Source organism: Callionymus lyra, chromosome 15 (assembly GCF_982586985.1).
Source record: "Callionymus lyra chromosome 15, fCalLyr1.hap1.1, whole genome shotgun sequence".
NCBI classification, from domain to species: domain Eukaryota; kingdom Metazoa; phylum Chordata; class Actinopteri; order Syngnathiformes; family Callionymidae; genus Callionymus; species Callionymus lyra.
Genome location: NC_141832.1, coordinates 7275377 through 7344051, shown reverse-complemented (window position 1 = coordinate 7344051; position 68675 = coordinate 7275377). Strand labels below are relative to the sequence as shown.

Genomic DNA, 68675 nt, shown 5'->3' with positions numbered 1-68675 from the left:
TCAACGTGACCGCTAAAGCTAACACCTGGTCCTGGTCTGGTTTGAGGGAACATCTCACACAGAGACCTGGTACCAGTTAGTTAGTAATTAGTATTTGTACAGTTTTCCCGACCAGGGTCACAAATAACTTAAACAATCAAAACAATATTCAATAAAATATAAACTTAAAAGATCAACACAGAGACAAACTCAAGAGTCTCAGAGAATCAAGGAAAAGCTCAAATAAAAGTGTGTTGAGATTTTTCTTGAAGGAGTCAACAGTCTGGAAGGATTTCTCTCCTCTGGTCCGGAAGTTTAGGAACCATCAGTAGATTCTGATCCACAGACCTCAGAGCCCGAGCTGGGGTGTAAGTCTGGATCAGATCATGAAGGTCTGACCATGAATAGATCTGAAAGTAAGAACTAGAATTTTAAAATGATCCTGAAAGAAACTAGTGAAGAGTTTGAAGGAGAAATGTGAGTTCTTCTACTAGAGCGGGTCAGAATTCTCGCTGCAGAGTTTTGTATGAACTGCAGGCGAGACACATCCTTCTTGTTAAGACACAAAATAAACTGTTAGAATAGTCCAGACGAGAAGAAACAAACACATGGATTACAAGATCATCTGGTGACAACATTTTCCTAAATTTAGAGATTTTTCCCACTTGAAACTGTTTGTGTCAGTTTTGTTCAGTGTTGAACTAGAGACATTTGTCAAACACCAGGTTTCTCAGTTTGACAGACTGATCTAAGTCACTCAAGTAGTGACTCAACCCTGAACTTTATCATCAACAATCACCAGAGTTTGACTTTTGTCCACATTTAGTTTCAAAGTGTTTTCGCACATTGTTTGATTTCTAGCAACAATTGACTAAGTTCAGCCTCTGGAATCAAGTACAGCAAAAACAATAAAGGACCCAGAACAGAACCTTGAGGGACTCCACACAACAGATCTGCCGATTCAGACCTCATTTGATTGAACGATACAATGAAACTGTGCCCAGAAAGGTATGATGAGAACCCTTGTAACACAGACCCAGACAGTCCCACTTCATCCCTTAGTCTTCTCAGCAGGATCTGGTTCAACTGTGTCAAAGGCTGACGACAGATCCAACAGAACCAGAACATCATGATGTCACTGGACACGTTCAGTAAGAACTGTCTCCGTAGATGTTTACGGAAGCCAGACTGAAACTTCTCATGGATGTCGCTCTGATCCAGGAACAGCTGCTCAGACACCACCTTCTCCAAGGTCTTGGACAAGAAGGGGAGCTTAGAAATAGGCCTGAAGTTACTGAGGTCAGTTGGGTCTAAGCCTGGCTTTTTGACTAAAGGCTCCACAATGGTTTAAATGCATTTGGAAAAGGGAGAGCTTCACCATATTGGTAACCCAGGGGCCAATTACATAAAACACTTTGATAAAGAGTCTACAAGGAAGGACGTCAGACGAGCAAGAGGAGGGTTTCATCTTGTTCACCAGTGATGAAATATCACCCAGAGTTACAATGTTAAAGAAGGACCACAAGGTGGAGACAGGCTCAGTGACAGCAGAGGTTCCACACAAAAGAGAGATTTTCTCTTTGATCAACTTAATGTTGTCAGTAAAAACCTCAACAATGCATTAATGTCAGTTTCACAGAAGACACGAGAGAATTGATCGTGTCAAACAACACTTGGGTTTTTTTCTTATTTGCTGCTACCAGTTTCCTGATGTAATCAGATCTGGCAGTTTCCACCATCTCATTGTATGAATACATCAGCTCCCTGAGGTGAAGTCTGTGCACCTCAAGTTTAGTGGACTTCCAGAGACACTCAGTCTTTCGACAAAGTCTCTTCAGACTCAGGAGATCTTCATTTGCCCAAGGGCACCATTTTTCTGAATTGTCAGGTTCGATTGAACAGGTTTGATCCAGTATTTCAACACAATGATCAGTGAAACAGTGAATTAAACTGTCCACGTTTGGGCAGTCATTGAAGGAAAGAGGGTCAAACATAGCAGAAAAACTGTCTGCAGTATCAGCTGAGATGACACGCCTCTGAGACGTAACTTGACCTAAGTCACTCAAGTACTGACTCAACCCTGAACTTTATCATCAACAATCACCAATTAGCTTCAAAATGTTTTTTTTCTCATTGTTTTATTTCTAGCAACAATTGACTAAGTTCAGCCCCTTGGGCTCAGTTGGATCAACAGAGCAGTAGAGCTGGATGTCGTCAGCAAACATGTGGAAGAAACATCAGGAATGATTTGACCCAGAGGGATCAAGTACAAACAATAAAGGACCTAGAACAGAACCTTGAGGGACTCCACACAACTGATGATTCAGACCTCATTTGATTGACAGATACACTGAAACAGAAAGGTATGAGGAGAGCCACTGGAACACAGACCCAGACAGTCTTCATCCCTCAGTCTTCAGGACAGGGCCGGGTCTAGACAGGCATGTATGAGGGGGCAGCCACAAATCTTGAGGGGGCATTGTGCCAGGCCCCCTCTTGCCCCTGCCTAGACCCGGCCCTGCTTCAGGATCTGGTTCAACTGTGTCAAAGGCTCACGACAGATCCAACAGAACCAGAACAGTTTATAGACCTGTTGACACTGTTGACACCACATTCTTCTTAAGGTTAAACCATATAGACATACTTGGAACTAAACTGGCTTAAATCCCGTCAGATAGAAAGAACCTCTGTATGGTGTCCCACAAGGTTCTGTTCTTGGTCCTTTTCACAATCTATATGCTCCCACTAGACTTGATCAGAAGACACTTTATGAACTTTACTGTTATGATGATGACGCTCAACTCTACTTGTCAATGAAGCACATAAAAGAAATCAACTACACAACTACAGTCCTGTATCACACATATCAACAACTACACTGCTGTATTACACATAACAACTACACAACTACAGTCCTGTATCACACATATCAACAACTACACAACTACAGTCCTGTATTAAACATATCAACAACTACACTGCTGTATTACACATATCAACAACTACACAACTACAGTCCTGTATTACACATATCAACAACTACACTCCTGTATCACACATATCAACAGCTACACAACTACAGTCCTGTATCACACATATCAACAACTACACTGCTGTATTACACATAACAACTACACAACTACAGTCCTGTATCACACATATCAACAACTACACAACTACAGTCCTGTATTAAACATATCAACAACAACACTGCTGTATTACACATATCAACAACTACACAACTACAGTCCTGTATTACACATATCAACAACTACACTCCTGTATCACACATATCAACAACTACACAACTACAGTCCTGTATTACACATATCAACAACTACACTCCTGTATCACACATATCAACAGCTACACAACTACAGTCCTGTATCACACATATCAACAACTACACAACTACAGTCCTGTATCACACATATCAACAACTACAGTCCTGTATTACACATATCAACAACTATACTCCTGTATCACACATATCAACAGCTACACAACTACAGTCCTGTATCACACATATCAACAACTACACTGCTGTATTACACATAACAACTACACAACTACAGTCCTGTATCACACACATCAACAACTACACAACTACAGTCCTGTATTAAACATATCAACAACTACACTGCTGTATTACACATATCAACAACTACACAACTACAGTCCTGTGTTACACATATCAACAACAACACTCCTGTATCACACATATCAACAGCTACACAACTACAGTCCTGTATCACACATATCAACAACTACACAACTACAGTCCTGTATTACACATATCAACAACTACACTCCTGTATCACACATATCAACAGCTACACAACTACAGTCCTGTATCACACATATCAACAACTACACAACTACAGTCCTGTATCACACATATCAACAACTACAGTCCTGTATTACACATATCAACAACTATACTCCTGTATCACACATATCAACAGCTACACAACTACAGTCCTGTATCACACATTAATAATAATATTAATATTAATAATATTATTAATAATATTACATTAATAATAATATCAATAATAATAATATCAATAATAATATTATTAATAATAATATTCTTGTTAATAATAATCTTAATAATATTATTAATAATATTATTATTATATTATTACTAATATTATTAATATTAGTAATAATAGTATTAATATTAGTAATAATATTATTATATTATTAATAATAATATTACATTAATAATATTACATTAATAATTTTATTAATAATATTATTATTATTAATAATAATAATATTAATAATAATATTAATGTAATATTGTATTGAATCATATTTTGACACACATCATGTAAAAGATTGTGTTCCTGATTCATTTCTAACATTATTTAAGCTTTTGAATCAACATAAACACACAATATTGATGAATAAAGTCTCTTTGTTTGATCTTCACGACTGAGACGTTTTGTTGTGACTTTGTGTTTTTTTTCTATCGTGAGACTTGAATCAAGTTGTCGAACGTTGATGACAGATCCAGACGTGTTTGATGAGATAATGATCCTTAAATGATCTCAGGAAGTATTTGCTGCTTGACGAGTCTGAGATCCTGCACAACACACTCTTCACAGTAACACACTCTTCACAGTAATACACTCTTCACAGTAACACACTCTTCACAGTAACACACTCTTCACAGTAACACACTCTTCACACACAACACACTCTTCACAGTAACACACTCTTCACAGTAACACACTCTTCACAGTAACACACTCTTCACAGTAAAACACCCTTCACACACAACACACTCTTCACAGTAACACACTCTTCACAGTAACACACTCTTCACAGTAACACACTCTTCACACACAACACACTCTTCACAGTAACACACTCTTCACAGTAACACACTCTTCACAGTAACACACTCTTCACAGTAACACACTCTTCACAGTAACACACTCTTCACACACAACACACTCTTCACAGTAACACACTCTTCACAGTAACACACTCTTCACAGTAACACACTCTTCACACACAACACACTCTTCACAGTAACACACTCTTCACAGTAACACACTCTTCACAGTAACACACTCTTCACAGTAAAACACCCTTCACACACAACACACTCTTCACAGTAACACACTCTTCACAGTAACACACTCTTCACAGTAACACCCTCTTCACACACAACACACTCTTCACAGTAACACACTCTTCACACACAACACACTCTTCACAGTAACACACTCTTCAAACACAACACACTCTTCACAGTAACACACTCTTCACACAACACACTCTTCACACACAACACACTCTTCACAGTAACACACTCTTCACAGTAACAAACTCTTCACACACAACACACTCTTCACAGTAACACACTCTTCACACACAACACACTCTTCACACACAACACACTCTTCACGCACAACACACTCTGCACAGTAACACACTCTTCACACAACACACTCTTCACACACAACACACTCTTCACAGTAACACACTCTTCACATTAACACACTCTTCACACACAACAAACTCTTCACAGTAACACACTCTTCACACACAACACACTCTTCACAGTAACACACTCTTCACAGAACACGCTCTTCACAGTAACACAATCTTCACAGTAACACACTCTTCACACACAACACACTCTTCACAGTAACACACTCTTCACACACAACACACTCTTCACGCACAACACACTCTTCACGCACAACACACTCTTCACAATAACACACTCTTCACACACAACACACTCTTCACAGTAACACACTCTTCACACACAACACACTCTGCACAGTAACACACTCTTCACACACAACACACTCTTCACAGTAACACACTCTTCACATTAACACACTCTTCACACACAACAAACTCTTCACACACAACAAACTCTTCACACACAACACACTCTTCACACACAACACACTCTTCACAGTAACACACTCTTCACAGTAACACATTCTTCACACACAACACACTCTTCACAGTAACACACTCTTCACACACAACACACTCTTCACGCACAACACACTCTTCACGCACAACACACTCTTCACGCACAACACAACCTTCACAATAACACACTCTTCACACACAACACACTCTTCCCAGTAACAAACTCTTCACACACAACACACTCTTCACAGTACCACACTCTTCACACACAACACACTCTGCACAGTAACACACTCTTCACACAACACACTCTTCACAGTAACACACTCTTCACTTTAACACACTCTTCACACACAACAAACTCTTCACAGTAACACACTCTTCACACACAACACACTCTTCACAGTAACACACTCTTCACACACAACACACACATCACGCACAACACACTCTTCACGCACAACACACTCTTCACGCACAACACACTCTTCACACAACACAACCTTCACAATAACACACTCTTCACACACAACACACTCTTCACACAACACACTCTTCACACACAACACACTCTTCACAGTAACACACTCTTCACATTAACACACTCTTCACACACAACAAACTCTTCACAGTAACACACTCTTCACACACAACACACTCTTCACAGTAACACACTCTTCACAGTAACACGATCTTCACAGTAACACACTCTTCACACACAACACACTCTTGACACACAACACACACTTCACAGTAACACACTCTTCACATTAACACACTTTTCACACACAACAAACTCTTCACACACAACACACTCTTCACAGTAACACACTCTTCACAGTAACACGATCTTCACAGTAACACACTCTTCACACACAACACACTCTTCACAGAAACACACTCTTCACATTAACACACTCTTCACACACAACAAACTCTTCACAGTAACACACTATTCACACACAACACACTCTTCACAGTAACACACTCTTCACAGTAACACACTCTTCACAGTAACACGATCTTCACAGTAACACACTCTTCACACACAACACACTCTTTACAGAAACACACTCTTCACATTAACACACTCTTCACACACAACAAACTCTTCACAGTAACACACTATTCACACACAACACACTCTTCACAGTAACACACTCTTCACAGTAACACACTCTTCACAGTAACACGATCTTCACAGTAACACACTCTTCACAGAAACACACTCTTCACATTAACACACTCTTCACACACAACAAACTCTTCACAGTAACACACTATTCACACACAACACACTTTTCACAGTAACACGATCTTCACAGTAACACACTCTTCACAGACAACACACTTCACAGTAACACACTCTTCACACACAACACACTCTTCACGCACAACACACTCTTCACACACAACACACTCTTCACAGACAACACACTTCACAGTAACACATTCTTCACACACAACACACTCTTCACACACAACACACTCTTCACAGACAACACACTTCACAGTAACACACTCTTCACACACAACACACTCTTCACGCACAACACACTCTTCACACACAACACACTCTTCACAGACAACACACTTCACAGTAACACATTCTTCACACACAACACACTCTTCACACACAACACACTCTTCACACACAACACACTCTTCACAGACAACACACTTCACAGTAACACACTCTTCACACACAACACACTCTTCACGCACAACACACTCTTCACACACAACACACTCTTCACAGACAACACACTTCACAGTAACACATTCTTCACACACAACACAATATTCACACACAACACACTCTTCACTCGTCAGTGACGACACAAACAGTCCTTGTGTTAAATGTCGTCGTCTTGTTTGTGGAGATCAACACACACACTTGTGTTGACGCAGACACACACACTTGTGTTGACGGACACCAACACAATAAAAGGTCACTCTTGACATGACCTCCTCAAACATCAGGATAAACATCAACAGATTATAGAAGATCTTCATGAATCCCAGATGAAATCGTAGACCCGCAGTTATGTGAGGTGACCAAACATGGAAGCCTCTCCAGCAGTGTTGCATCATGGGAGTGGACCAATCAGACCCGTGTATCGTCGTCTCACGTGTGGACTGAGGTGATGCATCTACTGCAGCTTCTGACAGACGTTTGAAACTATGAGGAAGAAAAGTTATGTTGACTCAGTTTGGTTTTAATCAGACAGTTCAGGGGCCACTAAGTGTTTAAGTAGCGCCAGGGGTCCCTACTAGAGGTAGTGAAGGTCGAGACACACTTCGAACCCGAGTGCTGAGGGAACAATGGCGAGGAACTCAGTTCACAAATGTGAGTATTCTCGCTTTAAAACTAGTGTCTTCATGAATGTCATGTGAAAGCATCGTTTTTGCTGATATTCCATGTAGATCAAATTTAAACACGCGGTGAAGATGCTACCGTTATTCTGTTCGTAAACTCTTGAGTATGCATTATTTCGACGATATTTCATGCTCATAAACTTTTAACTTGTTAACTTTTAACAGTGTAAGATTCAAATTATTATATACGTATACGCCATACTTAACTTTAATGCTTAAAGATAATCAAAATATAAAGTATAAACTACTCGCTTGATCTAAGATCTAACATTCCACTCAGAGTAATTCCCACAGTTTCAAGACAAACTTGGACTAGAATTAAAGTTTCGACACCAGTAATTTAAAACATCTGCAAATCACACCTTGAATCTTAGATCAAAGAACGAAGCGAGACACACCTGAGAAAGGGGGGCTAAAAGACGGAAGAGAAGAAAACAACCGCCCGAGAACACTTGAATGATTAGATTACAAGAAAACAAACTAGGATGTCTCTCTGCGGGTGATCGTGACACAGGGAACTTGAAAGGACCATTTGGCCGGAAAGAGACGACCTCCTGGACCGGAGATTTGCCTTAAATATAGTGATGTTTCTACAACTCGGGACCTTTTCTCCCGGGACTATTGACCTGTGCAGTCGCCGGGAGAAAGTGTGTACGATCGATCGTAAAGCTTGTATTTTGTTTGACTTGAAGCGGCGAATAAACGACCCGTGACTCACTCTGATTGTTCATCTTTCTCCACGACGGGAAGTATAAGACCCGGGATGGAAGTGACGTCGTGTTGGAGCGACGGAACAGACTCCGGTTTGATGTTTGATAAAAACAATGTTTAATTCGACGCTAATTAAGTAAGTAAGAAATTAAGTAATTTTTATTTATATAGCGCTTTTCCAGACCAGGGTCACAAAGCGCTTAAACAATCAAAACAATATTCAATAAAGTATATACTTTAAAGGTCAAGATAAAACTGATAACACAACAAGAGTTCCAGAAAATCAAGGAAAAGCCTGAACAAATAGAAGAATTAAGCATTGTTTTCAACGATATTTCATGCTAATACACTTTTAAGAGTAGCAGTGAAGATGCCATTGTTTGTGTATTTCATTAAAGCCAAGTATTTTAAGTAAATCATGTGTATTTATGTATGTGTTAAGACAACACTTAACAGTTTACCACACATCACTCATAAAAGCAACACAATTGATCATTTCCACATTATTTGAATGTCTGGATTATAATGCTATTGTTGCCTCAAAAGTTCTCCAGGATCATGCAGAATCCCCCAAACCGGGTCCAGAACACCCGGTTCTGTCTCGGGTCTCCCAGGGTTTCCCAGGGTCCTCAGCTTCAAGCCCGGCAACACCCTTATGGTACTTGGAGGAAGCAGCAAAGGAGGCATGAAGAACAACAAAAAAATCTGTTTTAGAAAATAAAGACAAAATGTAGATGGACTTTCTTTTTTGGGGTTTTTGTTCTTCTATATATTGAAGCATTATTTTGTTTAAGCATTATTGTTGTTTGGTTGTTGCACTTTATTTTGGTTCTGCATGTTACGTGTGGCAGATTGTTTGGTCAAATTCTAGTGTTGTCATTCCTTAATACACATTCACATTCATATTGGTACAATAAATACAAATGTTAAATTATAAACATTTTAATAAAACAAACACTGGTGAAAATCCTGCTGTAGCTCAGTCTCCACGTCGAACCACAACCGTCGTAAGTTGAAGTTGGTTCTGCAGGAGAGAGAACCTGAGGAGGAACATTCACACCATTAGAAACATTCAAAAATAATAGTTTGAGTAAAAGCTACTGAAAATATGTTCAAATAACTTCAGGTTTATGTTATATTATATATTAACGATTGATAAACACACATACGCTGTAAACATAGTTTACTACTGTTTCCATTCTTTTAGAAAAACAAAACTAACAGGTAAGTGGAGGCTTATATTGACCATTGTTAGCTTCTTAAAAAACACATTAATTTACATCACAATAAGCTCCAAACTTTCTCTACCGTTTGCATGGTTTTATAAAACGAACTAGAATCTTGTAACTAAATCGCTTGTATTGACCATTGCTAGCACGTTTAGCATTCCGCTTACAATTGTGGTCGTAAACAGTTCATAAACCTCAAAATACATCGATCAACACAATCACAATAAGCTCCAAATTTAGTTCAATACCGTTTGCATCGTTTTAGGAAACAACAACAAAGAAACGCATACATCGCTGGTATCTTTAGCGCGTTAACAACATTTTTGAAGCAAAAACCTACCGTGAAATGTTCTAACAGCACTTGATGTTTCGATGAAATCTTCTTCTGCGGATAGTTCAATATATAACGATATAACGCCAGGAGTAAAGCCAGTGTTGCTTTTGCAGCAGGTTCTCAGTCGCTTCTGCTGACGTCAGCGGCAACGATTGATGACGTCACGTCGGGTAGGCGGTGCCCAAATCTCACAATATTGTAGGGTGAAGGGCCTACAGGATGGAGAAGTGGTAGTGCTAGTGATAGTGCTCAAACTGAGAATCGAAATCGAGCCTAAGAAGGTTGAAGGGCACAAAGGTTACAAATACTACGAAGTATCACAAGTTATGAGGAGGTACGAGGAGGTTCTTCTGACACGAGGAGGTTCTTCTAACAGGAGCAGGTTCTTCTGACACAAGGTTCTTCTGACACGAGGAGGTTCTTCTAACACGAGGAGGTTCTTCTAACACGAGGAGGTTACGAGGAGGTTCTACTAACACGAGGAGGTTCTTCTAACAGGAGCAGGTTCTTCTAACACGAGGAGGTTCTTCTAAAATGAGGAGGTTATTCTAGCATGAGGAGGTTCTTCTAACAGGAGCAGGTTCTTCTAACACGAGGAGGTTCTTCTAACATGAGGAGGTTCTTCTAACAGGAGCAGGTTCTTCTAACACCAGGAGGTTCTTCTAAAATGAGGTTATTCTAGCATGAGGAGGTTCTTCTAACAGGAGCAGGTTCTTCTAACACGAGGAGGTTCTTCTAACATGAGGAGGTTCTTCTAACACGAGGAGGTTCTTCTAACACGAGGGGGTTCTTCTAACACAAGGAGGTTCTTCTAACACGAGTGGGTTCTTCTAACACGAGGAGGTTCTTCTAACAGGAGCAGGTTCTTCTAACACGAGGAGGTTCTTCTAAAATGAGGAGGTTATTCTAGCATGAGGAGGTTCTTCTAACAGGAGCAGGTTCTTCTAACACGAGGAGGTTCTTCTAACATGAGGAGGTTACGAGGAGGTTCTTCTAACAGGAGCAGGTTCTTCTAACACAAGGAGGATCTTCTAACACGAGGAGGTTCTTCTAACAGGAGCAGGTTCTTCTGACACGAGGAGGTTACGAGGAGGTTCTTCTAACAGGAGCAGGTTCTTCTAACACAAGGAGGATCTTCTAACACGAGGAGGTTCTTCTAACAGGAGCAGGTTCTTCTAACACAAGGAGGATCTTCTAACACGAGCAGGTTCTTCTAACACGAGCAGGTTCTTGTGACACGAGGAGGTTCTTGTGACAGGAGCAGGTTCTTCTAACACGAGAAGGTTCTTGTAACACGAGGAACAAGTCAAGCAGCTTCAGAGTCGGAGGTGTTTATTCAGTGATACAAAGACGTGGATCTAGAAAAGCGTCAGGTGCGAGGGGGCGTGGCTACAGGACGTGGGTATATTTACACATGTACATGTAGGAAAATAACTTCTGATGCAACACTCAGAGTCTGTGTATGTACAAGTATTTGCATAATGACTTCATAAAGTTCCTTCAGTCGTGAAGCTAGAACCTGCTCCCAGGCTCAGGGGGGGGTGGGAGAACTTCTGGACGACATGTCCTCCTCTTCTTCTCTTGCTTTGGTGCTGCAGGAACCCTCGAGACCCTCAGAGTTCTCCAGCATCTCCTGGATGAGCGGCGGCATCGAACCCGGGATCTCCATCTTCAGAGTGACGACGCGCTCTGCCCCTGGTGGAGAGAGAAGGAACGACAGGAGGTCTTTATACCTGTACCAGTGTGCGTGTGCGTGTGTGTGTGTGTCTCACCCTTCACACTGATGCTGCGCAGGTCTGTGATCTTCATGAGGATCTTGGGGAACATGCAGGGTTTGTCAGGTCTCCTCCTCCGAACATACAACTGGAAACATCATTATTTATTAAACATTCATCACCTTGTTGTTACTTTATTTCAACAGTTTTACATAAATATTGACTTAAAACATCTTTAGATAATCATTTGTCGACTAAACATAGATTTCAATTTATTTCACAGCATTATTTTTACATTCATATGATAACTATTTCATTTCATCAAAATTTGTTTTATTATGTTCATTTATTTTCTCTCTCTGTGTTTTATCATCTTTAAATAATTTTATTTTCCATTCAAAGGGTACGTAACTTTATGAGAAATTGTACTTTTATTTGAACTCAAATGTAAACACAGATGTCACATTAATATTAGGATTATTAGCATTATTATCATTATTATCAGTTCTAATCATATTATTCTCTAGAAACAAACCTTCAATGCCTCCAGCATCGGCTCCTGAAGGTCGTCCACCTTGCTGGACTCTTGCAGGTCCTGACGGTCTGAGCAGGAACAGATCAATATCATCAATACCATCAGTATGATCAATATTAGAAACATTATCAATATTATAACCATCATAAACATCATACACATTATCAACATGATCAATACTATAATAGTAATAACTATAATAACACGATCAATAATATAATAATAACTATAATAACACAATCAATAATAGAATAATAACTATAATAACCCGATCAATAATAGAATAATTACTATAATAACACGATCAATAATATAATAATAACTATAATAACACGATCAATAATATAATAACTATAATAACACAATAAATAATAGAATAATAACTATAATAACCCGATCAATAATATAATAATTACTATAATAACACGATCAATAATATAATAATAATAACTATAACACGATCAATACTTTAATAATAACTATAATAACCAGATCAATACTTTAATAATAACAACTATAATAACCCGATCAATACTATAATAGTAATAATAACTATAACAACTATAACACGATTAATACTATAATAATAATAATAATAATAACTATAACACGATCAATACTTAAATTATAACAACTATAATAACACGATCAATACCTTAATAATAATAATAATAACTATAACACAATCAATACTTTAATAATATCAACTATAACATGATCAATACTATAATAATTATAATAATAATAACTATAATAATAACTATAACACAATCAATACTTAAATTATAAAAACTATAATAACACGATCAATACTATAATAACTATAATAACACGATCAATACTATAATAATAACTATAATAAGACTATGACGAGCACTGAGGCTGCAGTACCTCCACACAGCAGACAGATGGCGCTAAGCAGACCAGTCTCAACGTCGTCCATTTGCAGCGGCAGCAGCTGGTTGGCGAAGGAGAAGACGAGGTCGGTCAAAGGGCCGAAGCCTGCGTTGTGCATCTGAGTCCTGTTCAAGGTCAGACCGTCCGAGAAGGTCATGGTGTCCTGGTCCGGAGTGTAGCGCGTGCAGATGCGCAGGATCTGGAGACACGAGGAAGGTCAAAGTGTGCTGGCGCCCTCTGGTGGTCAGAGGAGGAAGCGCCTCGTGCCAGTTAATATGGACGAATGGAACCTTTTACACTTTTTAATGATTCTTTGAATAAATAGTTAAATTCATTCAGTTTCTCTGAAGTTATACTGTTTAGTGAAACTAATGTATTTATCAAAACAATCAATGTGTCATTTTAAAACATCTGTTTGTTCAAAAATAAACCAGTTATAAACAATAGCAAAAATGACGTTCAAGTCAATACTTGATGGAAGGTCTGACCTCATGAAGGTCAACTCACCAGGATGTCGAGGCAGGCGCTCTTGAGCAGCGTGATCTGGTCAGCGATGGTCAACGTGGTGAAGCCCGGCATCTGTTTGGCAAACTCCACCGTCTTGATGATGCACTTGGTGGACAGTTCACTGAACTTGTCCCAGAGACTCACGTCCAGAGCCACACGACGCTCAGCACTGTTGTTCTGTCGCAGGGACAGAGGGGTGAGACGGAGGGGTGAGACGGAGGGGTGAGACAGAGGGGTGAGACGGAGGGGTGAGACGGAGGGAAGAGACAGAGGGGTGAGACGGAGGGAAGAGACAGAGGGGTGAGACGGAGGGAAGAGACAGAGGGGTGAGACGGAGGGAAGAGACAGAGGGGTGAGACAGAGGGGTAAGACAGAGGGGTAAGACAGAGGGGTAAGACAGAGGGGTAAGACAGAGGGGTAAGACAGAGGGGTAAGACAGAGGGAAGAGACAGAGGGAAGAGACGGAGGGGTGAGACGGAGGGGTGAGACGGAGGGGTGAGACGGAGGGGTGAGACGGAGGGAAGAGACAGAGGGGTGAGACAGAGGGGTAAGACAGAGGGAAGAGACAGAGGGGTGAGACGGAGGGAAGAGACGGAGGGGTGGGACAGAGGGGTGAGACGGAGGGGTGGGACAGAGGGGTGAGACGGAGGGATGAAACGGAGGAGTGAGACGGAGGGGTGGGAAGGAGGGGTGGGACGGAGGGGTGGGACGGAGGGAAGAGACGGAGGGGTGACACGGAGGGGTGACACGGATGGGTGACACGGAGGGGTGACACGGAGGGGTTAGACAGAGGTGGGATGAAGGAGAAGGAAGACGGGATGAAGGAGGAGAAGGAATATGGGACGAGGGAGGAGAAGGAAGACGGGATGAAGGAGGAGAAGGAAGATGGGATGAAAGAGGAGAAGGAAGTTGGGATGAAGGAGGGTAAGAAAGACGGGATGAGGGAGGAGAAGGAAGACGGGATGAAGGAGAAGGAAGATGGGATGAAGGAGGAGAAGGAAGACGGGATCATACCGTGGTGTACTTGCCGAGCTGACACAACGATGGAAACGTCTCCTGATGAGCTCGACGAACTCGCTCGATCATCTGCTCCGTGTCAGCTGACAACACGTAGACCTCCACCTCCATCACTCGCTTCTTCTCCTCCTTCTTCTTCGTCCTGTCGTTCCTCACCACTGGAATTCAAATCACTTTATTGACAACAATCACTTCATCAAACAGCAATCAAACTTTAATTTATGGTTCATTCAAAAGCTTTTCATAACAAGAACATAAATATAATTGTTAGAGGTCACTAGAGGTCAGCAGTGGTCATTATAGGTCACTAGAGGTCAGCAGAGGTCACTAGAGTTTAGTAGTAAGTAAGTAAGTAAGTCATTTTTATTTGTATAGCGCTTTTCCAGACCAGGGTCACAAAGAACTTAAACAATCAAAACAATATTCAAAAAAGAGTTCCAGAAAATCAAGGAAAAGCCTGAACAAATAAAAACGTCTTAAGATGTTTCTTAAAGGAGTCAGTAGATCATCAAGAGCAAAGAGAGAGAAGATCGTTCCAAAGCTTAGGAGCAACAGTCTGGAAGGATTTCTCTCCTCTGGTCCTGAACCATGTGCGAGGAACCATAAGTAGATTCTGATCCACAGACCTCAGAGCCCGAGCTGGGGTCTAAGGCTGGATCAGATCAGTGATGTAAGGAGGAGCCTGACCATGAATAGATCTGAAAGTAAGAACCAGAATTTTAAAGTTGATCCTGAAAGAAACTGGAAGCCAGTGAAGAGTTTGAAGGAGAAATGTGAGTTCTTCTACTAGAGCGGCTCAGAATTCTGGCTGCAGAGTTTTGAATCAACTGCAGACGAGACAGATCCTTCTTGTTAAGACATGAAAACAAACCGTTACAATAGTCCAGACGAGAAGAAACAAACGCATGGATTACAAGCTCCAGATCATGTTGTGACAACATTTTCCTAAGTTTAGAGATTTTTCTCAGTTGAAGGAAACAGTTTCTGGTCAGTTTTCTACAGTGTTGAACAAGAGACATGTCTTTATCAAATACAACACCCAGGTTTCTCAGGCTCAGTTTGACAGACTGCACCCAAGTACTGACTCAACCCTGGAATCTTATCATTAGGAGCAATCACCAGAGTTTCAGTTTTGTCCACATTTAGGTGCAAAGTGTTTTCGCTCAGCCTTTGTTTGATTTCTAGCAAACAATTGACTAAGCTGTTCAGCCTCTGGGGCTCAGTTGGATCAAAGGAGCAGTAGGGCTGGATGTCATCAGCAAAAATGTGATAAGAAACATCAGGAAATCTCTGAATGATTTTACCCAGGGGAATCAGGTACAGCAAAAACAATAAAGGACCCAGAACAGATCATCATGGATGTCGCTCTGATCCAGGAACAAAGACAGCTGCTCAGACACCACCTTCTCCAAGATCTTGGATAAGAAGGGGAGCTTAGAAATAGGCCTGAAATTAATGAGGTCAGTTGGGTCTAAGCCTGGCTTTTTGAGCATAGGCTCTACAATAGCATGTTTAAATGCATTTGGAAAAACCCCTGTAGAAATGGAGAGGTTCACCAGCCTACAAGGAAGGACGTCATCTGAGCAAGAGGAGCGTTTCATCTTGTTCACTAGTGCCGAAATATCACCCAGAGATACAGCAGTGAAGGAAGACCAAGAGGAGGAGAGGGGCTCAGAGACAGTAGGGGTTCCACACAAAAGAGAGATTTTCTCTTTGATCAATTTAATGTTGTCAGTGAAAAATCTCAACAATGCATTGCTGTCAGCTTCACAGAAGACACTCGTGATTTGAGGAGCAGGAGACACGAGAAAATTAATCGTTTCAAACAAAACTTTGGGGGTTTTCTTATTTACTGCTACCAGTTTCCTGATGTAATCAGATCTAGCAGTTTCTACCATCTCATTGTAAGAAGACAGCAGATCTCTGAGGTGAAGTTTGTGCCACTCAAGTTTAGTGGACTTCCAGAGACGCTCAGTCTTTCGACAAAGTCTCTTCAGACTCAGGAGATCTTCATTTGTCCAAGGGCACGTTTTTTTCTGAATTGTCAGGTTCGATTGAACAGGTTTGATCCAGTATTTCAACACAATGATCAGTGAAACAGTGAATCAAACTGTCCACGTTTAGGCAGTCATTGAAGGAAAGAGGGTCAATCATAGCAGAAAAACTGTCTGCAGTATCGGCTGAGATGACACGCCTCTGAGACCTAATTTTCAAAGGCTTAGGTTCAGGGATGAAGTCCAGGTTAAACAAGAGAATGATCACTCAGATGGACACCATGTACAGATACATTAGAGATGTTCAGGCCAAGAGTAAAAACTAAGAGGTCAGCAGAGGTCACTCACACTCCTTGGACATGCCCACGTCCAGACACTTGTGCAGGCGACAGGACTGGCAGCGGTTCCTGGTGACCTTGTTGATGACACACACTTTGTCTCGGTGACACGTGTAGACCATGTTCTTCTGGATGCTCCTCCTGAAGAAACCCTGGAGAAACACGTGTCACATGTCAACACAAACTTTGATTGAAGCAAAGAGGCTCAGTGATCCTGGGAGGTCAAAGGTCGCAGCCTCGTTGTGTAAATAGAGTGTGTGTGTGTGTGTGTTCGTGTGTATACGAGTGTGTAGAAGAGTGTACATGTACCTTGCAGCCCTCACAGGCACTGACCCCGTAGTGATAACCTGACGACTTGTCCTGGCACACGAAGCAGGGCTTGTAGACCCGAGGAGGAGCAGGAGGTGAAGGAGGAGAAGGAGGTGCACGAGGAGAAGGAGAAGGAGGACTTTGCACCTGCAGGTCTTCACCTGAGCTCGTGCTCTCCGTCTCTATGGCTGAGGAACAGGAAGTGACACCACTTGAAACATGAAGGTCGATGATGTCACTCGTGTGTCAACATGAAGCAGTAAAAGTATTTATAAATACATGTTTACAACACACACATGCACACACGTGCACACACTCTTCTGTCAGATGACCCAACTCAAAGATACACAACGTTGTCGCTCGACAACAAGTGTGTAGCAGCTGAAACATAGTCGTTATAGTTGTTTCACTGACATCTCTGTCGACATGTCACGAGTAGGCTGTCGATAAAGTTGTAAAAGAGTTGTGGGTTCAGGCGTGTATGCGACATCGCACAACCCCCCCTCACACACACACAGACAGGGGTGTGTGTTTATATATGTAGTGTGTGCGTGTGTGTATATATGTAGTGTGTGTGTATATATGTAGTGCGTGTGTGTGTATATATGTAGTGTGTGTGTGTGTGTATATATGTAGTGCGTGTGTGTGTGTGTATATATGTAGTGCGTGTGTGTGTATATATGTAGTGTGTGTGTGTGTGTGTGTGTGTGTGTGTGTGTGTGTGTGTGTGTATCTATGTAGAGTGTGTGTGTGTATATATATGCAGTGCGTGTGTGTGTGTATATATATGTAGTAGGTGTGTGTGTGTATATATATGTAGTGTGTGTGTGTATATGTAGTGTGTGTGTGTATATGTAGTGTGTGTGTGTGTATATATGTAGTGCGTGTGTGTGTGTGTATATATATGCAGTGCATGTGTGTATATGTATGTAGTGTGTGTGTGTATATATGTAGTGCGTGTGTGTGTGTATATATGTAGTGTGTGTGTGTGTGTATATGTAGTGCGTGTGTGTGTATATATGTAGTGTGTGTGTGTGTATATATGTAGTGCGTGTGTGTGTATATATGTAGTGCGTGTGTGTGTGTGTATATATGTAGTGTGTGTGTGTGTGTATATATATATATGTAGTGCATGTATATATGTAGTGCGTGTGTGTGTATATATGTAGTGTGTGTGTATATATATATATATATGTAGTGCATGTATATATGTAGTGCGTGTGTGTGTATATATGTAGTGTGTGTGTGTGTATATATGTAGTGTGTGTGTGTGTATATATATATGTAGTGCATGTATATATGTAGTGCGTGTGTGTGTATATATGTAGTGCGTGTGTGTGTATATATGTAGTGTGTGTGTGTATATGTAGTGTGTGTGTGTATATGTAGTGTGTGTGTGTGTATATATGTAGTGCGTGTGTGTGTGTGTATATATATGCAGTGCATGTGTGTATATGTATGTAGTGTGTGTGTGTATATATGTAGTGCGTGTGTGTGTGTATATATGTAGTGTGTGTGTGTGTATATGTAGTGCGTGTGTGTGTATATATGTAGTGTGTGTGTGTATATATGTAGTGTGTGTGTGTGTATATATGTAGTGTGTGTGTGTGTATATATGTAGTGTGTGTGTGTATATATGTAGTGCGTGTGTGTGTATATATGTAGTGCGTGTGTGTGTGTGTATATATGTAGTGTGTGTGTGTGTGTATATATATATATGTAGTGCATGTATATATGTAGTGCGTGTGTGTGTATATATGTAGTGTGTGTGTGTGTGTGTATATATATATATATATGTAGTGCATGTATATATGTAGTGCGTGTGTGTGTATATATGTAGTGTGTGTGTGTGTATATATATGCAGTGCATGTGTGTATATGTATGTAGTGTGTGTGTGTATATATGTAGTGCGTGTGTGTGTGTATATATGTAGTGTGTGTGTGTGTGTATATGTAGTGCGTGTGTGTGTATATATGTAGTGTGTGTGTGTATATATGTAGTGTGTGTGTGTGTATATATGTAGTGTGTGTGTGTGTGTATATATGTAGTGTGTGTGTGTATATATGTAGTGCGTGTGTGTGTATATATATATATGTAGTGCATGTATATATGTAGTGCGTGTGTGTGTATATATGTAGTGTGTGTGTGTGTGTGTATATATATATATATATGTAGTGCATGTATATATGTAGTGCGTGTGTGTGTATATATGTAGTGTGTGTGTGTGTATATATGTAGTGTGTGTGTGTGTATATATATATGTAGTGCATGTATATATGTAGTGCGTGTGTGTATATATGTAGTGTGTGTGTGTGTATATATGTAGTGTGTGTGTGTGTATATATGTAGTGTGTGTGTGTGTGTGTATCTATGTAGAGCGTGTGTGTAGCTATGTAGTGCGTGCGTGTGTGTGTATATATGTAGTGTGTGTGTGTGTGTGTGTCCATTAGAGGATCATTCAGAAGTGATGACTGAGCAGCTGACACTGGAAAGAAAGAACAGATAGAAGGTGAAAGAAAGAAAGATGTAGGTCACTGTTGTCCGTGAGTCATTGCTCTGCAACACACACACACGAGCGCACACACACACACACACACACACACACACACACGCACGCGCACACGCACACACACTATGTCACGAAAGCAATCGCCTGAGTCTCTTATGGTGTTTGACCTTTGACCTGCAGGACACTCTTCATTCCAAACACACAGAAGAACAATCTCTAGTGGTGAGAGTGCAACAACACAACACTACACTACACAACACAACAGTACACACCAGTACACTACACTACACAACAGAACACTAAACAACGGTGCACAACAGAACATTACACAACACTAATCAACAGTACACTACACAACAGTACAATACACAAAACAGTACGACACACAACAGTACACTACACAACAGTACACTACACAAAACTAAACAACAGTACGACACACAACACTACACTAGACAACAGTACAAAACAGTACGACACACAACAGTACACTATATATATATATATATATATATATATATATATATATATATATAAATAAACATTAATATTTAGTAAAGAATATTAATATTACTTTTGTAGAAATTACTTCATAAAACTGTCACTTAGAAAAGCATCAAACACCAGTAACCATGGTAACTGTAATGCGCGTACAAACTCTTGTCGACTCCATCAGTTCCATCAACACACGTTTAAACTTCTTCTTCACACACTGACAACACAACAGTTGTGTGTCATCATCTGTGGACCCTCAGAACCAGAGACCAGGAGGTCCGACCTCAGACCAGGGTCAGTTCTGGATCAGACTCTGATGGTCATGAGGTTTGGGGTCAACAGAGGTCGTCTTCACCTTCAGGACCACGAGGGAGATTCAACCCTGGACGTCAACAACACATCATGACCCGTGTGACCTTCATGTCCACACATCTGTCCTGATCCAACATCTGCGACTCTCACGAACCCTAACGGCTGCTCCTTCATCCGTCTTCCCCGGGTCAAGGGTCGGGAGCCGATCCCGGCCGACATGGGACGGAGGCGGAGTTAACCCCGGCGGGTCAGCGGTCCATCACGGGGACACAAAGAGCCGAGCAGGCTTTCAGAAATACATCTTTGAGTCTAATGGGATTTGAACCGAGGACCTTCAGTCCATTCATGGTTTGTATGAATCTCTCACTTTTCTTTGTTGTAAGTTCAATCAGTTCAATCAGCTTCTGATCATAACAATAGTAAGAGCAGGATTCAAACTACAGACCTTCTGAACATTGATGTTGTTGTTCATTTGACTTCAAATCTAGCACGTGTGTCCGAATGACCAGAGTTGTGTAGTCAAGAGTGTGTTGATACATATCACGATACAACCATTCAATATACATGATATGTGGTGATATGTGGTGATATGTGGTGATATGTGGTGATATGTGTTGATATGTGGTGATATGTGTTGATATGTCGTGATATATGTTGATATGTGGTGATATATGTGGATATGTGGTGATATGTCGTGTATATGGTGATATGTCGTGATATATGTTGATATGTCGTGATATGTGGTGATATGTTGTGATATATGGTGATAAGTCGTGATATGTCGTGACATGTCGTGATATATGGTGATATGTTGTAATATATGTTGATATGTCGTGATATATGTGGATTTGTCGTGATATGTCGTGTATATGGTGATATGTCGTGATATATGGTGATATGTCGTGATATATGTTGATATGTCGTGATATGTGGTGATATGTTGTGATATATGGTGATATGTCGTGATATATGTTGATATGTCGTGATATGTGGTGATATGTTGTGATATATGGTGATATGTCGTGATATATGTTGATATGTCGTGTATATGGTGATATGTCGTGATATATGGTGATATGTCGTGATATATGTTGATATGTCGTGATATGTGGTGATATGTTGTGATATATGGTGATATGTCGTGATATATGTTGATATGTCGTGATATGTGGTGATATGTTGTGATATATGGTGATATGTTGTGATATATGTGGATTTGTCGTGATATGTCGTGTATATGGTGATATGTCGTGATATATGTTGATATGTCGTGATATGTGGTGATATGTTGTAATATATGTTGATATGTCGTGATATATGTGGATTTGTCGTGATATGTCGTGATAAATGTTAATATGTCGTGATATATGGTGATATGTCGTGACATGTCGTGTATATGGTGATATGTCGTGATATATGTTGATATGTGGTGATATGTGGTGATATATGGTGATATATGTTAATATGTTGTGACATGTCGTGTATATGGTGATATGTCGTGATATACGGTGATATACTGTATGTCGATATGTCGTGATATATGTTGATATGTCGTGATATATGGTGATATATGTTGATATGTCGTGATATATGTTGATATGTTGTGATATGTCGTGATATATAGTGATGTCATATGTCGTGGTATATGGTGATAAGTCATGATATATAATGATATGTCGTGATATATAGTGATATACGGTGATATGTCGCGATATGTCGTGATATATGTTGATATATAGTGATATATGGTGATATGTCGCGATATATAGTGACATGTCGTGATATATGTTGATATGTCGCGATATATAGTGATATGTCGTGATATATGTTGATATGTCGTGATATATGGCGATATGTCGTGATATATGTTGATATGTCGCGATATATAGTGATATGTCGTGATATATGTTGATATGTCGCGATATATAATGATATGTCGTGATATATGGTGATATGTCGCGATATATGGTGATATATAGTGATATATGGTGATATATAGTGATATATGGTGATATGTCGCAATATATAGTGATATGTCGTGATATATGTTGATATGTCGTGATATATAGTATGCTAGACAATCACAATGTTCGCTCCAGATCAATGAGCTATAAATATAGTGCTGCACCAGTGTTGATCTGGGGATTAGGACTTGATCTGATGACCCGCGGGTCACATGACTCGCCCCATGGTAAACACAAACACAGTGATTAAATAAACAACCGCACACACACAATCAATCAGTGAAACGCTTGATAACCCGAGTCGTGATCATTATCTCAGGTTATACGAATTGGTGCGAAGCCCTTTAACCGCTTCGCTGTTGGTTTGAACCCGAGGTAAAGCCTGACGGGATAAATGTACCCTGAGCTGGACGCCGCTCCTGAAGCAGCATCGCTAGGGCCCCGTTGGCCCAGGATCCAAATCTACTGGAGCCACGGGCCTTGGGGGGGCACAGCAGCGCTAAAAAAAACGTATGAGCTACTGATCCCGACGTCACGTCGAGGAGATAGGCTCTAGCAAAGGTTGCCGTGGACGCCCAAGAAGCGTCCGAGCAGATGTCCTCTGCTGCAACGCCCCGCAAAAGAGCCATTGAGGCTGCAACGCCACGGACGGAAGGTGCCCTCGGTCCACTGGGAGCAGATCCACCCACTGCTTGGTAGGCCCGGATAATGGACCGATCTCATCCAATGAGAAAACCTCTGTGGGGGAGATCGCCTCATCCCGCTGGCATCTACCGTGGCAGATGAATAGGGCATCAAAGCGCCTAAACACAGGCACCCGCCACAAGTAATAGGCCAAAGCCTTCACTGGACACAACAGGTGAAGACGTTCCTGAACCAGGTCCGAGTGGGGTGGCTGATAAGGCCCTCAGTGTGAGGGTCATCGCCTGGAAGAAGGAAATGAGAACCTTCGGGCGGAACTCTGGGTTGGGGCGCAATGACACCGAAGACTCCTCTACCCCGAAGGAAAGACTCTCATGGCTAGTGGAGAGAGCACAAAGCTCACTCGCTCTCTCCGTGGCCGTCAACGCCAGAAGACAAGAAAAGACAAGATATCCAGTGGGACTTGGTCAAGAGGCTCGAAGGTCGGGCCTGTGAGAGGGTCCAGCACCAGCAGGAGATCTCACTTGCTATGGCTGATGCGAACACTCTCAATGTCACCACAATCCGTCCGTTATCCAGCAAATGTTGCAGGAAAGACAGACCAAACAGGAGCTGAGGTCCAAGGACTTGTCTGCACACCAGCAGAGAAAATCCCTTACCTGGAGGCATAAACACTACGTGTAGACGGGACCAGGGAGTTCTCCAGCGTGTGGAGAACGGTCCAAGGTCCCGCTCAGATCAACCCATGCTCATCATTTCACTTTCGTCTGCCATTTCAATACAGATCGATCTGTCAGGGGCTTTCTTGCTGAGTTGAAGAAGGAAGTTCAGCGGGTATTTCCCGCCTTTAAAGGAAGTGGACTGAACCCAGCTGGGTGGCGAGTTCATTGAGCTTTCTCAGAGACGAGACGGTGCAATAGGGGTAAACCAATAGCAAAGCGGTTAGAGGGCGGAGCACCAAATGACATAGAACTAATCACTAAATATAAAGTTTTGTGTTTCAGGTCGAACACAAAAACATGTTTGTGTGTTCACGCAAAACGATGTGTTATAAATCAAGAATAGCATCCAGGTTCACTTCTACACAATATTCCTGGCACTGTTAACGAAAACTTCACCATAAACTGAACACAAACGTCTACACACAAGTAGGTTACGAAAGTGTTGCCCCAACATCAGAAGAGTTACGGTAAATATGAAATAAATAAATTCAGACGCTCGGACCAGATGTCAACAAGTCACGTGATGACAACATAACAAGACGCCATGTTTGTTGTGTTGCAGGAGCTGAAAAGTTAATATGTTTCATTGAAATATATGAGGATAAAGATTCATAAATGTAAAGTTGAATTAAAACTGATATATATTTATGTTGTGTGTTTCTGACTAGTTTGTGTTGTGATGTTATTGAACATCAACATAAGAAAACAAGAAGTTTTTATTCAACCTCTTCACCTTAAATGTGATTGTTCACGTTAATGGATGATTCAATGCTGGTTACCATGGTTACTGATCGACCTGCCGCAGAACAAACAAACATGTGTTAACGATCTGTTTACAAAGTATATTGAATCTAACTTCATGACATTTATTAACTCATCGTTGTTGAGATCGAGATTTATCTTTAATCTCGTGTTGAATCTGCTTCACTTCAAATTATTATTATTATTGTTCACTATTTATTTCCATCATATCACATAAAACATTAGACTTTTACGCCTTTAAACTCTTTTAGTCATTTGACTGTAATATTTTATAAACCAACTTTATGTTTTAATCATATTGTTGTTAATGTTGTTGTTCATGTTGTTAATGTTACTGTTGTTTTTATTATTGTTGTTCATGTTGTTAATGTTATTGTTAATGTTACTGTTGTTTTTATTATTGTTGTTGTTAATGTTATTGTTGTTACTGTTGTTTTTAATGTTATTGTTGTTACTGTTGTTTTTGTTCATGTTTTTAATGTTATTGTTAATGTAGTTGTTTCTGCTTTAAAACCTCATGAACTGACACTTTCTTGATAAAATATCTCTTTTTCTTCCTAAATCTCAGTCGCTTCAATACAAACTAAATGTTTCTGGCGAACCTTGTGTTCAACACACACGTCTGTCGCGCGGACACACACTCGTTACACGTTAATGTTTAACAGAGACTCACAATGGCTGGATCCGCTCCAGTGTCTGCTCGTCAGCAGCGGCCGCTGCAGGCCCGCCATCCCGAGCCCCTTCTCCAGCAGCCCCGGGGCTCGGTGGTAGAAGTCCAGGCCCAGGAAGGATCCGGGGCCGCCGGGACTCACGCGGTCGTACATGCTGCTCCAGGAAGACCGTTCATGTGCAGGACACGGTTCACATGTCTGAGGAGGCACGAGCTGGTCCTGCTGACCTCGAGGCTCGGGGACGGTCCGTGGACCAGAGACGTGTCCGTCACGCGAGTTCAGAAACCAGCTCGTGACGCCTGGACGCAGAAGACACTGGAGTCCGAACGTGTCCGCGGGTCTAATGGCGGGTCCTCGAGTCCGAGATCTGAAGATTCGCCGACGAGACTCCCGCCACAGCAGCGACACTTCCCGCGCCTGCTGCCCGACCAGACGAGCTCGAGCTCCGCCGAACACACGCGAGGATCCGCGACAACCTCCGGAGCTTCTTCTGCGCCTGAGAGTCCTGGGTGTCCTGTGGTAACCTCGGCCTGGACCCGACAACCTCGCGCTCTCTCCCGCCCTCCCCCTCCTCTCTCTCTCTCTCTCTCTCTCCCGCCCTCCCCCTCCTCTCTCTCTCTCTCTCTCTCCCGCCCTCCCCCTCCTCTCTCTCTCTCTCTCTCCCGCCCTCCCCCTCCTCTCTCTCTCTCTCTCTCTCTCGCCCTCCCCCTCCTCTCTCTCTCTCTCTCCCCCTCTCTCTCTCTCTCCCTCACCACCACTCTCGCTCTCCTCCCCCCCTCTCTCTCTCTCCCTCACCACCACTCTCGCTCTCCTCCCCCCCTCTCTCTCTCTCCCTCACCACCACTCTCGCTCTCCTCCCCCTCCCCCCTCTCTCTCTCTCTTTCTCTTCTCACCCGTCCCTCCCTATAGTGTCACCCCTCTCTCGTTCTCCCTCTTTTCTTCAACCCCCTCTCTCTCGGTGACGTCAGCGGCTCAGTGGCGCCCTCTATCGGTGGCCGCTTTACTGCGAAACGAGGTCACCTGATCACAAGTGGGTTGATGTTTACACGCGTGTATGTTCGTTTCAGTCGATGCGTACAAATGTGTGTCGCATTGTGTAGTTTGATATGTTTGGATGTTTAAGTGTGTGTAAGCCTGACGTGTTGCAACTATACGAGTGTGTGTTTGTGTTCATGTGTGTTTGCATTGAGAGTTTGAAAGTGTGTGTCTGTATTTGTTTGCATGTGTTCTGTGTGTATAATTTTTATTGTGTCTATCTGTTTAGTTTGTGTTATTATCTAAATAAATTGTGTTTTTTTTACATTTGATTTTGTGTTTTTGATGTTTTAGTTGAAGTGAAAGTGTTTCTTTGTGTGTTGTTGTGTATATATGAATCTCTTCAGGTGTTCATAGGATTATTTGTGTTATTATATACACAAGAAACACAAGTGTTATGCCTGAGGGGTTATTGTGTGTGTGTGTGTTAGTGATTTTTGTGTTCATTTCAGTGCGTGCTATGAGTGTTGTTCAGATGTTTAACATTAAACGTGTTCTGTTGTGAGTCTGCGCACATTGTGTTCCTATAGTAATTGTGGTGTGTGTGTCTTGATGTATGGGTCACGTGCAAAGGTGTGTGTGTATCAAAAATATCTGTGACGCGTCGAAGGTCATGGGTTGAAACACAAGAACATACATGTTCACTGGACCAGGATCTTCATGTTGACGTGACACGAGCGACTCCATTATTCATCCGTGAAGTAGGTCACGTGTCCAGAGACGACGAGAACCTGCAGATGAAAACATGGACGACGTGTCACGCGAGGCTGCAGCGACGCTGGCGAACACGTGACATCACACATGAAAAAACGCCTCAACACCATCTAGAAACACACGGAACGTCGTGGGTCGTCGTCCGAAGACTTGATGTCATTTCCCGTTTGAGCGAAGCTAACGTGCTAGCATGACCATGTAGCATCAGTTTCTCTTTGATTGTGAAGCTAAAGATGTTGTTTGTGTGTTTAGTACGAATGCTGTTTAATTTAGCTTCACAGTTGCTAATGTTGCTACAACAGTGTTTTCATAGCTTCAGTGCTAATGTGCTCGAAGCATCCGAGCGCTAACATCGTACCAAAATAGTGCCGCGGCTAAATTCTGCTATTGTTCAGTTGTCGCTAAAGCAGGGTACAGCTATTTGTGTAGCTTTAGCGCTTAACAAAGTGTTGCTATAGTAGAGACGCTAATGTAGATAAAGTGCCATCAAGTTGTTGAAGGATTTAACATTTAATGTGGTTAGGATGCTAACGTAGTAACTTACCTAGCTTAGCCAATGTCGTGACATTAGCATAAACATTGTGATCCCGCCCTTTTTGATGTAGCTCAGTCGAAATGTTAGCGTATTCGAGGTAACGTTTCAACACATGGAAGCTTAAATTTGTAACTAGCTTAGTTGTTAGCGAAACATCAAGATGTATAAGTTTGACCTAATTATTCATCAACAACTAGCCTAGCTACAAATGCTACACGTCACCAGGCGATAACCTCAGCAGTGACATGATAGCCTAGCTTACTCGGACATGAATAATAACAATATTAACAGAAGTGTAAATACATGTTGTTCAAAGTAGTAATAAAGACACTTTAATGTATATTTGTAGTGAAGTTAGCATCGTTGCAATGCTAACGATGAACACGTGTTAGCATATGCTATTCATGGCAGGTTTATCGACAATAGATCAAACATGTAGTTCATCATGATTGACAGTTATTTTCCTTTATAAAACAAACATTTATCATGAGAGTTAAACACATTGAGATGCTAACATTCGTTTGTGTTAGCATCACAAGATTAGCTAATGAGTAAATAAACCTTTAAACAACTGATAATAAGCTGTTTTAAATACATTTTAATATGAAAATAATGATACATTCAGTAAATCTTTTTCATTCGTCCTCATATACTTCTCATATAATTATATACTTCTTCATACCATGTTGTTCAGTTCAGCTGGAAGATCATCCCCTGAAGACCTGGATCCACAGTTCAAAACATCGCGTGTGACATTTGTGTGTGTGTGTGTGTGTGTACGTGTGCGTCCGTGTGTGTGTGTGTGTACAACGCTTTATATAATGTACATGGTTGCGTGCAACATGCATGTCACATGACTAGTGTGCTGCTTCTACTTGATGCTATAAATAGTACAAGATGAGGCATGTGAGCGGATCAAGTAAGTACTGAGAGTGTGTTTGTGTGTTTTAAGTGTGTGTATTTGTGTGTTTCAAGTGTGTGTATTTGTGTGTTTCAAGTGTGTGTAATCGTGTGTTTCAAGTGTGTGTATTTGTGTGTGTGTAAGCGTGTGTGTGTGTTTGTGTGTGTGAGTGTCATGAGTGTTGGGCAAAGTATAGATCTGTGTGTTGTCATCACTCAGCACAACAAGCACAAACACACACACCTGAGATACTAGTCTGTCTGTTAACATTGATCATGTGTGTGAGTCTGAAGGTACATCTGGACAAAGTAATATGTTGAGGAATCTGTCGTCCTTCAAGTGTCTAACTACTGCTTCAGAAACCTCCATGCTTGACCAATCACAGCAGAGTGGGTGTGGTTATGGTCAACAAGATTTCATCTCCAGAAAGTTTTTTTTTTTAAATGGGCGGAGCTTAAGATCTGGAACTGCAGGAGTTCAGACAAAAGCAGTCGAGCTGACTCTGACTGGATTCACTGCACGACAGTACTGTGTGTGTGTAGTCATGCGTTTGTTTGTGTATGTAATTAGGTATGTGTACAATATTTCTGGTTGTGTACTTGTGCAGACGCAGGAAGATGTCGACACATAAAAAACAGTGTGCGTATGTGTGTGTGTCATGTGTGTGCATGTTTGTGTGTGTGTGTGTGGTGTGTAGTCAGGGGGGGTGCAGGGGAATCCCGTCGAGCCACAGCTTCTCTATTGTTTACTGAACTTCTCTCACTTCCTGTTTGCCCCCCCCCACTTCCTACCTGTCGTCTTGACGACACAATAACAAGATCATAAATATTTCTCTTCATCCTCAAACTCTATATTTATATGATGATTGTCTAAAGATAACGACAGCTGCGCTCATGGCTACAGTCGCGTTATGTGGAGGATTCTGCCGAGCGAGTCTGGACCAGGTTGTGAAGGTTTAACATTATAGGCTCGAGGAAGTGATGACTCGTCAGTATCTGCTGGTCATAATGTTATGGATGATTTTCTTCATTCATTTAAGTGAAACGTAACGAGTCTCCACTACCATCGTTACGATGACGGACGTCTTCTCTCTTCCACTCCATCGTCCTCGCTCTTCATCCCCCGCTTTTACGGCGTCGTTACGCTTCGTCTCGTCGCGGGACCGTCGCGCTAATGGCTGCTGCTAATGTGAGAAGCTAATGTTCCCGCGACGACAATATCCTGAGCTAACAGCACAGATGACGGATCGACAGACCATAAAGAAGAATGATGGTCTCCAGGGAGAGATGATGCAGGTCTGCATGAACGTTTGTATCACACCCTGAGTTGATGAACAGGAGAGAGATGAGGAAGAGAGATGAAGAAGAGAGATGAAGAAGAAGAGATGATGATGAAAAGAGAGATGGAGAAGAGATGATGAAGAAGAAGAGATGATGAAAAGAGAGATGAAGAAGAAGAGAGATGAAGAGGAAGAGAGAGATGAAGAAGAAGAGAGATGATGAAGAAGAAGAGAGAGATGAAGAAGAGATGATGAAAAAGAGAGATGATGTAGAAGAAGAGAGATGATGAAGAAGAAGAAAGATGATGAAGAAGAGAGATGAAGAAGAGAGAGATGAAGAAGAGAGATGAAGAAGAGAGGAAGAAGAGAGAGGATGAAGAAGAAGAGAGATGATGAAGAAGAGAGAGATGAAGAGAGAGATGAAGAAGAAGAAGAGAGAGATGAAGAAGAAGAGAGCCACATGCTAGCTGCTAAATACTATCTGCCACATGCTAGCTGCCACATTCTAGTTGCTACATACTAGGTGCCACGTGCTAGTTGCTAAATACTAGCTGCTACATGTTAGCTGCCACATACTAGCTGCTACATGCTAGTTGCTAAATACTAGCTGCTACATGTTAGCTTCCAAATACTAGCTTCTACATGCTAGTTGCTAAATACTAGCTGCCACATGCTAGCTGATAAATACTAGTGCTGTGTCTCAAATCGCATACTTCTCTTAGTATACTAGAAGTAAGTATGCATCAGGATAGTGTACGTACTAACTAGTAACTAATCCTCCACAGATAGTTTGTCTCAAATCAAACTCTGATGCTACTCACTAACAGGAAATGACGCGACAGCTTCTTCTTCTATTTAACGATCAACCAGCTGTAGGAACACTATCGCCACCTACTGGCAGCACGTTTTGCAAGTTTGGAAGAGGAAATAAAGAAAAAATATGAGAACCAAAATATTAGCGAGATATTTAAGCTGGTATCAGCACCGAAGACGCGTCATCCTCGTACTGCTTCTGAAAATACACCTGTACGTATATGAATAAATATATATATATATATATATATATGAAGTAACTTCCGTTTACAACGTCACTAAGATGGCAGTCGTTTAGTGTAGAAAGTGCCCATCGATCCATACTCAGTTTTGTGGGCGTTTTAGTGACAATTTAGTGTGCATGGCGCACTAAATTTCGTATACTAAGAATTGAGACGCACTTACGCATTAAAAATACTAACTTTGAGTACTTAAGTATGCAATTTGAGACACATGCTGTGTCTTAAATCGCATACTACTCTTAGTATGCTAGAAGTTAGTATGCATCAGTTTAGTGTACGTACTAACTAGTACGCAAATTCTCCACAGATAGTATGTCTCAAATCAAACTCTGCTGCTACACACTAACCGGAAATCACATGACAGCTTCTTCTTCTACTTCTATTTAACGATGTTTCAACCAGCTGTTTGAACGCTATCGCCACCTGCTGGCAGCACGTTTTGCAACTTTGGAAAAATAAATAAAGAAAAAATATGAGAATCTAAATAATCGCGAGATATTTAAACTGGTATCAGCAGTGAAGACGTGTTTATCCTCCTACTGCTGCGGAAAATGCACCTGTAAGTATATGAATATATATGCATTTATATATGACGTAACTTCCGTTTAAAACGTCACTAAGATGGCGGCTGTTTAGTGTGGTTAGTGTCCATCGAACCATGCTCAGTTTTGTGGGCGTGTTAGTACGCCAATTTAGTGTGCATGGCGCACTAAATTTCGCATACTAAGAATTGAGACGCACTAACGCACTAAAAATACTAACTTTTAGTATGCTAGTATGCGACACAGCAACAGCATAGCTGTCACATGCTAGCTGCTACATACTAGCTGCCACATGCTAGCAGCTAAATACTAGCTGCTACATACTACATACTAGCTGCTACATACTACATACTAGCAGCTACATGCTACATACTACATACTAGCTGCTACATGCTAGATGCTACATACTGACACCATAATATGTTCATGTCTGAACTGAAAATCCTCAACATCATATACATAGTAATAGTTATTAGTAAAGATGTTTCAGGGTCACAATCAAAACACAGTTAAATATAAACTTTAAAAGATCAACATGAGACAAACAAGAGTCTCAGAAGAAACTAGTGGTAGTTTAAGTAGTAGTTCTAGCACATATAGTATTAGGTTTGAAGTAGTACAGTGAAGGCTTCGCGATGCGTTCAAGGCCTGAGAGAAGACGATGAAAGAGTGAAAGGATTTCAAACTTCTGCTCAGGGTCACCCGAGGTTCCTGCGCCAGGTCGATCTTCTCCACCACCTTCGTGCGAAGCGTTCGTTCGGCGCCACCTGCAACAGGAAGTGGCGAGCTGGCGAGAGATGCCGATCAGACTGATGCGCCCGCAGACCAGAGGAAGACGATTACCCACAAGTCACTTCCTCGTGGCTGTCACGCCATCAGGCCCGACGAGGGTCACGTGTTCGCGTCCCGCTTGAGACCTCGGCTCCTCCATGACGACAACTAAAGAAACGGTGTGTTCGTAAGAGCTTGAGACCTCGGCTCCTTCATGACGACATCTAAAGAAACGGTGTGTTCGTAAGAGCTTGAGACCTTGGCTCCTTCATGACGACATCTAAAGAAACGGTGTGTTCGTAAGAGCCAGACTTTCTTCACAGAATCTTCCACTCAAACGATCTTTTATCTTAATTGTGGTGTTTGTCTTAGACTTGTTAACGTTTGTATAAATGTTCGTTGTTGTTCCACAGGTCACCATGGCAACAGGAAGACTATCGCACATGTCAAGCTAGCAGGAGTAGCAGCGTCAATGCTAACAAAGCTAACGAAGGCAACTCTTGCGTCAACATATGAAACCAGTTCATTGAACGATAGTTGAACGTGAACTAAACTTTATTACTGATAAGCTTCTGTGAACTAGTTTAGTATTTTAACATATACTTGTTTGTTTACAATAATGATGACAAATGTCCAATAGTTTGATACGATGATCAATAATCTTTGGTTTGATTCTATTAAAAAGCTTGTAGTTCGTATCTAGAAAAACTACTTTGAACTAGTTCATGTTGAAAGTCAACTTAAGCAACACTTTTATGTTTATGTACACAAACTTATATGTTTTTATACACACACTTTTACATTTCTACTGTTCAAGAGTCAAACATCTGAACGAGAAGAAAAGTTTGATTAAGGTTTAAATCAAAGACTGAACGAACTAAACAGCAGTCAGTGAAGGTCAATAGTCTGAAGGGGGATCAATAGTCTGAAGAGTGGGGTCAATAGTCTGAAGGGGGGGCCAATAGTCTGAAGAGTGGGGTCAATAGTCTGAAGGGGGGGTCAATAGTCTGAAGGGGGATCAATAGTCTGAAGAGTGGGGTCAATAGTCTGAAGGGGGGGGTCAATAGTCTGAAGGGGGATCAATAGTCTGAAGAGTGGGGTCAATAGTCTGAAGGGGGGGTCAATAGTCTGAAGGGGGATCAATAGTCTGAAGAGTGGGGTCAATAGTCTGAAGGGGGGGTCAATAGTCTGAAGGGGAGGTGGGGGGGTCAGTAGTTTGAAGGGGGATCAATAATCTGAAGGGGGGGGGTCAGTAGACTGAAGGGGGTCAAAGGTTTGAAGGGTGTCAATAGTTTGAAGGGGGGTCAGTTGTTTAAGGGGGTCAGTGACGGTGAGTTTCAATCCTTTATTTGCTGAAATACTTGAACTACAGGGACACGGGCTCAGCTCTAGAAAACATGTTCAGCAGTACAAACTTGTAAAGCGTGTTTTAAACATCTCTGTACAAACCAACCAAAGACCCGACAGTGAACCCCAAGATAACAGACCCCCCCACCCCCCCAGAACGTCACACACGGGATACAAAAAAAGGTATTTACAAAACTCCAGTGGAGTCTGGCTGGTTTCAGTCGAGAAAATTCATGTGACGCCACGTCTGAAGGTCTCACACACACGTGCACGTCCACACGTGCACGCCCACACACACACACACACAGGACTGATGCATAAGTGCACACTTTTTTGGGATCAGCATCTGGTTCAGTCCAAACTTTCAAAGAAATTAAAACCGTCATTCATCCTACTGGTGACGCCGCGCGTAGCGAAGCATCGAGAACGGGGGATGAGGACGAGTGCAGCTCCGTCACAGAAACAATTAAAAGTTAACGAGTTGAACAACAGAACCAAAGGAAATCCTAGTGAATAGAAAAATAGATTCTGGACCTGGAGATAAAACACATCGGATATAAAAGAGAAAAACGTTCAAACATGGCTTGATTTGTTTTGATCCGAAAGAATAAAATCTGCACAAACGAGAACGAATGTTTTGGATCCATTTATAAAAAAAGGAAAAACATTCTGAAGAGTGAAAAACTCCCTCGATCTTTGGCTGCGAAGCCTCAACCTTCTTCTTCTTCTTCTTCTTACGACGATAAAACAGAAAATAAAAACACGTGTTTGTACAAAAGGACAGGGAGGTGGCGCCCTCTGGTGGTGGCTCAGCGATGCTCGGTTCCTTCTCGCGGTCAGTCCGAGTCCGAGTCAGACGAGCTGTCAGAGTTCGACTCGCTGCTGCTGTCGTCAGACTGGTTCTCCTTCTCGTCCTCGTCCTCGTCCCCCTCGTTCTGCGGGCGGTTTTCACACGTTTAACCGAGAGACTCGAATAATGCGCTCTTAGATGTTGTGACTGACATCTAGTGGCCAAATAAGCGAACAGCACAAAAACATCAGTTTTTTACTTAAATATTTGAAACATTCTTTAATTATCTCGTAAGTTTGTTTGATTTATTCACTCGTCTGGATTCATCTAAATTATTATCCGACATTCTTGGAGAACTTCAATCCGTTTGAGTCACTGGCGACATCTAGTGGCCAAACAAACGAACAGCACATACTTTTCTATGAAAATGTATTTGATATTTCTGTGGGTTTTGACTGAATATATGTCGATGAAAACATCAAGTGAGCTTTAAAAACATCAACTACTTGTTTCTTGTATTGAAAGACATCGAAGTCTCTACTCACTTCGTCGTCGTCGTCCTCGTCGCTGCTGCTGGAGGAGCTTCCGTCTGAAGAAGCCTTCTCGCGCTCGTCCTCCTCGTCGTCCTCGTCCTCGTCTTCCTCCTCGTCCGTCTCCTGAGAACATTCAGGGTTAGACTCGACTCGTGGTCCAGACCCGTGGACCAGACCCGTGGTCCGGACTCCTAACACTCACAGATTTCTTGATCTTGGCGGCAGGACCTCCTGGTTTGGCAGCAGGTCTTCTCTTCTGGAGACGAGAAATGAAAAGATGAGCGTTGGCTCTGGACTCAGGTGTGGCGGGCTCACCTGTGAGGTGTACTCCTTGTACGTGTTGCGCTCTTGTGAGGTCAGACTCTGTGAAGAACGAAGGTGTTTGAGTCACGACACCACGACGCCGCCGCCATCACGACTCACCTGCAGCCACTGAGCCAGCAGGACCTTGTACTCGCGCTGCTTCTCCTCGGCGATCTTCTTGTAGCGGTCCTTGTCCTTCAGAGGTAACCTCTGCCAGCGGCCGCCGATCTCCGTCATGCGCTCCTTCATGGGCAGATGGTTGAGCTCGCCGTTGGACAGCATCTCCTGAGAGAACTTCTGATAGCCGTTCCTGTGACCAGAGACACGGGTTGACCTTTGACCCTGGACAGACGCGTTCAGCCGGACTCAAAGAGGAACCTACGACGGAGGTCTTTTGGGTTCTCCCTCGAACTTCATCTTCTTGACGGGCGTGATGGTGACAGCAGGAGCACGCATCTCACACAAGTCTCTCTGTGGAGCAGAAGAACCGTTTAGATGTTTCAGTCTCACGTCAACACCTGAGCCTTCTCTCAGACCTCGTATCGTTTCTGGTCCTCCGCCGCCTTCTTGATCCACATGATCTTCTCCTTCTTCTCCATGGTCACCCAGGTCGCCTCCATGGCCTTCTCCGCCTTCGGTCTGTCGCTCTGAGGACAACACGACGCGCGTGAACCCAAGAACCTTCTCATGCCTTCACTCGTAAACAGAAGAAGTCATGTTTCCGAACAACATCTTGAAGATTCAAAGATAAGGTCCAGGTAAAAAAATTCTAAATGCTAATCACGTTAGCATGTGGATGCTAAGCTAATGTTAGCATTTCAGCTCCATTATTAACAGAGAAGCTCGATGAGGTCCATCATGTGGTGGCAGCTCGTGTTACCTTGAACCTGGCCAGGTAGTCTCCGATGACGCTCTGCTGCCAGATGTCCTGCGCCGTCTTGGGCGGGTCTGGGAGACGATTGCGATCGTCCTTCTTCTCCGACTCGGCCTTCAGCACCATCTCCAGACGCTTGTACTTCTCCTGCAAGTCACATGTTCAGAGCGACCAACACTGGGGGGGGGGGGGGGGGGGGGGGGGTCTCCACGCACCTTCTTCTTGTCCGGCAGCTCGTTCCACATGCGGGCCAGCAGCCGGGTCAGCTCGCTCTCGGCCAGGTCGGGACGTTCCTGCTGCAGTTTTGGACGTTTCTCCTCGGAGAAGATGAACATGGCGGAGATGGGTCTTTTGGGTTTTTCTGCAGCGACCTTGAGATGGAAAACCATTGATACAGCTTCAAATCTACACACATTTTACAAGGAAGGACAAACGTATCCACAGTTGACAAGTGTTTAAACGGCTTCAGTTGAACTTCCTGTTTGTAAAGAATGATTTTCATCAACTCGTCCAGATTTAACTTGTAAATAAGACGTGTTTTGAATCTGTCACTCACGGCTGGTTTGGAGTTTTTCTTTTTCGCCGCAGTACTGTTGGCTCCGCCTCGCCTGAACCCCGGCTTCTCCTCTCCCAGAACCCTCTGCTGCTCCTCCGCCGACAGGCTCTACAGCGGGAGAGTAGAGCATGAATATATGAAGAAGACGCGACGGAGAGAGAAGAGAAAGAACTTACGCTGAGGAATCTGTTCATCTCTATCTCGTAGTCTTTCTTCCTCTGTGGAGAGAAGAGAAACATTTAAGCTTTTTTTTCCATGTTTGTGTTACAGTTAAACTTCCGGCCTCTAGATGGCAGCAGTCGTTACATCCTACGCAGCTACAGGAAGAATAATGACTGAGGACGAGAGGATACAGTGAGTTCAACAGCTTTTAAAGCCGATGTTTGGACATATTTTGGTTTGAAAACAAATGAAAGCAGTTACGACTTCGTCAAGAGTCATGTGGTCTGTAAATACTACAACACCAGAGTCAACTACTGGACAATACTACACATATATACTTGTTACTAAACTATCACAAAACCAGAGTCAAGTACTGGACAATACTACACATATATACTTGTTACTAAACTATCACAAAACCAGAGTCAAGTACCGGACAATATTACACATATATTCTTGTTACTACACTGTCACAACACCAGAGTCAAGTAATGGACAATACTACACATATATACTTGCTACTACACTATCACAACACCAGAGTCAAGTACTGGACAATACTACACATATATACTTGTTACTACACTATCACAACACCAGAGTCAAGTACTGGACAATACTACACATATATACTTGTTACTACACTATCACAACACCAGAGTCAAGTACTGGACAATACTACATATATATAATTGCTACTACACTATCACAACACCAGAGTCAAGGGCTGGACAATACTACACATATATACTTGCTACTACACTATCACAACACCAGAGTCAAGTACTGGACAATACTACACATATATACTTGCTACTACACTATCACAACACCAGAGTCAAGTACTGGACAATACTACACATATATACTTGCTACTACAACATCACAACACCAGAGTCAAGTACTGGACAATACTACACATTAGATGAACAATGCAGACGCTCTGATCTTTTGACTCTCCACTGACATCAGACCCTCCCTCTGGCAGATCGATCAACCGTTAGATCTTTGAGACGACAGGAAGTTCTGTGATCAGACACTGGTGATGCGTTCAAGGTCTCACCTGTTCGCAGCGTTTCTGGTAGGCGTCCTTCTCCTGCTGCTTCAGCAGCTTCCACCTCTGACTGCACATCACCATGCGCTCGGTGCTCGGCACGTCCTTCATGCTGGACATCAGCTCGGCGCAGAACATGGAGTAGCCGTTCCTGAGAGGACAGAGATGTTGATGAAGGACCGGCAGGAGGTCGACGCCCGTCAGCTCGGACTCACGGAGGAGGTTTGTCGGGTCGACCGTCAGACTTGTCCTTCAGGTGTCGCTCGGCCTTGGTGAGTGTGGACTTGACGATGTCGTCCTGCGTCATGTTGAGCTCCGGGTGCTGCTGGATGTATTCTCTCATGGTCTCCTGCAGGACCAGACTCAGGTGAGACCAGATCACACGTCCAACTAGTCGCACGAGTATCGTGTTCCATCAACACTGGATACTTCTGACAACTGTCAACATCACTCCTGCTTCACCTCGTACAGCTTCTTCAGGTCCAGAGACTTCGCGATCCACTTGAGCCTCTTCTTGTCCGACAGCAGCGTCCACTGTTTTCCCAAACTGTCCTTGATGTCCTTGGTGGTCGCCTGGGGACGAGAAGCTGGATCAGATCGAACCGTCGACTCACGAGCGAGCGACGTGTGCGACTCACGTCCGGGTGGGTCTTGAGGAAGGCCTTCTTCTCGTGGGTGTACCAGAGCTGCTGTGGCGTCCTGGGCTTCTCCGGGACGTTGGAGCCCTTCTTGGCGATGTTCTCCATGAGGTCCGGGTGGTCCTCCCTGAACTTCGTCATGCTGTGACCGAACGTTTCTTTGTCTCGCAAAAAGTCGTCCACGTACTTTTTCTGTCAAAAAATGTAAATATTTTTGTCAAGTGCATGAAGGTTCTTCTCATTCGACCTTGACTTGTTTAACTTCTACCAACATCTCATGTTTTTAAGAACGATCGTGAGTCTTCATCACTGAACGTAGCAATGCTAACCGGGTTAGCATTTGGATGCTAGGTGCTAATGTTAGCCTCAGATTCAGTTCATCACTAGCATCAACCATCAATGGAGTCTGACCTTCTTCTTGTCCGGCAGCTCTCTGTACTTCATGGACAGGATCTTGGTCAGGTCCAGGTTGCTCATCTCAGGATGTAGCTTCGCGTACTTCGCTCGTTTCTCCATGAAGAAGCGGAAATATGGAGTCAGAGGCTTCTTGGGGAAGTCGGGGTGTTTCTGTGGAGGACAGAGGAGGGTCAGGACCAGTGAGGAGGACAGAGGAGGGTCAGGACACGTGTGGAGGACAGAGGAGGGTCAGGACACATGTGGAGGACAGAGGAGGGTCAGGACACGTGTGGAGGACAGAGGAGGGTCAGGACACGTGTGGAGGACAGAGGAGGGTCAGGACACGTGTGGAGGACAGAGGAGGGTCAGGACACGTGAGGAGCACAGAGGAGGGTCAGGACACGTGTGGGGGACAGAGGAGGGTCAGGACACGTGTGGAGGACAGAGGAGGGTCAGGACCAGTGAGGAGGACAGAGGAGGGTCAGGACACGTGTGGAGGACAGAGGAGGGTCAGAACACGTGTGGAGGACAGAGGAGGGTCAGGACACGTGAGGAGGACAGAGGAGGGTCAGAACACGTGTGGAGGACAGAGGAGGGTCAGGACACGTGTGGAGGACAGAGGAGGGTCAGGACACGTGTGGAGGACAGAGGAGGGTCAGGACACGTGAGGAGCACAGAGGAGGGTCAGGACACGTGTGGGGGACAGAGGAGGGTCAGGACACGTGTGGAGGACAGAGGAGGGTCAGGACCAGTGAGGAGGACAGAGGAGGGTCAGGACACGTGTGGAGGACAGAGGAGGGTCAGAACACGTGTGGAGGACAGAGGAGGGTCAGGACACGTGAGGAGGACAGAGGAGGGTCAGAACACGTGTGGAGGACAGAGGAGGGTCAGGACACGTGTGGAGGACAGAGGAGGGTCAGGACACGTGTGGAGGACAGAGGAGGGTCAGGACACGTGAGGAGCACAGAGGAGGGTCAGGACACGTGTGGGGGACAGAGGAGGGTCAGGACACGTGTGGAGGACAGAGGAGGGTCAGGACCAGTGAGGAGGACAGAGGAGGGTCAGGACACGTGTGGAGGACAGAGGAGGGTCAGAACACGTGTGGAGGACAGAGGAGGGTCAGGACACGTGTGGAGGACAGAGGAGGGTCAGGACACGTGAGGAGGACAGAGGAGGGTCAGGACACGTGAGGAGGACAGAGGAGGGTCAGGACACGTGTGGAGGACAGAGGAGGGTCAGGACACGTGAGGAGGACAGAGGAGGGTCAGGACACGTGTGGAGGACAGAGGAGGGTCAGGACACGTGTGGAGGACAGAGGAGGGTCAGGACACGTGTGGAGGACAGAGGAGGGTCAGGACACGTGAGGAGGACAGAGGAGGGTCAGGACACGTGTGGAGGACAGAGGAGGGTCAGGACACGTGTGGAGGACAGAGGAGGGTCAGGACACGTGAGGAGGACAGAGGAGGGTCAGGACACGTGTGGAGGACAGAGGAGGGTCAGAACACGTGTGGAGGACAGAGGAGGGTCAGGACACGTGTGGAGGACAGAGGAGGGTCAGGACACGTGTGGAGGACAGAGGAGGGTCAGGACACGTGTGGAGGACAGAGGAGGGTCAGGACACGTGTGGAGGACAGAGGAGGGTCAGGACACGTGAGGAGGACAGAGGAGGGTCAGGAGACGTGAGGAGGACAGAGGAGGGTCAGGACACGTGTGGAGGACAGAGGAGGGTCAGGACACGTGTGGAGGACAGAGGAGGGTCAGGACACGTGTGGATGACAGAGGAGGGTCAGGACACGTGTGGAGGACAGAGGAGGGTCAGGAGTCGTACCTTGAGTTTCTTCCCCTTGTACGGGTTCTTGATGTAGTCCTGAGCGTCGAAGATCAGCTCCGTCAGAGTCCTGAACTTACGGATCTTTGTTGAGAACCAGAAGAAGAAGTGAGTGAAGGAGAAGGGATGGAAGGAGCGTCGTGGTCTCACCTCCTTCGACACCTCCAGCCACTTCTGTTTGCACATCTCTGCCGTGAACGAGTTGAAGGCCACTTTCTTCCAGTCCAGGTGCGACTCGGACGTCTTGTACTTGGTGAGGTCCTTCAGGGGGAGCGCCACCTTCATGAGGTCCAGCAGTCGTAAGAGGTCATCCTGCGCCCACACTGACACACAAGAGCACATGGTTCATACATAACCCTGGTTCTGACGCTACAGTCACCACAAGATGTTTTCTTCAAATCAAGCCAGTAGGAAACACTGAACGAACTGATCTACTGGCTTCAAGTCTTAAGAAGGAAATTCAATTATATTTGTCGTCTTTCATTTTGCCGTTTGCACAAGAAATTAAACGTGAATTTAGAAAGTTTATATACTGAATAAATAAGTGAATTAAAATGTCCACAGTAACAATAATGTGGATTTAAAACATGTTTAAAGTGTTTTCTGTCACCTTGGTCTTGGGATGTTGCCTCCATCATCTGTCCATTCATTTGTATCCTGAAACCTGCAAACAAGAAATCATCTTAGAAACAAACACACACGAAAGATGCAACAAGAAATCATCTTAGAAACAAACACACACTAAAGATGCAACAAGAAATCATCTTAGAAACAAACACTAATGACTCAACAAGAAATCGTCTTATAAACAAACACTAATGACTTAACAAGAAATCGTCTTAGAAACAAACACTAATGACTCAACAAGAAATCGTCTTAGAAACAAACACTAATGACTTAACAAGAAATCGTCTTAGAAACAAACACTAATGACTTAACAAGAAATCGTCTTAGAAACAAACACTAATGACTTAACAAGAAATCGTCTTGGAAACAAACACTAATGACTCAACAAGAAATCATGGACATATTTTGGTTTGAAAACAATGAAAGTAGTTACGACTTTGTCAAGAGTCTGTAAATACTACAACACCAGAGTCAAGTACTGGACAATACTACACATATATACTTGTTACTACACTATCACAACAACAGAGTCAAGTACTGGACAATACTACACAAATATACTTAATACTACACTATCACAACACCAGAGTCAAGTACTGGACAATACTACACATATATACTTGTTACTACACTATCACAACACCAGAGTCAAGTACTGGACAATACTACACATATATACTTGTTACTACACTATCACAACACCAGAGTCAAGTACTGGACAATACTACACAAATATACTTGTTACTACACTATCACAACACCAGAGTCAAGTACTGGACAATACTACACAAATATACTTGTTACTACACTATCACAACACCAGAGTCAAGTACTGGACAATACTACACAAATATACTTGTTACTACACTATCACAACACCAGAGTCAAGTACTAGACAATACTACACAAATATACTTGTTACTACACTATCACAACACCAGAGTCAAGTACTAGACAATACTACACAAATATACTTGTTACTACACTATCACAACACCAGAGTCAAGTACTGGACAATACTACACCAATATACTTGTTACTACACTATCACAACACCAGAGTCAAGTACTGGACAATACTACACAAATATACTTGTTACTACACTATCACAACACCAGAGTCAAGTACTGGACAATACTACACATATACGTATACTTTTTCTACACTATCACAACACCAGAGTCAAGTACTGGACAATACTACACATATACGTATACTTGTTACTACTACTAAATCATCTTAGAAACAAACACTAAAGATTCAACAATAAATGATCTTAGAAACCAACGAACACTAAAGATTCAACAATAAATGATCTTATAAACAAACACTAAAGATTCAACAATAAATGATCTTATAAACAAACACTAAAGATTCAACAATAAATGATCTTAGAAACAAACACTAAAGATTCAACAAGAAATCATCTTAGAAACAAACACTAAAGATTAAAAATAAATGATCTTAAAAACAAAAACTAAAGACGTAACAAGAAATGATCTTAGAAACAAACACTAAAGACTAAAGGTTCTGGTGTGTGTTTGAACGTGTCAGTGGCGCCTCCATGTTCTGATGGTTCTGTTCACTACACGCCCCTTAAACGTTCACGCTCATGGTGAGACAGTGTTTCTCTTGTGACGGCTTCAAATCTCAAATATCAACGAGAGGAGCCGCGAGTTCATCCGCGTCCTCGACGAACTGCTCGTCGCGGGATTTCACGCCATTATTGCGTTGAGTGTCGCGGACTCGCCGGAGAAAAAAAGCGACCATTTTCTCGCCCGGACCGAACATGGAGGCTCTGGAGCGGGGGGTTGGGGAGGATCCACGGGAGGATCCACGGAAGGAGGAAGCGAGTGGAGCAGCTGTGGGCGACCAGCTGACCGTGGATCTGCTCCACGAGGACGAGGACTGGAGTCTGGACAGTGAAGCGTCACCGGCGGAGCTTCAGCCCGTGACCCGCTCCAGTCCCGCAGAAAAAACCCTCGTATTCCCCTTAAACATCACCGAGGCACACAGGGCGGTCTCTGCGGGTGTTTGACTTCGCTCTTCTGGCTTCTCGCTCGGTGCTGCGGCGCATAATCGAGTGCATTCTTCATCGAGGCGTAGCCGACATGAGCTCCATGATGGCGGCTGTTGTTCTCTGCCCTTGATGGCCTCCAGCGGCGCTTCTCCAGTCTCGATTTTCTTCCGCCAACACACGCATTAAAGCCTTAAAACACGCTTTTACTCGCATAACTCGACGTTTTACTCTCATGGAACACGATTTAAAACAGATTCCGCACATTTTAACATCGAAACGACAAAATCAACAAAACCTTCGTAAATGTATTTTTGGTTAAAAATCAGGAAAATCACGTTAAACGATGCGTGGTGTTTTAAATATATTTCCGTGGAATTATTTTCCGTTTTAGTCGAATATTTTAGCATTTTTCGGTCACGCGACGCGGTCCTCAAAATGTCCGGAAAACACACCACGTTCGCGGGCATCGAACTCTCGCTGGACCCCGCGTGAAAAAACCCTCGAAAATGGCGAAAATACCTCCACAAAACGGGCGAAAATGAATTAAATTCTATTGTCTCCGATCGCCCCGGAGCAGCCGAGTGTGTGCGCCCCGGAGAGGAGGCTCTGGAGCAGGAGCTCCGAGGCTGCTCGACGACCTACCGTGACGAGGTCCAGCGCTGCACTGCGAACCCCCAGAAAAGCAGCTTAAACCTGAACCCTGGGCGTCACGGGAGTGCGTCTCCCTCGACCCAGAAAGCGCTTGAGCGAGGGACAAGAAGGCGGGTTCTCTCGGCGCTGGTCGTCGGTGGTTCTGGGGCTACAGAGGAGAGAGAGGGGGAGAGAGAGGGCGGTGAGATATTAAACCCAGATCCCTGATGGCGGACGACACGGGCGGCGAGCTGTTCCGCCACCAGCCGCGTGGAGGTCTCGGCGACAGAAAAACACCGAATATTCATCCACAAACACACAATCGCTCCACAAACCGACCCGGTTTCGAGCGAAAACACCCGCAGAAGCGCCGGGGCTCGGTTCTTTTGGGCCGGAACACTATATTTAGCAGAGGGCGAGCGGCGCTCGTTCTGCCCGCGCTAGAGGACACGACACACGGATATGGCCGCCCTCGTCTGCTCGCCGGTTCTCGCCGGCGCGACGGCTCTAAGGTCCCGGGTGCGGGTGTAGAAATAGAACAATGGTGCTGGTGGTTCGTCGGTGAGATTCTCGCGGATGTTCGGCGCATTTATGGAGGTTTTTTTTCGCTGGAGCGGCCGCGGGGCTTCTTACCTGCTTCGCGGCTCTGTGGAGGAGGAAGGGGAGGGTTGTTCCAGCGCCAGCTCTGCGCCGTCCGCGCTCCTCGCTCCAGTCCCCGCAGAGACGCTCCTTCCCCCGCCTCCATCTCCTCCATCCACACTCTCGTCCTCCGCGGCCGCCCCTGGAGCTCCGTCCGCGGGGGTTTCGCGGCACTTGTTGGACGTGCTTCGCGGTGACAGTGTTGTGTCGGTTCTCGACGAGCGACGGAAAACTTTAATGTTGATGTTTGTGATTGTTGTGTTTGCGGCGACGTGTGTTTTGTTTGACAGCGACATGTTGCCTTCACGGCACCTCGTGTTTGTGGGCGGGGCCTGCAGGCGACCAATCACGTCCGTCCAGGAAGTACTAAACAGGAAAAAGTGTGATGCATTCACGTGCAGTCGGAGAGATGGGAGTAACTTTTTAAGTTGTTTACTCCAAATAATATTATTTATGTAATGTACGTTTATTGATATTGTTATGGAATAACAAAATAAACACATTTGAATAAAAAAAAATCTCGTTTTGTCTTAATTAAAAAAAAAAAAATCCACATTTAATGTCAATAAACAAACCAAAGACAATGAAATGTGAAAAAAAAGTTGAAAACAAACCTGCTTGAAGTTGACCCCAGAGGTTACACCTGGTTATTACCTCGACCTTCTTGTTGAATAAGTTATATGTACTTTATTCATCCAGTTAAATACTCTTTGAATGTTTAGTTATTTGAACGTGTCACAAACGATCACAGGACTGATGTTTTTATTATTAAATCTCTGTACAAACACAGCCACACATGTATAACTAGTCAAACATGTTGTTGAGACACATCTGCGTAAAATGTCGATTAAAAACACAAACTCAATAAAACGGCATATATGAGTCAAAGAAAACACCTAAAATAAAATCCAGAAAAGTTGAATGAAGATATTATTTGTCACACCAGCTAATGAAGAACATGTCAGAGTATCACGTAAATCAAACACACACTTTCCTAACATTTGGTTTCTTCTGCTAACGTGTCGGACGTCAAGGCAGCGGAGACTCGTTGTAGACGTCCTCGCCTGGTTCTTCGTCCAGAACCACCTTCGCGTCGTCGGCGTCCAGCTGGAACACATGGACACAAGAAGTGAACGTTGGTGTTTCTGCTGAAGACGTGATGTTGAAGGAAACTCACGCATTTCATCTCATTGACCGTGAAGAGTCGGCCCGTCAAGGCCATGCGCAGAGGGATGGTGAGGATGAGGACGAAGGGCAGCGCCAGAGAGAAGCTGCTCATCTTCACCATCCACAGAACGGCCAGACAGAAGAGCTGGATGAGAGTGAAGAGATGCATCCTCATGGTGGACACCTGCACACACCAGTCATGGTTTAGTGAACTTCTTTATCACCAGTTATGGTTTAGTGAACTTCTTTATCACCAGTTATGGTTTATTGAACTTCTTTATCACCAGTTATTGTTTATTGATAGTCATTTCTTTATCACCAGTTATTAAAAAAAAAAAATCATATTTATAATTAATTTATAATTATAATTCTATTTATATCTTATACACATGTTACATTTAAATCTTATATACATGTTATATGTATATCTTATACACATGTTATATGTATACCTTATACACATGTTATATTTATATCTTACACACATGTTATATGTATATCTTATACACATGTTATATTTATATCTTATACACATGTTATATGTATATCTTATACACATGTTATATTTATATCTTATACACATGTTATATTTATATTTACTATTGTCGCTTATCTCTATTATAACTATTGACACTTTTATCACTATTATAACTGTTGTCACTTATCATTATTATAACTATCATAACTATTGTCACTTTTATCACTATTATAACTATCAAAACTATTATAACTATTGTCACTTTTATCACTATCATAACTATTGTCACCTCTATCACTATTATAACTATCATAACTATTGTCACTTTTATCACTATTATAACTATCATAACTATTGTCACTTATCACTATTATAACTATCATAACTGCTGTCACTGTTATCACTATTATAACTATTATAACTATTGTCACTTATCATTATTATAACTATCATAACTATTGACACTTTTATCACTATTATAACTATCCTAACTATTGTCACTTGTATCACTATTATAACTATCAAAACTAATATAACTATTGTCACTTTTATCACTATTATAACTATCATAACTGCTGTAACTGTTATCACTATTATAACTATTGACACTTTTATCACTATTATAACTATCATAACTATCGTCACTATTATAACTATCAAAACTAGTATAACTATGGCGAGCAGCGATCTGAAGCGAGCCCACCATGGTGGCGTAGGCGTCTGACGGGTGGTACTTCTTGGGTGTGATGAGCAGGAGCATCCTGTCCCACATCTGGACGCCACTCAAGGAGGTGATTCCCATGTAGAGGAAGATCCCGAACAGAGCCGTCATGGGAATCATCTTGAGGATGGGCTCCATGAAGATGGAGACCCCTGAAGGCATCGCAGCGTCAACGAGATGTTTGGAGAGAAGGGTCACTAGAGATCACTCACCGACGAGTATGGCCACGAAGATGCCGCTGATCCTCTGCTCCAACACCTTCTCGATCTCCGGTTTGGGGCCCTTGGACATGACGGTGAGAGCGTTGGCGTGAGTGACGGATCGCACGGTGGCAGCGCTTAACCAGGGGACCCCGAAGATAGAAGAGATGCCACCCATGGTGACCAGGAGAAGCAGGTCAAAGTGGAACCCAGATCCCTTCATCATCTTCCTCTCGGGTTTGCTCACGATCAACCTGGACGCCAGCAGAGGTCACGACACGGAGCAGGAAGTTGAAGGGTCAGACACGTACGTGGTGATCTGCGACTCCAGGAAGATGAGGATGAAGACGAGCAGCGCAGGAACACAGCTGGCCGCCATCATCCAGAAGGGGAACGGCTTCTTCTCTCCCATGGGGTTGATGAACCAGCCTCGGACTTTAGGGTCGGTCACCTCGATTCCTTTAGGCACCACAAGTTTCTGCAGGGAACGAGAAGCGTCAGCAGGACCATCCTCAAACTTCTGGTTCTCCTTCAGGGACTATCCGGGCCATGTCAAACCTAGAGAACCCCACACTTCCCAGCAGCCTTTCTGTCTGTGACCCAACGACAGACACAAGTGTTTCTTCAAACATGAGATCAGATGTTCTTCTCTGTGGACTATTAAACCTTCTACAAACACTAGTCTGGTGCTACTTGTCTGGTGCTAACCTCTTGGATATCTTAGAGCTAGTTCCACCTCAGTACCGTCACGTTCACAGATCCAGTTTAGCTCCTCAGATCTGGGCTGTTAGAGCTAGAAGAGACTTTTTCGTTGACAATGCTGGTCAGACTAGTGACTGTCAGCCGGTAACAAAACAGACCTGCTGACAAACCCTCATGTTACCCATATGAACTTGGTCCTGTGTTTACCTGAGTGTAAGCGTCCTCAATGCTGATGTCCACCGCTATCATGATGAAGATGGCGATGGGAACGCCGAAGTCTCCGACCAGACGCCGCAGCTACGATGAAGGGAACACGGTCAATGAACTTGGTGTCAAATATTGAGGGTGGTTTCTCTGGTCCTACCCAGCCAGGAAGGTAATGACCAGTCTTGAACTTGCGGAGGAAGAGAGCTATGAAGAAGCAGCCGAACATCAGACACATGGACAGCAGGGCCGTGTTGGGGTACGCCCGCTCGATCTCCAGCTCATGGATGGTCATGTTTCCATCCAAGTGGTACTCGATGTGCTCCTTGACCACCGGGTGGAAGGGGTTTTCTGACGACATGTTCAGGTGGTCGTAGTTCAGTACCAGCGGATGGGCTTTGAAGATCTGAGAGAAGAGACCACGTTATAGACCCAGTGGGTGGTCTCCAGGTGATGGCGCCGAGACCTTGATGAGCTTGTTGAAGGTCTCGTAGATGAAGATGAGCGAGATGAGAATGGAGAAGATCTCCTGGGTGAAGCGGGAGATGAACCGGACCAGGAAGCTTCCTTCCACGGCCACGATGATGAACACGATCACGACCAGCCACATGCCCACCCAGATGCGCCCAACGATGTACTCGAGGCCCTGGGATTTGCAGAACTGGACCCAGCGGCAGGAGATACATGAGATGAAGTTGAGTTGATTGACATGAAGGCACCCACCACGAAGAAGGCCTCCTCGAACACCAGCAGAGGTCCAGAGAAGCCGATGACGAGGACGGGCTGAGCGGCGATGAGGCAGAAAATAATTCCCTGGATGGAGGTGGAGACCATCAGCTCGGACACACCCATCAGCTTCTCCGTCTTGTCAGCTGGACAGTGGGATCTCAGTCAGATCTGCTCGGGTCAGTGGATTCTAGGTTGTGTTACCCAGGAGTCCTCCGAAGGTGATGGCCGGCGACAGCGCGGCGAAGTAGATGAAGATAACGGCGGCGAGCACCTGAGGGTTCACGGCGTCGGTGTAGTCGCTGATGTAGTGGCGGTAACGCCGTCTGACGTCGTTGATCATCCCGCCGAAGGGGATTCCTGTACGAGCCAGTGGATCGTCGCGCGGCGGCTCCGGAGCTTTTTCCACTGGAACAAGGTCAAGGTCGGGTTAAAGTTTTCTAGAACAGTTTTACTGACGTACAAGTACAGGTACAAGTACAGGTACAGGTACAGGTACAGGTACAAGTACAGGTACAGGTACAGGTACAGGTACAGGTACAAGTACAGGTACAAGTACAGGTACAGGTACAGGTACAGGTACAGGTACAAGTACAGGTACAAGTACAGGTACAGGTACAGGTACAGGTACAGGTACAGGTACAGGTACAAGTACAGGTACAGGTACAGGTACAAGTACAGGTACAAGTACAGGTACAAGTACAGGTACAGGTACAGGTACAGGTACAGGTACAGGTACAAGTACAAGTACAGGTACAGGTACAGGTACAGGTACAAGTACAGGTACAGGTACAAGTACAGGTACAGGTACAGGTACAGGTACAGGTACAAGTACAGGTACAGGTACAGGTACAGGTACAGGTACAAGAACAGGTACAGGTACAAGTACAGGTACAAGTACAGGTACAAGTACAGGTACAGGTACAGGTACAGGTACAGGTACAGGTACAGGTACAAGAACAGGTACAGGTACAGGTACAGGTACAGGTACAAGAACAGGTACAGGTACAGGTACAGGTACAAGTACAGGTACAGGTACAGGTACAAGAACAGGTACAGGTACAGGTACAGGTACAGGTACAAGAACAGGTACAGGTACAGGTACAGGTACAGGTACAAGTACCAGTGTTGTGACTGTTAGTATATTATCACAATATTGAAACGATTCAAACGTTGAATGTTTTATTTAATCTTTTTTCTCAAAGTATTTTTTGAATAATTGAATAAAAAATGTCCTTATGTTTTTTATATAATAGAATTTAAAAGTAGAATATTTTCTAAATTAATCTTAAAAACTCGAGTCAACTTCAGAAATATTTCATCCAAAGTCAATATTTTTTCATTTGTTGTTTTTTGAGTTTAATATAAATGTTATAATAGAGTCTCCAGACAAAACCAACAGAGCTCAGAGCTGCTGATCAAACATCACGTGACATCAGTGACTCAATTATAAATTAAAAAAAGAAAAGACTACAAACTAGAAAAATTTTGAATCTAGAAAATGTATTTTGAATGAACAGAATTACAAAATAAAAACATATATTTATTTATTATAATTCAAATCTTTAATTAAATCAAATCCTTTAATAAAGAAAATATTAAATAAAGGATAATTAAATATATGAAATCAATAATAGCTATCGATCAGGGTTGTTGTTGTGCGCGCTGACCTTTGACCCTGTCACCAAAGGCCAGTCGAGTGTCACTGGGACGAAGTCTGTCCTTCAGTATCTTCTTCTGGAAGCTGATGATGGGCTGCAACATCCCCTGGTCCTGGATCTCTGTGGGAGGAACCACGATGCTGCAGTCCATGAAGTCTGCGATGGCGTTCGTCAAGTCTTTCGCCGTCTGGGCCAGAAACGCCTCCAGGCAGAAAACCTGGGAACAGAGCGGGCGCTCAAACGCGAGCCTTTCGCCTTCTGGCTCAGCTCTGTGAGTCTCACCCAGTCGGCCATCAGCGCCCCCATGGCCCGGCCGCTCTCGGAGTAGTCGATCCCGCTGTCGCCGGGTCCCACCAGGATGAAGAAGAAGCGGACCGGCACTGGGCTCTCCAGCACGGACTCCATCACCATGGAGTCGGTCAACCTCACAAACGCCACCACAGGCTTCTCCAACAAGTCCACCACACCTGGAGACAAGCAGCCGCTCACACCCTGCAGCGCCACCTAGAGGCGGAGGCACGTACCTGAGAGGACGACAGAAGCCTCCATGTTGTCCGCGCCGTCTCGCTGTGGACGAGTAAACAAATCAAAATACGATTCTCTTTTGTTTCTCCTCCAGAAATCTACCTTCTTGCTCACGGAGAACATCTGCATCTCGATGTCTCCGGCAGGTGTCACCACCGGCCCCGCAGACTGACTGAAGGGAAAGAAGTCGGGTCAGGGAGGGCGTGCCTCAGGGTTTTGTTCTCGCCCCATTCACACTTGTGTCTGAAGATCGTTGGAGAATCTACCATGTTTTGAGTGAAACCTCTGTTACCTGCGTCTCATGAGCAAGGCTCTCAGCAGACCATCTCGATCGCTGGGTCGGATCTCGTTGTTGTCCAGAAGCCCATCCACGACCTTCTCGGCCACCGCGGACAAACTTCCCACGTTGACGTCAAACAGAACGGCGCCTGAGAAGAAAGTCCTTTAGTCCTTAAATGTCAGTGGTCTGGAAGAGACCCTCACCTGTGCTCATGGCCTTGCGGAGCTGGATCAGACTCTTGAAGGTCAGGTAGGACATGTGCGACTGGCTCCATTGTCCAGTGGCCGTGTTGAGATTCTCCTCGTAGCCCGCCCAGCGAGCCGTCTGTTGCCAGCTGTTTCCCATCAGCTCGTTCAGCTCCACGTACGCCTACGAGCAAGTGGTGGTTTAGAAATGGAACTTCTAGAGGTCCTGGTGGGGGTCTCACCTGGGCGTCTCCTCGGGTGGTAGCGTTGGTGTTCAGGTTCAGGAAAGCTGAGGAGAAGACCGACGTTAACCATGGCTACGGTTCCAGTGTCAAGAGTCAGAAATCACCTCCTGGGTCGATAGACACGACCTGAACCTCCGGCGGTGCCTCACAGTCCAGGTCCTCGCGTCCCCTGGAGTCCGGGTCGTAGGTGTCATTGTAACCAATAGGGGACCTGGGAACATATGAAACCAGAAACATTCACTGGTGGAGTCCCACAGGGCGCAAAGGTGGGGCCTTATCGGTTTCATTTAGTCGTGTGGGCTTTTCTTCTGGTGCTTTGTGCGCCCCCTACTGGTCGTTAAACATGGTGCACAGATCAGTTACCATGATAAACAACAAAGAAGATTCTTTGTTATCTTATTTTTTCAAACACCTTAAAAGTGTTTAAAAAGTGTAAATGTAGTTTATTTTTAACATTATCATTATTATTGTTTTTATTATTATTATTTTACATTTTAATCAAGAAGCATCGTCAAGATTCTCTTATCTGAGTTTTTTTTAATTTTAAATAATGCGATTCTCTCTTTGACCAGTGGGAGGCGCAGCTGCACAGCTTGTCATGGTGTGACGTCCATTCGGGTCTCAGTGAAGTTTGAAGGTTCTAGAGCTCGTGTTTCACACTCACAGCATCATCGGAGCAGGAAACTCTTGGAACACCTCGCTGTCCTGTGAACACTAGATTCAGCGTCTTCTCTTCTTCACCAACGTTCTTGTCACTCACCTCATCACAAGTTGAAATGTTCTCCATCGGTTTGAACGTCTGACGGTCGCTCCTGAAACACACAACACCTGAAGAAAGTTGTTGAAGTAAACATAAAATAGTACCATTAGCAATTAGCAATTAGCATATACATGTATCATTTGAATGAATAAACAAATCAATAATTGTTCGCCATTGGTGGTCATAATGTTATGGCAGACTGACATTTCGAAGTGGAAGTATCATCTGTGGTTAATATTAGCATGCTAACGTAGCATTGTCATCAATTATAGCTCTAAAGCTAGTTGCGATTAGCATTTCAATATTTTCTTTATTTTTGTTGGTTTGAAACCAACTTGGTGAAGAATCAACTACACAATATTTGACATTAAACACATTATTTTAATTAACATAAAACAAACATTCTCAGAATGCTAAAAGCGATTAGCATGCTAATTATTTCATTGTTCAATAAAGTAGAAAAATAATAAACAGTTTGATCAAAAACAAGTCGATCCAAGAAAAACGCTGAAGAAAAAAAACAACTGTTGTCGTTTGTTTCTTACGTTGATATTATAATTATTTGAGCTAAAGTCGTAGCGACGACATGCTATCAGTGCGCGCACTCGCAGATAAAGCATCGGCCGTTGAACGTGTCGCGGGCGACGCCCTCGCGGCGAAGAACATGATCGACATATAAACACGTGATGATACGAAACGTTTAACCACCAGTTGAAAATAGAATATATAATATAACAGTTTCATTAGAATCATTGCTGAAATACAAACCTGGAGAATATGAACGTGTTGAAAACTATATTTGAAAAACTATATTTAAAAAACTATATTTGAAAAACTATATTTGAAAAACTATATTTGAAAAACGATATTTGAAAAACATTATTTAAAAAACAATATTTGAAAAACTATATTAAAAAAACTATATTTGAAAAACTATATTTGAAAAACATTATTTAAAAAACAATATTTGAAAAACAGTATTTCAGCGAAAACGCTCAGAGACGACTCGATCAGTTCAAACGTTGACATGAAAAACATAAATACATAATCATCATGAAGGCCACACCCTCACCTGCACCTGCTCCAGAACCACCGCTCGATCCCGACGACCACTGCAGACTGACGCCGAGCCCTCGTAGCGGGAGCACCCTCGTAACGTGACGCAGCACCCTCGTAACGTGACGGCGCTGCAGGCTCGTGATAAGACGAGCGTCAGACGAGCGGCGCTATCAGGACCTGGACATCTGGACTCGGGTCTCCCTGCCCTGATCACACCCGAGAGGGACCCGGGGGGCACCGGGGGGGGGCAGAGACGTCAGCGTGTCGACGTGCCAGGGATTCCCTCAGAAGAACTTCCTTCAGCACTTCATCATCGTCTCAACTTGAGAGACGACAATACCAGAGATTTCAGCTCCAGGACGAACCTCTTGTTCGTTCTCCACCTCGTGTTCTCTTGTTTGACGGTGAGAGGCGGGGGACACCCTGGACAGGAGGCCAGTCTCAGGACAGGTTTGTGAGGCGAGAACATGTTGATGTTCACCAGCCAAGACGGTTCGATGAGAACATCAGAAGAAACAAATCCACAAAAGTTTGTTCATGAAAAACACCAAAGTCAAGAAGTTCCAGCATCTTCCCAAAAGCTAGAGTGACTCCTTCTTCCTGCTAAAAAAAGATTGATCGTGGGGTCGTCAATAAAAAGACACATGTCAATCAATCATTTGAGTTGAGAATATTTACAAGAACCATCTCTCTTGGTCCAGCAGAAGAATATTTTGAAGTTACTTCTGAAAACACTCTACAGCTAAATGTGGACAAAACTGAAACTCTGGTGATTGTTGATGATAAGATTCCAGGGTTTAGTCAGTACTTGGGTGACTTAGGTCAGTCTGTCACACTGAGCCTGAGAAACCTGGGTGTTGTATTTGATAAAGACATGTCTCTAGTTCAACACTGTAGAAAACTGACCAGAAACTGAGAAAAATCTCTAAATTTAGGAAAATGTTGTCACAACATGATCTGGATCTTGTAATCCATGCGTTTGTTTCTTCTCGTCTAGACTATTGTAATAGTTTGTTTTCATGTCTTAACAAGAAGGATCTTGTCTCGTCTGCAGTTGATTCAGACTCTGCAGCGAGAATTCTGAGCCGCTCTAGTAGAAGAACTCACATTTCTCCTTAAAACTCTTCACTGGCTTCCAGTTTCTTTCAGGATCAACTTTAAAATTCTGGTTCTTACTTTCAGATCTATTCATGGTCAGGCTCCTCCTTACATCACTGATCTGATCCAGACTTACACCCCAGCTCGGGCTCTGAGGTCTGTGGATCAGAATCTACTTATGGTTCCTGAACTTCCGGACCAGAGGAGAGAAATCCTTCCAGACTGTTGCTCCTAAGCTTTGGAACGATAAAGGGACATATAAATACACTAAAGGGACACATAAATACACTGAAGGGACACATATATACACTAAAGGGACACATATATATACTAAAGGGACTCATACATACACTAAAGGGACACATACATACACTACAGGGACATATAAATACACTAAAGGGACACATATATATACTAAAGGGACACATATATATACTAAAGGGACACATACATACACTAAAGGGACACATAAATACACTAAAGGGACACATTAATACATTAAAGGGACACATAAATACACTAAAGGGACATATAAATACACTGAAGGGACACATATATACACTAAAGGGACACATATATATACTAAAGGGACACATACATACACTAAAGGGACACATACATACACTACAGGGACATATAAATACACTAAAGGGACACATATATATACTAAAGGGACACATATATATACTAAAGGGACACATACATACACTAAAGGGACACATAAATACACTAAAGGGACACATTAATACATTAAAGGGACACATAAATACACTAAAGGGACATATAAATACACTGAAGGGACACATATATACACTAAAGGGACACATATATACACTAAAGGGACACATACATACACTAAAGGGACACATAAATACACTAAAGGGACATATAAATACACTAAGTCTACTGACTCCTTTAAGAAACATCTTAAGACTTTTTTATTTGTTCAGGCTTTTCCTTGATTTTCTGGAACTCCTGTTGTGTTATCAGTTTTATCTTGACCTTTAAAGTATATACTTTATTGAATTTCCTGGTCTGGAAAATATATATATAAATAAAAATTACTTACTTACAATAGTTAAGTATTTGAATAGAAATATTTAGTTGTCCTTCATCGACCAAACATTCCTGCGTCAGAGTCTCCTCAGAAGAAGCTTCCTTGTTGTGGTTCTGGACCGTGTTGATCTTTGGATCCTCCATGACCTTCTAGATCCACCATCTTGAAGCCTCAGGAGACTCTGACGTGGATCTTCTCTCTCTCTGACGTGGGTCATTTAGATCCAGAGCTTCTCAAGGAACACGTCTCAACATCTCATGGTCGTCGGGTCAGAACCTCCAGACTGTGTCTCAGCCTCCCTGGTCATTGGGAGCTCCTGGAATGGAGCGTCAGATCAAAGAGGATTGATGTGGTTCTGGTCGTGGAACTGTGGATCAGATCTACAGCCTCTTAATAATAATAATAATAATAATAATAGTAATAAGGTAAGGTAAGGTAAAACTTTATTGAAATTGTTTTTTTCCAGTAGCCAAAAAAAAAAAAATCAAAATAAAATAAGAACAAGAGAAATAATACAGAGATATTATGAGATAATAATAATAATAATAATAATAATAATAATAATAATAATAATAATAATAATAATAATAACTGTAGTAATAATAGTAATAATAACAATAATAATAATAATAACAATAATAAAAATAAAAATAATAAAAAATATAATAAAAAAAAAAAAATAATAATAATAACAACAATAACAATAATAATAATAATAACAATAATAAAAATAATAATAATTATAATACAAATAATAACTATAATAATAATAATTGTTACGTCTCGTGTGTTTTTCTTGGTGTTTCCTGTTTTTATTTTGAAACCTGCTCCCTTCTGTGTCCGTCCTTTTCGGTCTTGTGTTCTCCTGCTGATTGTTATTGTCTTCACATGTCTTGTGTTCTCCTGCTGATTGTTATTGTCTTCACCTGTCTTGTGTTCTCCTGCTGATTGTTATTGTCTTCACCTGTCTTGTGTTCTCCTGCTGATTAGTTATTGTCTTCACCTGTTTTGTGTTCTCCTGCTGATTAGTTATTGTCTTCACCTGTCTTGTGTTCTCCTGCTGATTAGTTATTGTCTTCACCTGTCTTGTGTTCTCCTGCTGATTAGTTATTGTCTTCACCTGTCTTGTGTTCTCCTGCTGATTAGTTATTGTCTTCGCCTGTCTTGTGTTCTCCTGCTAATTAGTTATTGTCTTCACCTGTCTTGTGTTCTTCTGCTGATTAGTTATTGTCTTCACCTGTCTTGTGTTCTCCTGCTGATTGTTATTGTCTTCACCTGTCTTGTGTTCTCCTGCTGATTAGTTATTGTCTTCACCTGTCTTGTGTTCTTCTGCTGATAAGTTATTGTCTTCACCTGTCTTGTGTTCTCCTGCTGATTAGTTATTGTCTTCACCTGTCTTGTGTTCTCCTGCTGATTAGTTATTGTCTTCACCTGTCTTGTGTTCTCCTGCTGATAAGTTATTGTCTTCACCTGTCTTGTGTTCTCCTGCTGATTGTTATTGTCTTCACCTGGTCTTGTGTTTATTGATCATGGGTTTATTGATCATAGGTTCATTGATCATAGGTTTATTGATCATGGGTTTATTGATCATAGGATTATTGATCATGGGTTTATTGATCATAGGATTATTGATCATATGTTTATTGAACATGGGTTTATTGATCATGGGTTTGAGTTGATAAGACAGTTTTCTTGATGAGTTGGTCGATGACAGCGATGAACTGAGGTTTCTTGAGGGTTTAATGACAGGTGTCTGAGGGGTTGAGGTTTACCTGAGTAGGACCTAGAGGGTTGAAGACAATGATTTAGTTTTGAGTTGGAGAAAGTTCTGATCCATTTAACTGGTTACGTCATCTGGACCTCCAGAGTCTGAGTGGCAGGTTGAAGTGAAGGATCCTGAGGGTCCACACATGCTGGGTCAACGCTGTTGATGTCTCTGTTGAAGTCAGAACTTCTGGTATCAAGTCTTTCCAGCAAAAGTTTGTCAGGACTTTTTCCACGAGTCTGGTCATGACTTTCATGGTTCTCAGCAGGAACAAGGTCTTGTTCACGAGTGAGGGAAGAATGGATCGAGAGATTGAGGCGACCACGGGGCAGACCCAGGACATGCTGGACTAACCGCGACTCATCTGGTCCGGGAGAGTCTTGGGGTCTCCTGGAAAGAGCTGGACCTCTTGCTGAAGCTGCTGCCCCCACGACCCGAACACATGAAATAATCGGTTTATGTAAATGAACGTGAAATTATATAATATATAAATTACTACGTCATCATTGATTAACATTTATGGAAACATTTAATAATCCAGTGAATGTTGAGATCAATGAGTGACACATGTCAAGTCTGGGCCCCTGACCACGTCATTATCACTCCTGACTCATATCTGCTGAGCACATGAAGTCACGACACACCCAGACCCGTCTCATCAAGGGGAGCCACTGGGTTCAGGTGCGCCCCCTGCTGGACGCTCAGAGTGTGGACACGTGTCGCCAGAAGAATCACCAACGAAGTTCAAAAACCATCTTGTTTATTATCTCATCGCATGATCGACTCTCAGTCCAGTTCAAGGATGAGGTCCCGGGACGAGGTCACAGGTCGAGGTCACAGGGCTGAAGATGGCGGTGGAACATGAACCTCTGCTCCTGGACTCCAGCTCCACAGGAAGTTTTGCATCGTGTCGCGGCCGTGAACATTTGGGCCGCGACAGTCATGATCAGCCTGCAGAGGCGGAGCCACAGGACGAGGGCGGAGCCAAGGCGGTCACATGATCACACACGGCGCGCGGCTCCTGGTGATCTTCTCTAGCGGCTTCCCGTCGTGAGCGTTCTGCACGGCGGCCATGATCTGTGGAGGGACCAAACCAGAGTCAACGCCGCTCATGGTTTCTTGTTCTAGGTTTATAGACACATTAGGATGAATAAATATATAAAATAAAAGATTAACTATATATATTCATATATCCAGTAAAACAAATACAATAATGTAAATAAAAGTATATAAAAGAATAAAATACAAAAACATTAAAACAAGGTTAATAAAGCAAATGAAATACAAATATTAAATTCACTAAATAAAAACCAATCAATAAAGTAAAGGCTACGTACGTCGTCTTCATAAGGGAAGCCGCTCGTCTCGATCTTGGAAAAGACAAGTTTTCCATTGATTTCCACCTCGTAACTTCCTGTGAAACAAACATATTTATATTCATGAGTCATTGTAAACAAACATCAGACTTAAATAAACTTTATTGATCCTTTGTAACATCAGGAGACGAGAACGAAGTGAATTCAAAGTAACAGACACTTTACACGCGTTTAAAGTTATTTAGAAGCTTCACGACGTTTGAAAATATTACTGATAAATGTACTTTTCATTGTAGTTCGATTGTCTTTAAAGTATTAACACAATATTGTATGAAAATGTTAAATATTCAGTATAAACAAGTTTAAATTTAACAACAAATTAGATTAAATTCCATTTAATCATAGTTCTAATTCTTATATTTGAAAAATATGTCAAATTCTAACAATATTTACAGATCAAGTGTTTTAAATGGGACCATTAGTTCAGTGGTTTTCAATGGCGACTTCAATATTCAACACATGACAATCTGTCACTTTCAAATCAATGGACTCCCCCTTGTGGTCAGCGCATGATGGTGCAGCTGTGTTAAAGGAAGTTCCAGGAAAGGAGGCCGCGGAAGGAACAGAATAGTCCTTGTCCAACAAACCGCAGAGATTTAATTTGTGAAAGTTCAGCTTGAATTTGTTTTTCTTCACACGCTTAGATCAGTTTCCTCGCTTGACACACTGAAGCAACACCCGCGGGCGACAACACAACTGTTGGAATACTACACAACTGATCAATACATGTGTTTAAATACAACACAACTGATCAGTATGTGTGTTTTAATACAACTGATCAATAGGAGTGTTTAGATACAACACAACTGATCAATACGAGTTTTTTTTTAATACAACACAACTGATCAATACGTGTGTTTTAACACAACACATTGATAAAGTATCGATCATCACGTGATGACGTAGGAGACCATCATACGTGATCAGAGATTTATTGATTCGAACATTTAATTAAATAAATCACTTTAAGATTAAACTAGGAAACTTTACCCTTCAGTGTGTTTTTAAAACGTGTAAAAACGTTTTTTTAATCACATCCTTTATATTCTATAGATTCATTTCTGGTCACGTGACGGAGGCCACTGTTTACATGGACATGTTTGTAGAAAGACAACATTGACAGGCGAGTAAACAAGTAAACAAGTGTTACCTCTTCTCCCCACGAAGCCTGAAACCTCCGCATCACGGAACTCAGCCCTCACGGCAGAGGCGAGCTCCAGGTAGCGGGGCTCGTAGCCTCAAGCGCCGCTGAAACAACAACGACAGCCGGTTAGCATCAGGCTAACATCAGGTTAGCATCAGGTTAGCATCAGGTTAACGTCAGGTTAGCGTCAGGTTAGCATCAGGCTAACGATGCTAACAGCAGCGTCCGGGGCTGAACACACACTTTTGACACACAAAAACTCTTGATACGCACACACTCCTGACGCACAAACACACTACAAGGGAAGATATTCACCAATATTCCACTCTGATGACGACGCCCATGTTGCTCTGCTCACCTCCACAGACTCGACGGGCTTTTATACGCACAGATTTGTGGGCGGGGCTTGAGGGCGGAAGTCAACACCTTGTCTTATTGTTTCCTCCCAGAACATTTATCTGATGATTCTCCGCGATAATCGATTCTTCGTCGTCGTCGTCGTGACGCGATCATGTGACGCGTGATATAGTGTTCGACACACATACTTGACGTCACATGGCGTGGGTCCGTGAAATCGATCCTCCGCGCATGTCCGGAAGTTTACGGTTTAACGTCGTGACATGAGAACGTTGATGAACATTATTGTGAGAAAACAATAATACAACTTTAGACTTTAGACTTTATTTTATTGTCATTGCAGTGAACCTGGCAACGAAATGTCGTTGCTTGGCAACCGTTAAAAAAAACTGCAAAGAGTGAATGTATATAAAAAAGTATAAATATTAATAAGTTAAAAATACTGCAACATAGTATAAACAGAATGAATAAATACTGTTTTAAATATTGCATAGAATGAATGTATATAAAAGTATAAACATTAATAAGTTAAAAATACTGAAACATAGTATAAACACAATAAATAAATAGTGTTTTAAATATTGCATAGAATGAATGTATATAAAAGTATAAACATTAATAAGTTAAAAATACTGAAACATAGTATAAACAGAATTAATAAATACTGTTTTAAATATTGCATAGAATGAATGTATATAAAAGTATAAACATTAATAAGTTAAAAATACTGAAACATAGTATAAACACAATAAATAAATACTGTTTTAAATATTGCATAGAATGAATGTATATAAAAGTATAAACATTAATAAGTTAAAAATACTGAAACATAGTATAAACAGAATTAATAAATACTGTTTTAAATATTGCATAGAATGAATGTATATAAAAGTATAAACATTAATAAGTTAAAAATACTGCAACATAGTATAAACAGAATAAATACATACTGTTTTAAATATTGCATAGAATGAATGTATATAAACGTATAAACATTAATAAGTTAAAAATAGTGCATTAGAATCAACAAATACCAGGTTTGAAACATTTTATATAAAAAAAACAAATACATTTGATTGAAAACACAAAAAGAATGTTTAAAAATCAGTGAAGGACTTAAAACAAAAACATGATCATAATTTTGTTATCAGTGAAAAACACATCAACTTTTATTGGCAGAGTTGTAAACATAGTTTGAATGTTTAATGGCGCCAGAATAAAACAAATAAAAAAACACGTGATGCTTCCTCGCAGGTGAGTCATCTCAGGTGAGGCGACTCCTTTGTGACTCGCTCCAGACGACCTTCAGACCCATAAACCAGACACTCCCTGGTTCTTGAGAGACATGAAGACGCTCGGACCGGTTGGACGGTGCAGTGAAGTCGCAGCACGTGAGTCTGGATTTGTTAGAAATCAAACAATGAGTGAAAACACTTTGAAGCTAAATGTGGACAAAAGTCAAACTCTGGTGATTGTTGATGATAAAGTTCAGGGTTGAGTCAGTACTTGAGTGACTTATGTCAGTCTGTCAAACTGAGTAACCTGGTGTTTGACAAATGTCTCTAGTTCAACACTGAACAAAACTGACACAAACTGTTTCAATGGAGAAAATAAATGTAATGATGTCACAACATGATCTTATAATGTGTTTGTGTCGTTTAAAATATTGTAACAGTTTATTTTGTGTGTAAACAAGAAGGATCTGTCTCGCCTGCAGTTCATACTCTGAGCCGCTCTAGTAGAAGAACTCACATTTCTCCTTCACTAGTTTCTTTCAGGATCATTTTAAAATTCTTACTTTCAGATCTATTCATGGTCAGACCTTCATGATCTGATCCAGACTTACACCCCAGCTCGGGCTCTGAGGTCTGTGGATCAGAATCTACTGATGGTTCCTGAACACGCTTCAGGACCAGAGGAGAGAAATCCTTCCAGACTGTTGCTCCTAAGCTTTGGAACCATCTCTGTGTTCGATGATCTACTGACTCCTTCAAGAAACATCTCAACACACTTTTATTTGATCTTGATTCTCTGAGACTCTTGTGTGGTTCTCAGTGTTATCTTGATCTTTAAAGTATGTATTTTATTGAGTATTGTTTCGATTGTTTAAGTACTTTGTGACCCTGGTCTGGAAAAGCTCTACAAATATGAATGACTTACAAATGAAACCCACTGTGTTTCCAGTGAGCGGCCTGACCTCGACCCAGATGAACCTCGTTCTTCTGGGCGGCAGGAACTCGGGGAAGAGTTCTGTGGGAAACTACATCCTGGGTCGGGAAGAGTTTGTCACCAAAGAACGAACCACCTGCACCCGAAGACTGGGCCTGGTGGGACGCCGCTGGCTGACGGTGGTGGACACGCCGGGTTGGTGGTGCGACTTCAGCTCCCGGGACACGACCCGGCTGGTGAAGAGAGAGATCCTAGGAAGCCTCTCTCTCTGTCCTCCTGGGCCGCACGTCTTCCTGGTCACCGTCAAGGCCAGCTCTTTCCTGTCCGAGCGGCGCCGGCGGGCGCTGGAGGAGCACGTGGAGCTGCTGGGCCAGAAGGTCTGGAGCCACTGCCTGCTGGTCTTCACCCTGGACCACCGAGGAACAAGGACCCAGGACCTCGAGGAGTCCGGCTTCGCACGCCTGCTCGACAAATGTGGAGGAAGACGACACAGCCTTCATGAGTCTGGAGCTGCCGAGCTGCTGGAGAAGATTCAGCAGCTTGTCCACGAAAATGGGAACAAAGTCTTCGAGATGGAGGGAAATATTCTGCAGGAGGTCGAGGAGGAGAAGAGGAGGATAGAGGAGGCGGCTCAGCTGAGGTTCAGGAGGATGAAGGAGCACAGATCTGCCATGAAAGGTATAAGATCTATACGTTTCTGTGTGTCAAGAGTGGGTTGTTATTATGATACAAGTATATATGTGTAGTATTTTCCAGTACTTGACTCTGGTGTTGTGATAGTGTAGTAACAAGTATATATGTGTAGTATTGTCCAGTACTTGACTCTGGTGTTGTGATAGTGTAGTAACAAGTATATATGTGTAGTATTGTCCAGTACTTGACTCTGGTGTTGTGATAGTGTAGTAACAAGTATATATGTGTAGTATTGTCCAGTACTTGACTCTGGTGTTGTGATAGTGTAGTAACAAGTATATATGTGTAGTATTGTCCAGTACTTGACTCTGGTGTTGTGATAGTGTAGTAACAAGTATATATGTGTAGTATTGTCCAGTACTTGACTCTGGTGTTGTGATAGTGTAGTAACAAGTATGTATGTGTAGTATTGTCCAGTACTTGACTCTGGTGTTGTGATAGTGTAGTAACAAGTATATATGTGTAGTATTGTCCAGTACTTGACTCTGGTGTTGTGATAGTGTAGTAACAAGTATATATGTGTAGTATTGTCCAGTACTTGACTCTGGTGTTGTGATAGTGTAGTAGCAAGTATATATGTGTAGTATTGTCCAGTACCTGACTCTGGTGTTGTGATAGTGTAGTAACAAGTATATATGTGTAGTATTGTCCAGTACTTTACTCTGGTGTTGTGATAGTGTAGTAACAAGTATATATGTGCAGTATTGTCCAGTACTTGACTCTGGTGTTGTGATAGTGTGTTAACAAGTATATATGTGTATTATTGTCCAGTACTTTACTCTGGTGTTGTGATAGTGTAGTAACAAGTATATACATGTATGTGTAGTATTGTCCAGTACTTGACTCTGGTGTTGTGATAGTGTAGTAAAAAGTATATATGTGTAGTATTGTCCAGTACTTGACTCTGGTGTTGTCATAGTGTAGTAAAAAGTATATATGTGTAGTATTGTCCAGTACTTGACTCTGGTGTTGTGATAGTGTAGTAACAAGTATATATGTGTAGTATTGTCCAGTACTTGACTCTGGTGTTGTCATAGTGTAGTAACAAGTATATATGTGTAGTATTGTCCAGTACTTGACTCTGGTGTTGTCATAGTGTAGTAAAAAGTATATATGTGTAGTATTGTCCAGTACTTGACTCTGCTGTTGTAGTATTTACAGACCACATGACTCTTAAACTACTACTTTAATTTGTTTTCAAACCAAAATATGTCCAAACATCAGCTTTAAAAGCTGCTGGACTCAATGTATCCTCTGGTCCTCAGTCATCACTCTTCCTTTAGCTGTGGAGGACGTAACGACTGCTGCCGTCTAGAGGCCGGAAGATTTGTGAATAGATCATTTCAGTACGAAAAACGGTTTCGATGTGTCCTCGTCCTCCAGAGAAGTCGCGGGCGGTCACTGACATGAGGATCGTGCTGGTCGGAGCGAAGGGATCTGGAAAGACGTCGACCATGAACACGATCCTGGGCAGAGCAGGCGAGCAGGGAGCAGCGAGGAGGACGTCCGAGTGTTCAGCCGAGACAGGTGTGGTGTTCGGGAGACAGGTGACGGTGGTGGACACTCCGGGCTGGTGGAGGAACTACTTCAGCCACGAGACCTCGGCCTTCGACCGCAGAGAGCTGCGGCTCAGCTCAACGTTCTCGCCGCATGTGTTCCTGCTGGTGATCCGGGTGGACCGGGCCTTCAGCGAGACCAACAGGACGTCCATCCAGGAGCATCTCGAGTTGATCCACGAGCAGATCTGGTGTCGTGTCATCATCCTGTTCAGTTTCGGGGACTGGCTCGGAGCGACGACCCCGGAGAAGTTCATCGAGAGCGAAGGAGCGCCGCTGCAGTGGCTGGTGGACCGGTGCGCCAACAGGTTCCACGTCCTGAACAATCGCACCAGAGGAGACGGATTCCAGGTCAGGGAGCTGATCGGGAGGATAGAGGAGCTGGACGCAGACGCCTTCGCCAGCCGTTGTTGCCCAAGGGCAGTGAGGCAGCTGCAGGAGACCAAGTGGATGCAGGCGGCGAGCGCCGGGGAGAGACGGGCGAGGAAGCGGCGGCAGAAGTCGTCGTCACACTTTGGTGAGTCTATCCAGTCTGTTGGTTCATGTCCACTGACCTTCAACGATGACCTTCCAGAGAGGACCGGAGAGGTGACTCTGGTTCTCGTGGGAGGCAGGAATGTTGGCAAGAGTTCCTGTGGAAACACCATCTTGAGCAGACACGCCTTCACTGAGACGACCTCCTGCGCCGAACGGATATGTCGACGCAGCAACGGGGAGCTGGTGGTCCTGGACACAACCGGCCGCTTCAAGGTGACCCCTGACTTCCTGGCCACGGCTCCTCGCTGCGTCTTCCTGCTCGTGGTGAACCTGAGCTCGTCCTTCACACACGAGCACTTAGAAGACCTGGTGCGGCAGCTGGGAGAAGGTCAGTGGCACCGAGCCGTGGTGGTCTTCAGCCACGGCGACTGGCTGGGCGACACGTGGGTGGAGCAGCGGCTGGAGAGCGAGGGCGAGCCGCTGCAGACCCTGGTCCGGCGGTGCCAGGACAGGTACCACGTGCTGGACAACAGCGACTGGACTCAGGGGGGTCAGGTGGTGCAGCTGATGGCCCTGATCGAGGAGACGCTGGCGACAGAAGGTCACATGAGCGCGAGTGTGTGGAGAAGCCATTCCACGCTTCAAGGGAGTCACCGGAGCTGTGGTAGGTCACTCAGTGTGTTGACGTGTGTGTCAAATCAGAAGGTTCTGCTGGTCCAACACATTCTTGTTAACGTCACATGACCTTCTGCGTTGTGTAGTTGTATAGCAACACACACGACTGGAGCTACACAAGCTCAACTTGTGTCACTTCCTGTTGGAGCAACTTGTGTCAGTGCTGCTGTTAAACCTGGTCGACAGGTGGAGCGACTCGGATCCACAGCCTAAGTTTCCTCAGGACTCCCTGAGTCACTTCCTGGTTCGTTTAGTTAAAATCTCTTCCTTTCCACTTGAGTTAAACTACTTCCTGTCCAGTTTGTTCAGTTCTCAAGTCACTTCCTTTTTCGACAAACTTTAGTAATAATTGTGGGACTCATTAGAATCATCTAGATTGACAGTTGATGTGATCAAGAGTCACATGACCTGGACGATGGTGTGTCGATGACTCACACGAGTGTGTGTTTGCAGACGGCGAGTGTGTGACGTCACATGACCATCAACTGGTGGTTCCTGCAGAAAGACGTCTCATGGTCCTGGACAGAAGCTCCTTGTCTCGTCTGCTAACGTTCCTCTCCGGTCTTGGACGCATAAGTCCGGTCCACCTCGGGCGCTTCTTCACGAGTGACCTGCTGACCTTCTCCACGCAAACTCCTGGCTGGCCCGCACTAGAGGGTCGGCAGCAGACGCTCGGTCGGTCGCTGCCGTCGGCGGACTTCCCGAAGGACGAGCGGGGCGACAGCAGTCTGGAGGATCTGGAGGACTTCATAGACCTGTACTGTGAGAAGATCCTGGAACTGAAGGCAGAGACGCCAGCGGCTCCGGTGGCTCCGGCGGCCCTCGCGGGCCCCTCCCCGGTGGAGCTGCTGCTGTCCATCGACAGGAAGCTGACCCAGCTGGAAGTCCTGGAGGACATCAGGAGCGACTTGTCGGAGCTGAGGAGGAACCTGGAGCTCCACTGGACGCTCTCGGAGGACCTGAGGGACAACAGTTGATTCAAGAACCTTCAACATGAACGTTCATCAAGTTCAGCTAGCTCTGTTAGCGTTAGCTAGGCTAGCAGGTAAACATTTCCTGGAGCGTCACATGAGATCCACCTTCTGATAGTTCGAGTAGAAAATGTTTGGTAGAGAATGAACGAATATAAGACGACAATTAGATACATGCTAGCTGTTAGCATCTGGCGCTCGCACATATTTCTAGTGGCCACAAGATGGAGCCATTGCACAGTCTAAACGATTTGACTGAAATGATAGAGAGCGGGAGGGATGGATAGATGGATGGGTGAATGGATGGATGGAGAGAGAGTGATGGAAAGAGAGAGAGAGAGAGATAGGGATGGATGGATAAATAGATAGATAGATTGATGGATGGATGGATAGATGGATAGATGGATGGATGGATGGATGGATGGATAGATTTAAGTCTCCTTCGGGGAATTTTTTGTAGATAAAAACAAATAAACTGATATTTTCTTCATCTTCAACATGATTGTTGTCATGACTACAAACATGGCCAATGTGGGGAAGAAAAGACCCGGATGTGAGTGAATCCGAGTTTAATATTTCAGAAAAGGAAACATTTTCAAAACAATTCTAGAAACAAATCTTGACATGTTAGTAAATACTGCTGGTGTGAGTCCAGAAACCACCTGATGGGGGCGCTGTAGCACAGACTAAGATCTCGTCCACACGTGCAAGTGTTTAAGACAATAATCGACAACACAAGTTGGACTGAGATGAAAAGATTTGAAAAGAATCGATGAAAGTGACATTCACGAGATGAACAGTTGGAATCATTCACAGAGAAGATCCGTGAACGCATCATGTTAGCAACACACTGTGATCAGTCCGTGAACGCATCATGTTAGAAACACACGTGTGATCAGTCCATGAACGCATCATGCTAGCAACACACTGTGATCAGTCCGTGAACGCATCATGTTAGCAACACACGTGTGATCAGTCCGTGAACGCATCATGTTAGAAACACACGTGTGATCAGTCCGTGAACGCATCATGCTAGAAACACACGTGTGATCAGTCCGTGAACGCATCATGCTAGAAACACACGTGTGATCAGTCCGTGAACGCATCATGTTAGAAACACACTGTGATCAGTCCGTGAACGCATCATATTAGAAACAAACGTGTCTGTGAACATTCATCAGATTTATTTCTCTCATAATAAATAAATATAATAAATACATTCTTAAGGTAAATTAGATATTTTTTCATTATTTCCATGTAATTCAT

At 43.2% G+C, this 68675-nt stretch overlaps 5 protein-coding genes and 1 long non-coding RNA gene across 7 annotated transcripts; 2 read left to right on the top strand and 4 right to left on the bottom strand.

The window, feature by feature from the left end:
• Window positions 1-8106: 8106 nt before the first annotated feature.
• LOC148064717 (uncharacterized) lies at window positions 8107-9664 on the top strand. Of its 2 annotated transcripts, none has more exons than XR_015713461.1 (3): window positions 8107-8236; window positions 9016-9112; window positions 9523-9664. It is a non-coding gene; the product is annotated as an uncharacterized LOC148064717 (long non-coding RNA). The 2 variants fall into 2 exon arrangements; XR_015713460.1 differs by lacking the exon at window positions 8107-8236 and adding an exon at window positions 8810-8912.
• Window positions 9665-11854: 2190 nt separating this feature from the next.
• LOC148064716 (retinoic acid receptor alpha-B-like) lies at window positions 11855-26470 on the bottom strand. The gene is made up of 9 exons (XM_087808803.1): window positions 25932-26470; window positions 17852-18039; window positions 17553-17694; window positions 15208-15368; window positions 14194-14370; window positions 13681-13885; window positions 12790-12857; window positions 12312-12402; window positions 11855-12234 (listed from the first exon to the last, which is right to left on the bottom strand). Exons 1-9 carry the CDS (start codon window positions 26080-26082, stop codon window positions 12071-12073), a joined length of 1347 nt encoding a protein of 448 aa, XP_087664929.1. The 5' UTR covers window positions 26083-26470; the 3' UTR covers window positions 11855-12070.
• Window positions 26471-34092: 7622 nt separating this feature from the next.
• On the bottom strand, window positions 34093-45572 carry ubtf (upstream binding transcription factor). The gene is made up of 20 exons (XM_087810043.1): window positions 45153-45572; window positions 41853-41906; window positions 41393-41565; window positions 41243-41326; window positions 39430-39585; window positions 39019-39210; window positions 38843-38953; window positions 38596-38729; window positions 38390-38531; window positions 37341-37382; window positions 37165-37272; window positions 36824-36979; window positions 36615-36755; window positions 36271-36381; window positions 36117-36205; window positions 35855-36044; window positions 35747-35794; window positions 35634-35687; window positions 35444-35554; window positions 34093-35043 (listed from the first exon to the last, which is right to left on the bottom strand). The coding sequence occupies exons 1-20, from the start codon at window positions 45271-45273 to the stop codon at window positions 34945-34947; spliced, it is 2316 nt and encodes a 771-aa protein (XP_087666169.1). The 5' UTR covers window positions 45274-45572; the 3' UTR covers window positions 34093-34944.
• Window positions 45573-45903: 331 nt separating this feature from the next.
• slc4a1a (solute carrier family 4 member 1a (Diego blood group)) lies at window positions 45904-54149 on the bottom strand. The gene is made up of 21 exons (XM_087810042.1): window positions 54085-54149; window positions 53013-53064; window positions 52917-52957; window positions 52357-52463; window positions 52250-52296; window positions 52026-52191; window positions 51835-51970; window positions 51645-51714; window positions 51542-51584; window positions 51300-51484; window positions 51027-51234; window positions 49561-49764; window positions 49354-49502; window positions 49097-49291; window positions 48791-49036; window positions 48634-48723; window positions 48036-48202; window positions 47737-47978; window positions 47507-47676; window positions 46336-46509; window positions 45904-46265 (listed from the first exon to the last, which is right to left on the bottom strand). The coding sequence occupies exons 2-21, from the start codon at window positions 53037-53039 to the stop codon at window positions 46188-46190; spliced, it is 2745 nt and encodes a 914-aa protein (XP_087666168.1). The 5' UTR covers window positions 53040-53064; window positions 54085-54149; the 3' UTR covers window positions 45904-46187.
• A 4585-nt stretch (window positions 54150-58734) lies between these two features.
• LOC148064713 (migration and invasion enhancer 1-like) lies at window positions 58735-60998 on the bottom strand. Its single transcript, XM_087810045.1, has 4 exons — window positions 60827-60998; window positions 60518-60615; window positions 59329-59405; window positions 58735-59068 (listed from the first exon to the last, which is right to left on the bottom strand). The coding sequence occupies exons 1-4, from the start codon at window positions 60853-60855 to the stop codon at window positions 58985-58987; spliced, it is 288 nt and encodes a 95-aa protein (XP_087666171.1). The 5' UTR covers window positions 60856-60998; the 3' UTR covers window positions 58735-58984.
• Window positions 60999-62194: 1196 nt separating this feature from the next.
• LOC148064712 (uncharacterized) lies at window positions 62195-67732 on the top strand. The gene is made up of 5 exons (XM_087809815.1): window positions 62195-62259; window positions 63053-63715; window positions 65114-65803; window positions 65861-66427; window positions 66892-67732. The coding sequence occupies exons 1-5, from the start codon at window positions 62214-62216 to the stop codon at window positions 67413-67415; spliced, it is 2490 nt and encodes an 829-aa protein (XP_087665941.1). The 5' UTR covers window positions 62195-62213; the 3' UTR covers window positions 67416-67732.
• Window positions 67733-68675: the final 943 nt, after the last annotated feature.

Bases quoted from the DNA above. Each gene is read 5' to 3' on its own strand.
- LOC148064716 (XM_087808803.1), bottom strand. From the start codon at position 26,082: ATGTACGACCGCGTGAGTCCCGGCGGCCCCGGATCCTTCCTGGGCCTG. The intron at 18,040-25,931 runs GTGAGTCTCTGT...CCTGTTCCTCAG, and splicing joins CTGGAGCGGATCCAGCCATT to CCATAGAGACGGAGAGCACG. The intron at 17,695-17,851 runs GTACATGTACAC...GTGTTTCTCCAG, and splicing joins GTGCCTGTGAGGGCTGCAAG to GGTTTCTTCAGGAGGAGCAT.
- ubtf (XM_087810043.1), bottom strand. From the start codon at position 45,273: ATGGAGGAGATGGAGGCGGGGGAAGGAGCGTCTCTGCGGGGACTGGAG. The intron at 38,730-38,842 runs GTGAAGCAGGAG...CTGGTCCTGCAG, and splicing joins ACCTGAAGAAGCTGTACGAG to GAGACCATGAGAGAATACAT. The intron at 36,382-36,614 runs GTAACACGAGCT...TGTTGTCCTCAG, and splicing joins ACTACCTGGCCAGGTTCAAG to AGCGACAGACCGAAGGCGGA.
- slc4a1a (XM_087810042.1), bottom strand. From the start codon at position 53,039: ATGGAGAACATTTCAACTTGTGATGAG. The intron at 49,292-49,353 runs GTGGGTGCCTTC...CGCTGGGTCCAG, and splicing joins TCGAGGAGGCCTTCTTCGTG to TTCTGCAAATCCCAGGGCCT. The intron at 48,203-48,633 runs GTAAACACAGGA...CGTTCCCTGCAG, and splicing joins TTGAGGACGCTTACACTCAG to AAACTTGTGGTGCCTAAAGG.
- LOC148064712 (XM_087809815.1), top strand. From the start codon at position 62,214: ATGAAGACGCTCGGACCGGTTGGACGGTGCAGTGAAGTCGCAGCAC. The intron at 63,716-65,113 runs GTATAAGATCTA...CTCGTCCTCCAG, and splicing joins GCACAGATCTGCCATGAAAG to AGAAGTCGCGGGCGGTCACT. The intron at 66,428-66,891 runs GTAGGTCACTCA...GTGTGTTTGCAG, and splicing joins AGGGAGTCACCGGAGCTGTG to ACGGCGAGTGTGTGACGTCA.